This window comes from Coregonus lavaretus (genome assembly GCF_964263955.1).
Source record: "Coregonus lavaretus genome assembly, chromosome: 30".
Classification (NCBI taxonomy): domain Eukaryota; kingdom Metazoa; phylum Chordata; class Actinopteri; order Salmoniformes; family Salmonidae; genus Coregonus; species Coregonus lavaretus.
The window spans coordinates 9,310,595-9,382,683 of record NC_140017.1 but is presented as its reverse complement, the minus strand read 5'-3'; the positions used below and the strand labels follow the sequence as shown (position 1 = coordinate 9,382,683).

The following is a 72,089-nucleotide window of genomic DNA, read 5'->3' as shown; positions in this document are numbered from 1 at the left end:
TGGCAGGTACAGGGCTGAAGCTTTAATCCAATGTTGTCCAGACCAGAAGAAGTTGACAAGGGTCCTCTGAAGCTCTTGTATCAGACCCTTTGGTGGCTGTAAAATCATTAGTCTGTGCCACAGGGTAGAGGCAGCTAGGTTATTAGCTACCATTACCCTTCCCCTATAAGACAGCTGGGGCAGCACCCATTTCCATCTTGACAGTCTGGCACACACTTTCTCCACTACACCCTCCCAGTTCTTTTTCTGAAAGACATCGGAGCCTAGAAAAACCCCCAGAGTCTTCATCCCATCTCTGCCCCACTGAAGCCCCCCTAGTAACCGTGGAGCGGACCCCATCTGAAGCTGGCCTGCCCACAGCGCTTCACTCTTTCCCCAATTGACTCTAGCTGAGGAGGCCCCCTCATACACCTTTAAAGCGTCTGAGAGAACCTTAACATCCTCACCCCCTGTAATAAAAACTGTCACGTCATCTGCATACGCAGACAGTGCTATCGTGGGACCCTCCATTACACCTGGCACAGAGAAACCAGTAAGCTTCGCTCTTAAAAAACAAAGCATTGGTTCAATCGCCAGACTGTATAACTGCCCTGAAATTGGGCATCCCTGCCTGATGCCCCTTTGAACAGGGATGGGACAACTCAAACCACCCCCCACCTTCACCATACACGAGGCCCCAGCATACAGTAAATTCATCCAAGACAAAAAAACATCCCCAAACCCAAAGGCTTTCATTGTTTTAAACAAGTACTGGTGGTCCACACGATCAAAAGCCTTCTCCTGATCCAAAGAAAGTAAACCCACATTTACATCAGACAGTTTACAAATGTCCAAAACATCTCTTATTAGAAACAAGTTGTCAACAATAGAGCGATCAGGTACACAGTAGGACTGGTCCTTGTGGACCAACAATCCCAGATACTCTTTCAACCTGTTTGAGAGACATTTAGAAACAATTTTATATTCTGCACACAGCAAAGCAACAGGTCTCTAATTTTTTATGAGAGCCAATTCCCCCTTTTTTGGCAACAGTGAAAGTACCGCACGTTGACAAGATACAGGAAGAGAGCCCTCATGAAAAGATTCACACACCACTTCATAAAAATCATCCCCAATAGACCCCCAAAAGTGCTTATAAAACTCAGATGGTAAACCATCAATGCCAGGGGCTCGGCCTGTTGAGAGCTGCATAACTGCTGTGGACAGCTCTTGCAGTGTAATGTCAGAGTCAAATGCGACTCTTTGCTCAGGTCCCAATTGAGGAAGACCGTGTAACAACTGTTCAGTACACAGAGAGTCACAATCCTCCGCCTTATAGAGGGCAGAATAGAAATCCACGGCATGCTGACGCATTTCACTGTCATCCGTGGTCACCTTCCCATCAGGGAGACGAAGGCAGACCATCTGTTTACGTTGCAATGTCGACTGTCCTAGGTTTTTTTTTAAAGCACTAGGAGCATCCATATCCTTGAGGGAAGCGAAACGAGACCTAATCAAGGCACCCTTCTCTCTTTCATGCAGAAACGACCTCAATTCATGTTTCTTGTCCTGTAAGTTCATGACTAGTCCGGGGTCATTCTGAGTGAGCAACTTCAATTCAATAGATTTAATGTTCTGCTCAAGGGCCCTGATAGTCTCTTTAACTTCAATTCGAGACAGAGCAGTATACTGTTGACAAAATAATCGTATTTGGGCCTTCCCAACCTCCCACCATTGTCTCAAGGACTCAAAATTCCCTTTTGTAACCCTCCATTTTTCCCAAAACAACAAAAACCTTTCACAAAACATGACATCATGTAACAATTTAACATTAAAATACCAATAAGATGATGACCTTCGTGGACAGGACAAGTGAATATCAACAGTGACAATATGGTGATCAGAGAAACCCACAGGAGTAATGTCACACCTTCCAACCCTACTACAGTATTGCTCAGATACATACAACCTGTCTAACCTTGCTGCACTGACATGACCTTCATTAACTTTTAGCCATGTGTACTGCCTAACTTTTGCATTCCTTACTCTCCACACATCAGAAAGCTCAAACTCAGTTAATAGACCAGACAGACAAATTGCTGACCGCAGGTGAGGTTCTTCAGCGGTGCGATCAACAGTAAAATCCACTGTACAGTTCCAGTCCCCCCCTAAAACCATACACCCCTCTTGGTCACACTGTCTTAAGGTTTCCTTTATTTTATCAAAACCAACAATACGCTCTGTACCCTCATTAGGAGCATAAACATAAAAAAAAAAAAAAAAAAAAAACATAACATCCACCTTGACCAATAAAACCCGACCCTTGACAATCTCTGTTGTAGATACCACAGTCACCCCTAAGCAAGATTGCCACCCCAGCACTGAAATTAGTACCATGACTGAGTATATGCTGCCCCTCCCACCACATACCCCAGTCAGCCTCATTTTCCTCATCACTATGTGTCTCCTGTAGGAAAACTACATTAAGCCTTTTCTGTTGTATTACTTCTAATACCCAAGCCCTCTTATTCCTGTCCCTTCCTCCATTAATATTGAGAGAACCTACCCTTAGTACCTCCATATAGAAAAGAAAAAGGAAAAGCAGAAGATACCACAGAGAAACCAGACAAAGAGAATAGAACACCCTATGAGGCATAATCATCATCATTATTTAAATTTTCTCTTAACCTGACCACGTTTCCCACCACCTTTTGCTGCTGCAACAGCAGTAACAAATTTCCTCAAGCGAAACCGCTTCTTCTCACTCAACTGGTCTAACCCCATCGTCTTCTGTAACATCACAGCTGACCTCACAAACTTATCAACATCAAAATAATCTGCCAATTTGACAGATTTCCCAAAAGTCTGATCCAGAAACCCATTTACCTCCTCTAGATCGTAAATTGAGTCCTCACCAGCTGATATCGTATCAAGAGAGATATCCATATCCTTCTCCTGATCCTCCTCAACTGAGGCCACAGACCACTGACTCCCCTCTACCACATCCCTTTCAACACTCCCCACTTGCACCCCATCACTCGTACCAGGCATCTCCTCCACTACCTGGGAGACTAGCCCCACCTGAACCCCATTACTCGTAGTGGGCATCTCCTCCACTACCTGGGAGACTAGCCCCACCTGAACCCCATTACTTGTAGTGGGCATCTCCTCCACTACCTGGGAGACTAGCCCCACCTGAACCCCATTACTCGTAGTGGGCATCTCCTCCACTACCTGGGAGACTAGCCCCCCCTGTACCCCAGCACTCATAGTGGGCATCTCCTCCACTACCTGGGAGACTAGCCCCCCCTGTACCCCAGCACTCATAGCGGGCATCTCCTCCACTACCTGGGAGATGAGCTCCACATGAACCCTCTCCTGTAACCCATTACTTGTAGTGGGCATCTCCTCCACTACCTGGGAGATTAGCTGCATAACATTTCCCTCTGGTACAAGTTGCACCTCTGTGCCCTCAACACGGACAACTTGTTCCTCAGCAACAGATGCGTGTGGCTGCTCTACCACTGTCAGCCCACCTCTTCCTACATCAGTGGGCCCAGGCGTTACGAGGACCACCTGCGCCCCTCCCTCTGCCTTCTCCTTTTTCGGGCAAGCATGTCGCTTATGACCAACATCCCCACACTCAAACACCGTTGACTACCTGTACTAGCATAAGCCATATACAGTCTATTGTCATACTTGACTTTAAACGATAACTCCAAAGTCTGCTCCGGTGAGTCCAAAAACATAAACACCTGTCGGCGAAACGACATTACCTGTTTCAACGCCGGGTGTTTGCAACCCAATGGGACAACCTTAATTGAACTTGCAAACTTCCCAAAGCACAATAACTCGCGCTCCGATAGCTCATTTGGAATGAACGGCGGTACATTTGAAATCGTTACACTTGTTGACGGAGAAAAAAGCGGCGTAACTTGAATAAACATTCCTTTAAGAAGTATGCCATGCTCAACCATACGATCAACAAGGCGCTCTTCTTTAAGAAATACCACCACCGCTTTATTCATCCGTGACGCATAAGCAACATTCTCATATCCTACCTTCTCTCCTACGGCGACCAGAACCTCTTCCACCGTGACAGTAGCTTCAGTAACACACCTAAAGCCGTGCCGAAGTGACAGGGACGGCGTCCCAATTCGGGCCGCCATCCCCACCAAAATCAGGGTAATTTCGACACGAAAAACAATATACTTAATTCTACCACAACAAAAAAATAGAAATAATAACCTTAATCATGAATAGAAGAAAAAAGGATATCACCAAGAAAAGGAAAACCCAGGATATCTAACTCTACACAACACTCGCACTTAGCACTCACTCAAACAATTCCCAGCACGCACCAAACACTCCCAGCATGCAGAGAGAGAGAGAGAGAGAGAGAGAGAGAAATAATAACAGAGACAGAGAGACACAGAGAGAGGAACAGAGGATCGAGAGAGAGGCACAGACAGGCAGTCAGACAGAAAGACACAGAGAGCGCGAGAGAGAGAGAGAGAGAGAGAGAGAGAGAGAGAGAGAGAGAGAGAGAGAGAGAGAGAGAGAAAATTCTGAGTAAGTAATATGTTCTCTTTTTGAATTTCCTACACAGTACACATGTGACCTAATATATACACTACCGGTCAAAAGTCTTAGAACACCTACTCATTCCAGGGTTTTTCTTCATGTTTACTATTTTCTACATTGTAGAATAATAGTGAAGACATCAAAACGATGAAGCAACACATATGGAATCATGTAGTAACCAACAAATTAAAATATATGTTATATTTTAGATTCTTCAAATAGCCACCCTTTGCCTTGATGACAGCTTTGCACACTCTTGGCATTCTCTCAACCAGCTTCAAGAGGTAGTCACCTGGAACGCATTTCAATTAACAGGTGTGACTTCTTAAAAGTTAATTTGTGGAATTTCTTTCCTTCTTAATGCGTTTGAGCCAATCTGTTGTGTTGTGACAAGGTAGGGGTGGTATACAGAAGATAGCCCAATTTGGTAAAAGACCAAGTCCATATTGTGGCAAGAACAGCTCAAATAAGCAAAGAGAAACAACAGTCCATCATTACTTTAAGACATGAATGTCAGTCAATACGGAACATTTCAAGAACTTTGAAAGTTTCTTCAAGTGCAGTCGCAAAAACCATCAAGCGCTCTGATGAAACTGTCTCTCATGAGGACCGCCACAGGAATGGAACACCCAGAGTTACCTCTGCTGGAGAGGGTAAGTTATTTAGTGTTAATAGCCTCAGAAATTGCAGCCCAAATAAATGCTTCATAGAGATCAAGTAACAGACACATCTCAACATCAACTGTTCAGAGCGGACTGTGTGAATCAGGCCTTCATGGTCGAATTGCTGCTAAGAAACCACTACTAAAGGACACAAATAAAAAGAAGAGACTTGCTTGGGCCAAGAAACATGTGGAAATTAGTCTGGAGTCCAAATTTGAGATTTTTGGTTCCAACAGCCACGTCTTTGTGAGACGTGGTGTGGGTGAACGGATGTGGTTCCCACCGTGAAGCATGGAGGAGGAGGTGTGATGGTGTGGGGGTGCTTTCGCTGGTGACACTGTCTGTGATTTATTTAGAATTCAAGGCACTCTTAACAAGCATGGCTACCACAGCATTCTGCTGCGATACGCCATCCCATCTGGTTTGCGCTTAGTGGGATTATAATATATTTTTAAACAGGACAATCTCCCAATACATCTCCAGAGTGATGGAGTGCTGCATCAGATGACCTGGCCTCCACAATCCCCCGACCTCATCCAAATTGAGATGGTTTGGGATGAGTCGGACCGCAGAGTGAAGGAAAAGCAGCCAACAAGTGCTCAGCATATGTGGGAACTCCTTCAAGACTGTTGGAAAAGCATTCCAGGTGAAGCTGGTTGAGAGAATGCCAAGAGTGTGCAAAGCTGTCATCAAGTCAAAGGGTGGCTATTTGAAGAATCTCAAATATAAAATATATGTTGATTTGTTTAACATTGTTTTGGTTACTACATGAATCCATATGTGTTATTTTATAGGTTTGATGTCTTCACTATTATTCTACAATGTAAAAAAATAGTAAAAATAAAGAAAAACCCTTGAATGAGTAGGTGTGTTCAAACTTTTGACTTACATTTACATTTACATTTTCGTCATTTAGCAGACGCTCTTATCCAGAGCGACTTAAAAATTGGTGAATTCACCTTATGATAGCCAGTGGGACAAATACTTAACAATTTTTTTTTTTATGTTTTTGGAGGGGGGTTGGGTAAGGGGGAGTAGAAGGATTACTTTATCCTATCCCAGGTGTTCCTTAAAGAGGTGGGGTTTCAAGTGTCTCCGGAAGGTGGTGAGTGACTCCGCTGTCCTGGCGTCGTGAGGGAGCTTGTTCCACCATTGGGGTGCCAGAGCAGCGAACAGTTTTGACTGGGCTGAGCGGGAACTGTGCTTCCGCAGAGGTAGGGGGGCCAGCAGGCCAGAGGTGGATGAACGCAATGCCCTCGTTTGGGTGTAGGGACTGATCAGAGCCTGAAGGTACGGAGGTGCCGTTCCCCTCACAGCTCCGTAGGCAAGCACCATGGTCTTGTAGCAGATGCGAGCTTCTATATACACTTGTAGTGTATATATAGAGAGAGTCCGAAGAAAAAGGAAGATTAAAAGAAGCAGAAAGGAAAGTCATGTTTCAGACAAAAGAGGTGCCATCTTGAAACAATTCATTCATGACGCTCTAAGAGGGTTTGAGAAAGTGTGTCTATTTTAGTTATTATAGTGAGTAAAGGTTTTGTGTTTTAGTCCGTGACATATTACTTGCAAGGAAAATTTCATGTTTTTTCTTCCTTCAGGTGGGATAAAAGGAACCTTGGTCACACATTCATATATAACCCTAGCTAAATATTAGTCCAGACAGTGCACACTAAATATCTCACAGGTTTAACAAGAGAGTATCACCACAAAAAGCGGAAGTGGTTTCTGCAGCTCTTTCACAGTATCATGTGTGTGTATATCGGCGCACTGAAAAGGACACATCTGAGACACATTTTGGAGGAGTGTGTTTTTCTTCTTCTTTTTTTGCCGAAACAAAAGAGCTCTGTTGACCACAGACAGACATGCAAAACTGCCTCCCCCCACCACCACCGTCCTACCCAGGAACAGTAACAAAGTGAAGTGGCACATTGACAATAGAGACCAGGGTGGACTGCCTTTAATCATCATATGCCAAAACAGAGAAATCAATATGTAATCCATCGGAGAGGCAACTATAGGTAAGATAATGGTAATGTTAAAATGTAAAAAAGGAACATTATTGAAACTGTTGGTCACCCAAGAATATGGAAATATAATAATATGCCATTTAGCAGACGCTTTTATCCAAAGCGACTTACAGTCATGCATGCATACATTTTTGTGTATGGGCGGTCCCGGGGATCGAACCCACTACCTTGGCGTTACAAGCGCCGTGCTCTACCAGCTGAGCTACAGAGGACCATGTAGCACATTGGCAACATGGGTGTTCTATTTGTGAAGGAGATATAGTTATATGATAGGCAGACTGGTGCAATTTACATGCTGAATCAATGTGTATGTTTGCTGTTGTATACAAGTTGTATTCCACTGTGGTATGAGTCTAAATGAAGAGTTTATTTCCAAAACGCTACATCCACAACAGTTTATCAGTTGTGTTTTTTCATCAGAAATTATTGCCTATGGCAAACTGTTCTCCGATTGTTTTATTCCTAGATTTTAGATGTGTATGATATTTTAATTCGATTTTTTTAACGCTATACTGTATATCCATTGTTTAGCTGGAATGCAATGTTCATATCCTGTATATTTGACTGTGATATGTGGTTGTCTCACCTAGCTATCTTAAGATCAATGCACGAACTATAAGTCTCTCTGAATAAGAGTATCTGCTAAATAACTAAAATGTCAAGTTTTACATACAGATCTCATATGTATTGAATATTTGTAGCACTTTTTAAATATTAATGTCACAAATGTATCATTTGTACATTTATTTATTACAAATGTAGTTATTTGTTACATTTGACTGTCAAACCTAGCAGTTCTACTTATTTATCTGAGAGTGAGGCGGATATATAGCATTTTGCAAATATAAACATTATTATTTGTCTCTCTGAAATTAAACGAGTGGTAGATTTTAAACAAATACATGTCTGTCATTGAACAACCCCATGCCATGATTAGATAATGAAAAAACACACCAATCTCTTTCATTATTTCTTTAAACAATAAAAGCTAATTTACCAACATTTCTGAACATGGATATACCATTTTGGAATGAAACTCTTCAAATGTATTCACGTTTAGTGAAACATGAGATATACTGAAAGTACTGTTTGTTTGTTTCTTTCGTAGAGCACAAACATATTTACAAAATATGGGGAAGACCACATTGAGAACCTTAATTATCTGTGGTGAGCAAGCTTTTATGCATGTGTGTGAATCTTGAATTGTAGTAACACTTGTATGTACCAAAAACGAATTACATATGCATGTGTGTGTGTATGTGTGTGTATGTGTGTGTATGTTTTAGTATCCACAGTGTGTAGTGCTTTAGGTTGTGTAGTGACCGGCCCAGACCAGAAGGAGGTTCCGGTAGGCTCTAATGTCCGACTGTCCTGCATCCTCACTCAGTGTTTGAAAAGTCTGGGACATCACCAACTCCATGTGGAGTGGGAGTTCACTGACAAGGTAAACCCCTCAAAAGATTTAATGTAGGATTGCTGCAGTAATATTGTGTTTTCTAAAAAGTGACATAGATATATAGTATACATTCAGTATTATTTGTATTTGTACTAGACTTGAGCACCAATACATTCATAATAACAGGGCTTAATGGATAAAGACCGGCACCATCTAATATACCACTACCAAGACCAAACCGTCATCGTTGAACCCAGAGTGTTTCTGGTTGGGAACATCTCTGAAGGTGACTTCTCGCTCCTGCTGCTGTCAGTGACAGTCCAATCTAGTGGCACATACCTGTGTCGTCTGCGTCCTCCACCCGGCAATCCAGACATCCATGAGAGTCACACACAGCTCACAGTGGTGGAGAGATCAGGTACATACTTTATTTAATAAAGATAACAGTTGGACTTCCTAAGCAAGTATTACATACAATTATATGTACAAAACAAAATATATGTGTACATGCTGAAAAGGGAGTTGGGCTATTCAAATCAGATTGACAGATTATCTTTTGTCTTTACACCTTGATTTCCCAGGGCAGCACAGGAGATTCCCAGGAGATTTCCATAAACTTGATGTAACCCATCCTAATTGGCTGTTGCCTCTCTGCTGCATGCTTTTGTTGCTGTTCCTGGTGGGCGGAGTCACAGCGGGAATGTGGGCGTGCCGGAGGAGGTCACAGCAGCAACAAAATGACCAGGGGTGAGATAATGCTGAGAGAGACCAGCAGGTGGACATGAGAGAAAGGAGAAGACAAGGAAAGAGCATGGTCAAAAAACATATACAAGATATGCCTATTTTAGAGGCAGAGAGAAATAGGACAAAAATATTGGAGACATGAAACGCTATCCTAAAACCAATGAAAGCTACATTTTTAAAAATGTTATTTCAGTCACATCCAGGTGAACATAATACGCGGAGAAGACACACAGGAAGCCAATGGAAACAAGGTAACTGCTGGACACACATGCAAACAATAACATACAAGCATTCATACAAACACACAAACCAACATGCAAAAACTCAGGTAACACTCATCTTTTGACTCTCTCTCTCTCTCTCACTCTCACTCACTCTCTCTCTTTCTCTCTCTCACACACTTCTTCTCGCTGCTCCCCTCTCAGTCAATCAATAAACCAATAATATCCCATCCCTATGTGCTGCATTGGTGTCTTCATCTACTCTGATGTCCCAGCTGTGTAACACTTCCTTCTGTAACACAGACTGTACCTGCTCTCTCTAACACAATACAGGACCCAAACTGCTATGTCACACTCCAGAGGTTCAGGGCCCCGCCCCCGCCCCCTCCCATACCCTCTAGAGGAGAGGGCATCTATGTTACCATGGTGAGCACACTGTGTACAGAACAGAGGCTTTAATTAATCTATTTTGAGATGATCATACAGCCATTTCTGACACTCAATACAGTAATCTCCTTCGTATCTCTCTCCTTCCTGGATCTAGCACGGCACTCCCGCTGGGCCTCCAGGTGTCCATTCCCAGCCCCAGACTCACCCCAGCAGAAAGACTCTCCCAGAAGAGTGGCTGCAGCAGGAAATACCCACAAAGCCCCAACACTTCCCTGGAACACCTCCAAGCAACCCTCCCCAAAGACTCAGACACAAGGAACTGCTGTGTTGAGGCTAATAGCTTGGCTATTTCAAATGGAGAGAATAAACAAATCTCCCATTGTTCCATTGTGACAATGCAGAAGAACCACTGTGTTTGAGTCATTTCAGAAGGGGTGAAAGTCTGTTACTTTGGAAGAGAATCCAGAACCACCTACAGTGGGGAAAAAAAGTATTTAGTCAGCCACCAATTGTGCAAGTTCTCCCACTTAAAAAGATGAGAGAGGCCTGTAATTTTCAGCATAGGTACACGTCAAATATGACAGACAAAATGAGAAAAAAAAATCCAGAAAATCACATTGTAGGATTTTTTATGAATTTATTTGCAAATTATGGTGGAAAATAAGTATTTGGTCACCTACAAACAAGCAAGATTTCTGGCTCTCACAGACCAGTAACAACTTCTTTAAGAGGCTCCTCTGTCCTCCACTCGTTACCTGTATTAATGGCACCTGTTTGAACTTGTTATCAGTATAAAAGACACCTGTCCACAACCTCAAACAGTCACACTCCAAACTCCACTATGGCCAAGACCAAAGAGCTGTCAAAGGACACCAGAAACAAAATTGTAGACCTGCACCAGGCTGGGAAGACTGAATCTGCAATAGGTAAGCAGCTTGGTTTGAAGAAATCAACTGTGGGAGCAATTATTAGGAAATGGAAGACATACAAGACCACTGATAATCTCCCTCGATCTGGGGCTCCACGCAAGATCTCACCCCGTGGGGTCAAAATGATCACAAGAACGGTGAGCAAAAATCCCAGAACCACACGGGGGGACCTAGTGAATGACCTGCAGAGAGCTGGGACCAAAGTAACAAAGCCTACCATCAGTAACACACTACGCCGCCAGGGACTCAAATCCTGCAGTGCTAGACGTGTCCCCCTGCTTAAGCCAGTACATGTCCAGGCCCGTCTGAAGTTTGCTAGAGTGCATCCAGAAGAGGATTGGGAGAAAGTCATATGGTCAGATGAAACCAAAATAGAACTTTTTGGTAAAAACTCAACTTGTCGTGTTTGGAGGACAAAGAATGCTGAGTTGCTTCCAAAGAACACCATACCTACTGTGAAGCATGGGAGTGAAAACATCATACTTTGGGGCTGTTTTTCTGCAAAGGGACCAGGACGACTGATCCGTGTAAAGGAAAAATGAATGGGGCCATGTATCGTGAGATTTTGAGTGAAAACCTCCTTCCATCAGCAAGGGCATTGAAGATGAAACGTGGCTGGGTCTTTCAGCATGACAATGATCCCAAACACACCGCCCGGGCAACGAAGGAGTGGCTTCGTAAGAAGCATTTCAAGGTCCTGGAGTCTCCAGATCTCAACCCCATAGAAAATCTTTGGAGGGAGTTGAAAGTCCGTGTTGCCCAGCGACAGCCCCAAAACATCACTGCTCTAGAGGAGATCTGCATGGAGGAATGGGCCAAAATACCAGCAACAGTGTGAAAACCTTGTGAAGACTTACAGAAAACGTTTGACCTGTGTCATTGCCAACAAAGGGTATATAACAAAGTATTGAGAAACGTTTGATATTGACCAAATACTTATTTTCCACCATAATTTGCAAATAAATTCATTAAAAATCCTACAATGTGATTTTCTGGAATATTTTTTCTCATTTTGTCTGTCATAGTTGACGTGTACCTATGATGAAAATTACAGGCCTCCCTCATCTTTTTAAGTGGGAGAACTTGCACAATTGGTGGCTGACTAAATACTTTTTTCCCCCACTGTATATCCACATTGTCACGATCGCCAATGAAGTAGGACCAAAGCGCAGCGTTGGGAGTGAACATGATGACTTTAATGTTGAATACACGACAAAACAAACACGATCCGTAACGTCCTCAGTACACCGACTGAACATAGAACAAAAACCCACAACCACAAGGTGAACACAGACATTTTAAATATGGCTCCCAATCAGAGATAACGAGCCGACAGCTGACACTCGTTACCTCCGATTGGGAGTCACTGACCAAACATAGAACGCGAACACCTAGACACTACACACAGTACAAAACACACGGAAATCTACACACCCTGACTAAACATAAAAGTCCCAGAGCCAGAGTGTGACAGTACCCCCCCCCAAAGGCGCGGACTGCGACCGCGCCCAAATACAAGCAAACAGGGGAGGGCTGGGTGGGCATTCCTCCTCGGCGGCGGCTCCGGCTCCGGGCCTCCTCCCCACTTCCTCTCCAACCCCCCAAAGTACCCCCGGTCCTGCCTAGCCCCGCTGGCCGGAACCGGACTGACGACACGCGCCCCTGGCTTGGTGCGTGGAACAGGAACGGACCGGAATGGGCTGGCAACGCGCACCACAGACCTGGTGCGGAGAGCAGGAACGAGCCGGACAGGGCTGACGAAACGCACCCTTGGCCTGGTGCGTGGAGCAGGAACAGGCCGGACAGGGCTGACAAGACGCACCACAGACTTGAGCCGGGGAGCAGGAACAGGCCGAACCGGGCTGGCGACACGCACCACAGCCTTGGCGCGGAGAGCAGGCACGGGCCGGACAGGGCCGACGAAACGCACCACAGACCTGGTGCGGGGAGCAGGAACAGGCCGGGCCGGGCTGGCGACGCGCATCACCGGCTTGGCGCGGGGAGCAGGCACGGGCCGGACAGGGCCGACGAAACGCACCACAGACCCGGCGCGGGGAGCAGGAACAGACAGGACCGCGCTGGGGACACACACCCCTGGCCCCCCACGGGGATCAGGAACGGGCCGGACCGGACTGGCAACACACCCCAGCACCTTTCGCCCTGCCTCCACACCTTCCTTCCCCTTCGTGACCAGTGGCCCCCTTAACCTGGCGGCCTCCTCTGCCAACCTTCTGCACTCCTCAATCCCGTACTCCTGCTGCCCCGACGTCGTGAGCCCCCCCCTAAAAATTTTCTGGGGGTCTCTCCTCCCCGTGGACCAGAAATCTAATGTCCTCTCCCAACCTTCGCTCTTCTGGCTCCACCACTCGTTATCCAACTGCTGCTTGGTCTCGTTGTGGTGGGTTTTTCTGTCACGATCGCCAATGAAGTAGGACCAAAGCGCAGCGTTGGGAGTGAACATGATGACTTTAATGTTGAATACACGACAAAACAAACACAATCCGTAACGTCCTCAGTACACCGACTGAACATAGAACAAAAAACCCACAACCACAAGGTGAACACAGACATTTTAAATATGGCTCCCAATCAGAGATAACGAGCCGACAGCTGACACTCGTTACCTCCGATTGGGAGTCACTGACCAAACATAGAACGCGAACACCTAGACACTACACACAGTACAAAACACACGGAAATCTACACACCCTGACTAAACATAAAAGTCCCAGAGCCAGAGTGTGACACACATTCATCTCTGACACTATAATCAGAGTGGTTATTGAAGTTAGGAAAAATAAGATTCCTATAATTTAGCTATATAAAGATAATGTATTACTATTACTTAGAATATCCTTCCTTCTTGCTAATGGTCCCCTTGGGCAGAGAAGTCCTTTCAGCTCTTAAGTGTAACCCTAACAGAGATGGAACAGTTATTATGTTTGACAGGTAGGGATTTTAAAAACAGGAAGTGGGGAAAGGGGTAATCTTGCACATGGTTTCATCCACCAGCCAGCTCTCTCTGTAGCAATTATCCTGGTTACATTCCACGGGAGATATACAGGACATTCACAGAACATTGCATAGGACATTCACAGACCATGCACAGGACAATCCATTACATGTAGCCTTCCTGTAGATACTTTTTGCAAGGGTGTGATTTGTTTTTCCTAATTTATGATGGGCTGTCTTGGTGTGAAGTTTTTAAGTTGGTCTTTATTGACAGAAAAATCAATAAACAATGATTTTGCTAAAACTGGCTAAAACTGTTCTTCAAAACTGGCTTGCCTTTCTTGCACATAATAATATAAATAATATGCCATTTAGCAGACACTTTTATCCAAAGCAACTTACAGTCATGTGCGCATAAATTTTTACGTATGGGTGGTCCCGGGGATCAAATCCACTACCCTGGCGTTACAAGCGCCATGCTCTACCAATTGAGCTACAGAGGACCACCTGACAGTTAGAGAAATAGGTAGATACTTTCACATCCACTTCTGATGAGACGCTAGATTGTTTCGTTTGATTATTCAACAAGCATACCAGCTCTCTGTTATTGGTAAGATGATTTGCTATATAACCGAATGGTGAGCGACATTTGATGTAGCCTTTGCCCTTAGTCCCAGAGTGTTCCTCTCTCAGAGTTGTGGCTGAACGCTGCGCTTGTTGTCCAACATTATTGGGCAGCTTAGTTTCAACACGGATCAATGTCATTGATGCCCATCGACAGCAGACTTTAAAAAGATTGCGTATTATTACATATAATTACACCACTGGATTGCCCACCACTGGATTGCATATCATTACACCACTGATGGAGCATGACTGCAGTTAACACGTTATGTTGAAGTCTTAATAGACGCAAATTATGATAATATATACAAAAATGCATTATATTATTTCATCTTCCTATCAATCTCCTCCACTGTTTATCTATTATTTTTTCACGTTTATTTCAGCAGGTAAGCCAATTGAGAACAAGTTCTCATTTACAACTGCGACCTGGCCAAGATAAAGCAAAGCAGTGCGATAAAAACAACAACACAGAGTTACATATGGAGTAAAACAAAACATAAAGTTATTATATATATATATATATTATATATATAAAGTCAAAAATACAACAGAAAATAGAAAATATATACAGTGGGGGAAAAAAAGTATTTAGTCAGCCACCAATTGTGCAAGTTCTCCCACTTAAAAAGGTGAGAGAGGCCTGTAATTTTCATCATAGGTACACGTCAACTATGACAGACAAAATGAGGAAAAAAAATCCAGAAAATCACATTGTAGGATTTTTAATGAATTTATTTGCAAATTATGGTGGAAAATAAGTATTTGGTCACCTACAAACAAGCAAGATTTATGGCCCTCACAGACCTGTAACTTCTTCTTTAAGAGGCTCCTATGTCCTCCACTCGTTACCTGTATTAATGGCACCTGTTTGAACTTGTTATCAGTATAAAATACACCTGTCCACAACCTCAAACAGTCACACTCCAAACTCCACTATGGCCAAGACCAAAGAGCTGTCAAAGGACACCAGAAACAAAATTGTAGACCTGCACCAGGCTGGGAAGACTGAATCTGCAATAGGTAAGCAGCTTGGTTTGAAGTAATCAACTGTGGGAGCAATTATTAGGAAATGGAAGACATACAAGACATTTACATTTTAGTAGACACTCTTATCCAGAGCAACTTACAGTTAGTGAATACATATATATATTTTATACTGGCCCCCCGTGGGAATCAAACCCACAACCCTGGCATTGCAAACGCCATGCTCTATCAACTGAGCTACATCCCTGCCGGCCATTCCCTCCCCTACCCTGGACAATGCTGGGCCAATTGTGCGCCGCCCATGAGTCTCCCGGTCGCGGCCGGCTGCGACAGAGCCTGGATTCAAACCAGGATCTCTAGTGGCACAGTTAGCACTGCGATGCAGTGCCTTAGACCACTGCGCCACTCAGGAGACACTCAGAGACCACTGATAATCTCCCTCGATCTGGGGTTCCACGCAAGATCTCACCCCGTGGGGTCAAAATGATCACAAGAACGGTGAGCAAAAATCCCAGAACCACACGGGGGGACCTAGTGAATGACCTGCAGAGAGCTGGGACCAAAGTAACAAAGCCTACCATCAGTAACACACTACGCCGCCAGGGACTCAAATCCTGCAGTGCCAGACGTGTCCCCCTGCTTAAGCCAGTACATGTCCAGGCCCGTCTGAAGTTTGCTAGAGTGCATTTGGATGAGGAGTGGCCTAGCCAGTCTCCAGATCTCAACCCCATAGAAAATCTTTGGAGGGAGTTGAAAGTCTGTGTTGCCCAGCGACAGCCCCATAACATCACTGCTCTAGAGGAGATCTGCATGGAGGAATGGGCCAAAATACCAGCAACAGTGTGTGAAAACCTTGTGAAGACTTACAGAAAACGTTTGACCTGTGTCATTGCCAACAAAGGGTATATAACAAAGTATTGAGAAACTTTTGTTATTGACCAAATACTTATTTTCCACCATAATTTGCAAATGAATTCATAAAAAATCCTACAATGTGATTTTCTGCATTTTTTTTTCTCATTTTGTCTGTCATAGTTGAGGTGTACCTATATCTTTTAAAGTGGGAGAACTTGCACAATTGGTGGCTGACTAAATACTTTTTTCCCCCACTGTATACAGTGTGTGCAAATGTAGCAAGTTATGAAGGCAAGGCAATAAATAGGCCATAGTACAAAATAATTACAATTAGTATTAACATTGGAATGATAGATCTGCAAGAGATGATGTGCAAATAGAGATATTGGGGTGCAAATGAGCAAAATAAATAACAATATGGGGATGAGGTAGTTGGGTGGGCTAATTTCAGATGGGCTGTGTACAGGTGCAGTGATCGGTAAGGTGCTCTGACAACTGATGCTTAAAGTTAGTGAGGGAGATAAGAGTCTCCAGCTCCAGAGATTTTTGCAGTTCGTTCCAGTCATTGGCAGCAGAGAACTGGAAGGAATGGTGGCCAAAGGAGGTGTTGGCTTTGGGGATGACCAGTGAGATATACCTGCTGGAGCGCATACTACGGGTGGGTGTTGCTATGGTGACCAATGAGCTAAGATAAGGCGGGGATTTGCCTGGCAGTGTTTTATAGATGGCCTGGAGCCAGTGGGTTTGGCGACGAATATGTAGTGAGGACCAGCCAACAAGAGCGTACAGGTCACAGTGGTGGGTAGTATATGGGGCTTTGGTGACAAAACGGATGGCACTGTGATAGACTACATCCAAATTGCTGAGTAGAGTGTTGGAGATTATTTTGTAAATGACATCGCCGAAGTCAAGGATCGGTTGGATAGTCAGTTTTACGAGGGCATGTTTGGAGATGCTTAATGTGAGTCTGGAAGGAGAGTTTACAGTCTAACCAGACACCTAGGTATTTGTAGTTGTCCACATACTCTAGGTCAGACCCGTCGAGAGTAGTGATTCTAGTCGGGTGGGCGGGTGCCAGCAGCGTTCGATTGAAGAGCATGCATTTAGTTTTACTTGTGTTTAAGAGCAGCTGGTCGCTACGGAAGGAGTGTTGTATGGCATTGAAGCTCGTTTAGATGTTTGTTAACACAAAGGGGGGTCTGTAGCAAGCGGCAACAGTGAGAGCTTTTTTCTGGAAAGTTTGATTTTTAGAAGTAGGAGCTCAAACTGTTTGGGCACAGACCTGGATAGTATGATAGAGCTCTGCTGGCTATCTCTACAGTAGATTGCAACTCCATCCCCTTTGGCAGTTCTATCTCGACGGAAAATGTCATTGTTGGGGATGGAAATGTCTGAATTTTTGGTGGCCTTCCTAAGCCAGGATTAAGACACTGCTAGAACATCAGGGCTAGCGGAGTGTGCTAACACAGTGAATAACTCAAACTTAGGGAGGAGTCTTCTGATATTAACATGCAAAAAACCAATGCTTTTACGGTTACAGAAGTCAACAAATGATAGCTCCTGGGGAGTAGGAGTGATACTAGGGGCTGCAGGGCCTGGGTTAACCTCTTCATCACCAGAGGAACAGAGGAGGACTATAATAAGGATACGGTTAAAGGCTTTAAGAACTGGTCTTCTAGCGCGTTGGGTACAGAGAGTAAAGGGGGCAGATTTCCGGGTGTTGTAGAATAGATTCAGGGCATTATGTACAGACAAGGATATGGAAGGATATGATTACAGTGGAAGTAATCCTAAGCGTTAGGTAACAATGAAGGAGATAGCATCACTGGAGGCACTGATTGAGCCGGTCTCCGCGTGTATGGGGGGTGGAACAAAGGAGCTATTTGAGGCAGTTTGAGAGGGACTTGGGGCTTTACAGTGAAATCGTATATTAAGAACTAACTGGAACAGCAATAGGCAAGGAATATTGACATGGGAGAGAGGCATAAAGCAATCACAGGTGTTATTCGAGAGAGATAAGACAACAACTGGTAATGGCGATGAATGTTTGGGCTGAGGCTAAACAGATAAATAGGACAGGGTACCGTGTGAAGGAACAGTCCAGCAGACATCAGCAGTGCAGCTGAGTGATCATAAGGTCCAGTGAACAGCAATATGTGAGTCCGAGAGCAGTTTGGTGCTACAGCACTGGCTAGCAGGAAGCACGGCTGTTGTTTGCGTGTGCTAGCGGGCCGGGGCTAGCAGATGGATCTTCATTGTCGTCAGAGGATTACGTCGGCATACCAGTCGTGATGGATCGGCGGGGCTCCGTGTCGACTCTAGGAGGTCCCGTCTGGTTGACAGAGAGGTAGATAGCCGGGAGATGGGCCTGACTCGAGGCTAGCTCAAGGCTGATTAGCCAACAACAACATCCATTTGGTTGCAGCTAGCTAGTTGCAATGATCTGGAGTTAAAGGTCCAGTGATTCAGTGATTCCGGCAGAAAAACCGATATGTTCTGGGTCGATAACGCGCTGTGCAGACAGTACAGACTGGCCGATAATAGTCCAGGCTAGAGCTGGCTGGTAGGTAGTGCAGGCCACGGACAATGGTGCAAAACCGCTAACGGTGGCTAATAGCAAGTAGCTAGTTAGCTGGCTACTCCCGTCCGGTAGACAGAGAGGTAGATAGCCGGGATATGGGCCTGGCTCGAGGCTAGCTCAAGGCTAACTGGTGCTTGCTTCGGGGGCAGTGGTGATTAGCCAACAGCAACATCCATTCGGTTGCGGCTAGCTAGTTGTGATCCGGTGTTAATGTCCAGTCATTCAGTTATTACGGCAGAAAATCCGATGTTCTGGGTGAAAACCGCTAACGGTGGCTAATAGCAAGTAGCTAGTTAGCTGGCTAGCTAGTTTCAACTAGAGATAAAAGGTAAGTCAATAATAGAATCCGTTCCACATTGAGTGAGGTGGGTTGCAGGAAAGTATATGTAGTAGAAGGATGAAAAGTGTGATAGGGAAACATGTACGAAAAATACAAAAATATATACAAAAACAGGCGATTTACACGGACACACACATAGTACACGACCGCACTGCTACGCCATCTTGCTTACCCTTCCATCTTTGTTCTGTCTCTCTATCTCTCTGCCCTTTTCCAGTGTGATGTGTGAACATCCTTGTATTTTTCTTAGTTTCTGCTCTAAAGCCTCTCGACTCATCCCCTGAATCCCCAGAATGATTGCGTTCTCCTCTATGTGAAGGTCTGTGCCAAATGGCACCGCCTGCTGTCAAATGCTGCCTTCTCTAAAGGGGCACACACACACACACACAAACACACAAACTGTAATCTGTTGGAATGGCCAAACTAGAGCCGTGGAGTCCATTACACTCATAATCACCACTGGAGTAGCACACCTGAGTACCCTGTGGGTTATGCTGCTGTTTCTACTGTAGCAGGAGGAATGTTCTACAAAGAATGATAGGGCTGTACTTGACAAGATTATATCCATCCTCACGGTTTTTCCATGAGGAATTGCTCATCCCTTTTTATATTTATATCACTTTTTTTATTTTTTCATCCTCTATCTTTAGCATTTTCTTCCATGTTTCTCTGCAGTAGCTATTTGTGTGTAGTGCCACTGTGCTTGACTGATCAGTAAGGGCTTTAATACCGAAATCTCTCTTTTGTCAGTATTGGCAAAATTACTTAACACTAATTTTTCTTGAAACTGCATTGTTGGTTAAGGGCTTGTTAGTATGCATTTCACTGTTGTATTCGGCGCATGTGGCAAATACAATTTGATGGATCTTTTCATCCTCATCTGGAACTCATACATCTCACTCTTTCCCTGCTATCTATCTCTTCCCCCGTCCCTTAACATCCATATTAGAGCTCCCTTCCTCCCCTGTGTTCTTCCTCAGTACCTCTTTATTCCTGCACTTGCTCCAAGCAGGTTGAATATTTTGTTTGTTTGGCTACCACGACTGCTTCGTTTTTTATATTATCTTTTCCCAGACTTCCCAAACTTCTCCTCCCAGGAAACTGAGAGACATCTTAGATTTACATTTTAGTCATTTAGCAGACGCTCTTATCCAGAGCGACTTACAGGAGCAATTAGGGTTAAGTGCCTTGCTCAAGGGCACATCGACAGATTTTTCACCTAGTCGGCTCGGGGATTAGAACCAGCGACCTTTCGGTTACTGGCACTACGCTCTTAACCACTAAGCTACCTGTACCTTTGTATGTTTCTGTTCATTCTATGACCCTGTGTAGAGATATCACATGTAAAATGCTAAGAATCACATTACCTTAAAGATCATCAATAATTTTCTTGGAAACTTTCTGATACTATTTAGGATTTGTTCTGTATGTGAAGTCATTTCAATAGTTGTAAACAAAGACTTTACTAATGCTAAGCCTTTTATAATCCAATTTAGTTCAGCCTAATAAGCCATGAGGTCTGCTCTCCACAGGCTATGCTAAAAGATGGCCAGTGTTCATTCAAATCATGTTATACCAGTGCAAAAGTGCATTCTACCGCTGCACACTGAACTACCAACAATGCGCCTTTTAAAGGGAACTTCCCCAATGCTCACGGAGATCGCATTCATGGTAAACTCTGCAAATGTCAGCTGAAGTGTAAATTACCTTTTTTGAGAGTCACCTGTGCGTCAATCTAATTAACACAATAAAATGTGTAAGTTTAAGCTAGAGATATCTGTTATTTTGCGTGGGCTGTGTCTCAATTCACCACATCAGCCTATGCCGACCTTCCACATCTGCGGTGGAAAGAGGCAGAGCTACACCGCTGTTTGTCAGAGCAGGAGACATCCCGAAAATCCATCTTCTCAATAAAACGTCTGTACGTTTGGCCTAATAACTAATACCACTCTATAGAAAGATAAGACTCACAAACAAGATGGTAGTCTCCCTTTTGCCCTATGACCCCCACAAGTGCCACGGGACTCATCTGAAGGTAACCCATACAAATGGAGGTAGTTTTCTGCCAACAAAAAAAGGGGTTAAATATGTGTTCAAAACACTCAAACTAAAACATTTCCTGAGCTTTCCTATATCTCCTAGATATAGCACAGTCACCTTAAAACTGTATTCCTTGTGATGTATTTTTTTACTGTCTTTTTATAAATGTGTTATTCAATGCATTTCTATGGGCCATAGTTGTAAAGGCCAAAGGCTTTGACCTCCAACATCGCCTAAACAAGAGCAATGCATTTGTCGGATTGAATCCCGCACAGTTTCTGTCAGTGTTATTGGGTATTGTTTATGTGCATAGTACTCCAGCTGCTCAGTAATCAATCAGGACATCAATTATTGACAAACAACATCCTTTATTTGTGAGAATTCCCAGGGTACTTCGATAAGAGGAAAATCTATATACAAATACACACACCCTATTCAAGGGCTTGATGATTAGGTGACAAGTTGAATTAGATGTGTTAATAACTGTGGAATAGGTCAAATACATGGAACGGCTGTAGGTCCCCAAGGAAAGGTTGGAAAATCCCTGGTCTAGGACACACAGAGATAATTAGAGATCAGTATAGTTGTTTCCATTAGCTAGCCTATAGCCTAGTTATATTTCATATTCATATCAATCACCTATACTGACAGCATGATACGCGCACATAGTTTACTGCATGGGAGAATGATAGTCAACACGTGATATGATCCTATTTTGAAAGGAAATACACTATTATATGATTACAACTCAGTAGTTTATCTAAGGGCATCAGTGAATTATGAAATTCAAGTGCTTTTCCAAATGATGTTATTAAGTCGGAACTATAGATCATTGCGAGTAAATGTAATTTAATAATTGTACATAGAAATATGAAATATGAAAGGGGGAAATGGAGAGCTAGAGAGGGAGGGAGCTAACAGTAGAGGATTTTATTCAATTTCCAACCTCCCCGCCTTCTTTTGAGAGACACCCACAACCATATAATCAACTATTTCTACAGCTACAGTCACTGCCAGCCATATCATAGCACTGAAAAAATAACACAAATTGAAGATTTTTTTAAGTAAAAAGGAAGATTTGACGATATTTATATATTTTTTATATAGCGTGACGTTTTACTACAAGGAGATACAATGCATTTTACATTACAAAAGCGAAATAAGACGTGGATGCCAGCTATCAACTTGAGCATCGTGGGATTGATGGTTTATATTATGGGTAAGTAGTCTACAACAGAACCGTCTAATGTAGCAGCTGATCGATATTTGGAAAGATGAGTGACAGAGCCGCAATTTTACTATCCTGGCTCAAATGTGCACCGTTTCCTCGCGCGTTGTGTGTGTAAGTGTGTGTGTGTGTGTGTGTGTGTGTGTGTTTGTGTAAATGGACGAAATTGAGATATTCCTGAAATGCTGTATGATAATAGTAGGCTACCTAATTAATAGACTGGTGGCACACGAAATTCGCCGCTTGCCATCACTGTAAATTGCCAACTTCATCACCTCTAAGCAAAACACTTTCCCCTCACCATTAGCAATTCGATCTAATACATCTGTTGGTTATGTCAACAGACTCAGTCAAGGAACCAAAACTGTAGGCTAAACGATGTGCGGTTGTTTTTAATCCAGAGATAAACGCAGTGAATCACAAAAAACATAATTCCAGTTTCCCAACGCCTGATCTATATCGAGGATACAACGATTTATTATCGGCCCACTATCTACCTATAGCTTATTCAGAATGTGTAACAGTCGTGTAAGTATCAGGCCTCAGGCAGATCCAGTGATGCTCTCTCTACTGATGCAGGTGCGGAGTGGAGTGGATGGACACTGACGCGTGGACACCGCGTATCTCCATCATCTCTGAGCTAGAGACGCATCACTAGCAACATCGACTTGCGTACAGGCAATTTGTAAACAGGCCTTGAATCTGAACGAAATTGTAGTTTCTCCTCAATTTCAAATAAAGAAATCGTCATAGTGTTTGCTTTTTTACAATAGCGGGTCGAAGCGTGACTGGCAGCTTGCTGTGCGGCGGTCGACTTGCTATGACGAAGCCTATACTGAGTTTAGCGCACTTGGCAGATACAATAACTTATTCACATTGCCTCACTAGTGTAGGCTATATTTCCCGTTTATTTACATAGCCTACACGTTATTATTCGTATCCCAAAGAGCACTCAGGTAAAGATGGATAGTGCGAGCGCTGTTTTGTGCTCAGCAGAGGCCTACTTGGCAACAGGCTACTGGTGCGTAATGACAGCTCATGAGATTAATTTCCCGATCTGAAATTTGATGCCATGACACCATAAAGCCTATGCAGTAGCCTAAACCTTTATTTTCCACATATGCCTGTTCATATCTGTGTTATCATAATGATGTAGGATATTACAAATAAAAGGTAGGAAATATAGCATTTGCCATGCAGTGTCTATAGCCTATCACTTTCAAACTGTTGTGATGATGCAACTGTATGTGTGTGTCATCTGGTTCACACTGTCTGGTCATTGTGCAGTCTGCAGCAGAAGAGATTACTAATACCACACCAGCCTCCGAAATCTTCACCATTTTAGAACAGTCATGTATTGTCATGCTGCTGCGCCTCCTAGACTTTTACACCAGAGGGAGACAGTGCCATGCTGACAGTCTACTTCATAGACCAGCAGCTATGATTTCTAGTAGGCAATGCTGGCATGCTGAGCTCACATGCATCCTCTCATACTATTTCAAGGAGCAGTTGGTAATAGTATACTTTTAGGAGCTCACAAATGCCATTTAACAACAGTAGGGATGATTGATATAGAGGACTACACTCGATGACAACCGGTTGCTGACTAACAACCAACAGTATTTGTGTTGTCCATTCGGTATTGGGATCTTTGAGTGCACGTTATAATTTCATCCACAAGGGGGCAGTATATTCCACATCCACAGCCACTGTATAGCCCACACTGTACTCTGTACCCTACCGTGGCTATGCAGCAGTTTAGCTCGGAGATGACAGCATTGATTTCATAGGATAGATCATACATTCTCATTCTCAGGATGGTGCCATAAGGCTGATCCTTTTGAATGTCAGGAAGTAGAGAGTAGGAGTAGCTGCTTCATCATGGAAGGGATGCTGTAGGGTACATGATTAGATTGAGCTGTAAGCTACAGGCTACGGTGTGTAGTTTGTGATCCCATAGCCTCCTGCATAATGACCTTGCCTGTCAGCAGGTTCACTTAATATTGTGTCCTGTGTCATATCAAAGAAAAATACGTCAGCCATCAAAAGACAGAGATCCAATACATTTGACCAGTCTTGAACACTGTTACCTCCATAAAGCCAAATGTAATAACATTTTAACCACCATATTAAGGTCAGTCCCTCACTAATGTATTATACTACATTATCCTTCCCATATTGAACTCACCAGTCATTGAGTATGCTGAGCCACTGCCCACAGCAAAACACACACAAACACACACACACACACACATTCACACTGAACACACACATGACCAAGGACATTGGCAGTCACTTTTATTAAAGGCTATGAATCACTGGGCAGCTAATGGGCCCAGAGGTCACGGGGGGTCAAGGTTTATGAGACGACCTGTCCATCAACCACCTGGGTCGGCCTATCCATCAGCCATTCAACACCTACCCTGTCAGCAGGCAGCCTGGGTATGAACCCTGCTGGGCTGCAATCACCCACATACAGGGTGAGAAATGGAATCGACATGGGGGTGAGGTGACACCTATGCCACTGGTAGGGAAGGAGACGACAGCTTCTGGTCCAAACCAGAGCCATGTGTTTAGAGAGTTAGGCCCTTGAGGTTTCTGCATTATGATGCATTTACATGACACTTTAAAATTCTATGGCAGCCATGTTAGACTTAACGCCCCATTACTTTACATGGAGAATATTTAAGTAATGCTATGTAACTGAATGTCTCAATAAAAGCTTGCATTCTCTTCCGTGCTATTAGTGTTTTGGCTAGTTTTACAGCTGCATCTGAAATGATAGGTGTAGTAGTACAGTAATTTATCTACACTCTTAGATGAAAAAGTGCTATCTAGAACCTAAAAGGGTTATCCGGTTGTCCCCATAGGAGAACCCTTTTAATAACCCCTTTTGGTTCTAGGTAGAACCATTTTGGGTTCCATGTAGAACCCTTTGCACAGAGGGTTTTACAATGAACCCAAAAGGGTTCTACCTGGAACCATAAAGGGTTCACCTGTGGGGACAGCCAAAGAACCCTTTTGGAAACCTTTTTTCTAGGAGTGTAACCTTTTTTTTGTATTTGCAATATGTGACGTTAACTGTAGAGAACAAATCATGATTGCCTGAATTTATCTTGTGTGTGTGTGTGTGTGTGTGTGTGTGTGTGTGTGTGTGTGTGTGTGTGTGTGTGTGTGTGTGTGCGCACTTATGCGTGCATAATGTGTTTGTACTTTGCGTATGACATGAGAGAGAGAGAGTGCCTGATTTAGAGAATGACATCTGATGGAGAATGCAACTGTGTACGTGTCGGTGCATGTGTGTGTGCAACCATATGTATTTAGCTTATAAGGACTGCCACACAGTAATCCAATGACATTTGAAAGTAGTTTCTACAGCACTGCAGAGCACCTTGTCTTTACCTTCTCTTTTACAATGACCTTGAGCCTCCAAAAAAAGGAGCTGAAAGACAGAGAGAGGAGGGAGATCTGGGGTGTGGCGAGGGAGGGAGAGGAGAGGAAGGGAGAGTGAAGAATGAAGGAGGTAGGGAGAGGGCGATACACTGCAGTATTTCCTGCCTTGTAATAGCAGATCAAGCAGTGCAGCAAAAGCATTGGGGTGTTAAACACTATTTACATACTTGCCTTATAGGATGAGATAATCTTGCTCAGAATGCTACACATACTGTAATATTATATTCAATATATGTGTGTATAGGCCTATAGTTCTAGACAACGATGTTGGCATCATACATATTCTTATCTCCCAGTAACATGTACAGATAACATACATGTACATTTGTTCAAGATAGCGTTTGACTCTTTTTAGCATATGACCAGAGATTACCTTCAGCAGTGTAGAAGTGTGTAAAAGTTAGCGCATGGCAATGTTCATGTATGATTAACCTCAACTCATCATACATGTGCTCCCTACTGACATGATGTAACATTCCCAACCCAAGACTCTTGCATAAGAGATACAGGAAACTGTCATTGGAACCTTTAAATTACTGCAGAATCAGATGCTACTCAAGTTAGGTTAGTTAATCTCTTTGTATTAGCAGTGAGCTACAGTAGCTTCCAATTGCTTCCCATTACATTGGGGATGTAGACTTTGAGCATCATTAAGACAGTGCAGCTGACTAGGTATGGATGGGATTAGCTGATTGTGTTTGTATATTAAAGGATGTGATGGACATACTGTAAAGTAACCCCCTCCTCAGTGTGGGAATGTACTCACCCTATAGATGAACAAGATACAGTACAAATGTAGGATCTTAATTTGATCACACTTTTGTTGCTGAGTGCTGACTCTGCAAGTACATGTGCTGTGTGTGTGTGTGTATGTGTGTGTGTGTGTGTGACGTACAGCGTGTGCATATGTTTTGTCAATGTGTAGGTATGGGTCTATATGTGAGCATATGTGTGTATTTGTGTGTGGAGGGTGTGTGTCATGTTTGTATATATATTGTGGGATGTCAGCCTATTTGTCCCTTCCTCCCTCCTCTCTAAGCAGGTGCTGTGCTGCAGTACTTCCAGAGGACACCTGATTCAGAGAGAGGAAGGGAGGGAGGGAGAGAGAGAGGATAGGGAGGAAGTGAGGGAGCCGAGGGACAGGACACTAACTGCACCACTACAGCACACAAACAGAGAGAGAGAGAGCGAGAAAGAGAGAGATAGGAGGGTGTGAGAAGAGGGACTATCTGCTGCAGAGACCCGGTACGATGAAGAGTGATTGCAGCTGTAGTGGGAACTTGTCCAGGAACACAAAACTCGGCAGACTGCAGAGGGAACGAATGGTGCAGAGCCAACACACCCATCCCACCGCGGCCATCACGCACGTGCTTGCACTCACTAACAGCCACACTCAGACCAATACACACACATCCCACTGAGGCACTCACAGAACACACGCACACACAGGGCCGGTGTTATGGGTGGGCCTTAGGGGGCCCTTCCATACCTCCTTGCCCGTCCAAAAAATATATAGAAATATTGATAATTTATTTGACCGAGACGTGCGCTGACAGAAAGATTATCTCAGATAAAGCATCCGAGCGAGCAAAACAGCGCCCCTTTGTCTCAGTATGTATAGACCATGTAGTTGATGCTGTCTGGACCAAAAGAGTATGGCATGTCATACTATTTCTGTCCAGATGGTATCAGATACATGGGCTACGTATAGGAAGACAGAGGGGCGCTGTTTTGCTCATTCGGATGCTTTCTCCAATGAGAGAGTTTCAGCAGAAAGGAAGAGGTGCTCACTCTCGCCAAAATCTATCCAGAATAAGCCCAATGCATTTCTATGGGCATAATATGCAGACCTAAGCTTGTCGCCTGCCTGCCAGCCTTTGGGACAATGAGCTTCTTGTCATTATATACAGATCTCTGGTTTCAGCCTCTTGCGAATGGGAAAGGAAAGTTGGCGGGTGCACAGTGCACTGTTAGGATGCTGGCTTCCCCTAAAGTAAATGTATGTTTTGCCCTAATTACATAATTACTCCTGTCTAAATAAAAACATGTAAAATACTTCACCAGGGATCTGTCACGCCCTGGCTCTGGGGACTTTTATATGTTGAGCCAGGGTGTTAGGTTCTATGTTTCGTTTTCTATGTTCTTGTTCTAGTTTATGTGTTTCTATGTTGGCCGGGGTGGTTCCCAATTAGAGACAGCTGTGGCTCGTTGTCTCTGATTGGGAACCATACTTAGGCAGCCTGTTGTGCACTTGTCTTTTGTGGGATCTTGTTCCGTGTAGGTTTGTGTTTATGACCGAGGACTTCACGTATCGTTTATTGTTTTGGTTCGTTGTGTGTACACTAATAAAAGATGTACGCATTTCACGCTGCGCCTTGGTCCACTCATTACGACGATCGTGACAGAAGATCCCACCATAAAAGGACCAAGCAGCGTGCCAAGCAGGAGGAGTTGGCGATGTCCCAGGTGGGCCAATGGTGGTCTTGGGAGGACATATTCGCGGGCAGAGGGCCATGGGCTAAAGTAAAGGCCCAGGCAGGAGAGGAGAAACGGCGCCAACCGTGCCGACGACGGACACGCCAGAGGCAACCCCAAGTAATTTTTTGGGGGGGGGCACACGGCGTGGGCGACGGGGCTGCTGGAGGCAGCTACAGGGCGCATCAGTGATCTTGGAGAGGAGGCCACCAGGTTTGGGGGGCTGGAAGGGTGGTTGGTGGAGCCTAGAGGTAGAGCAGAGCCAACTCCCCCTACTCAGACTGGGCAGGTTCCGGGTTATGCGGAGCTGCGTACTGTGCCGCGATTGTTCCGGCACAGTCCTGTACGTCCTGTGCTAGCACCACGCATGTGTCGTGCTAAGGTGGGCATGCAACCAGGACGGAGTGTGCCGGCTCAACGCTCGTGGCCTCCAGTACCCCTACTCGGTCCCGGATATCCTGCGCCAGTGCCACGTGCTGTAGTGCCAGTACGAGTGCACAGCCCTGTACGTCCTGTGCTGATGCCTCACACAGAGTGTGTGGAAATAGGCATTCAGCCAGGACGGGTTGTGTCAGCTCTCCGCTCGAGACCTCCAGTCCGTCTCCACAGTCCAGCCCGGCCTGTTCCTGTCCCTCGCGCCAGCCCAGTCTGGCCTGTTCCGGCTCCCCGCACCAAGCCAGTGGTGCGCGTCGTCAGCCCGGTCCGGCCCGTTCCTGCTCCCCGCACCAAGCCAGTGGTGCGCGTCGTCAGCCCGGTCCGGCCTGTTCCGGCTCCCCGCACCAAGCCAGTGGTGCGCGTCGTCAGCCCGGTCCGGCCCGTTCCTGCTCCCCGCACCAAGCCAGTGGTGCGCGTCGTCAGCCCGGTCCGGCCCGTTCCTGCTCCCCACGCCAAGCCAGTGGTGCGCGTTGTCAGCCCGGTCCGGCCTGTTCCTCCTCCCCGCACCAAGCCAGTGGTGCGCGTCGTCAGCCCGGTCCGGCCCGTTCCTGCTCCCCGCACCAAGCCAGTGGTGCGCGTTGCCACCCCGGTCCGGCCTGTTCCTGCTCCCCGCACCAAGCCAGTGGTGCGCGTCGTCAGTCCTGGTCAGGCACCGGTCAGCTGCTCCACACCGGAGCCTGAGCAATCCGCTCCACCGGTGTCCAGTCCAGCTCCGGCCAGCGGGACCAGACCAGGGGCGCTACGGGGGGGTAGCGAGAGAGTGGTGGTCACGCCCGGAGCCGGATCCGCCTCCGAGGCGGAATGCCCACCTGGCCCCTCCCCTGTTGGGTTTGGTTGGCGCGGTCGCAGTCCGCGCCTTTGGGGGGGGGGGGTACTGTCACGCCCTGGCTCTGGGGACTTTTATATGTTGAGCCAGGGTGTTAGTTTCTATGTGTTAGTTTCTGGGTGTTAGGTTCTATGTTTCGTTTTCTATGTTCTTGTTCTAGTTTATGTGTTTCTATGTTGGCCGGGGTGGTTCCCAATTAGAGACAGCTGTGGCTCGTTGTCTCTGATTGGGAACCATACATAGGCAGCCTGTTGTGCACTTGTCTTTTGTGGGATCTTGTTCCGTGTAGGTTTGTGTTTATGACCGAGGACTTCACGTTTCGTTTTGTTGTATTGTGCAAAGTACGCATTAAAAGATGTACGCATTTCACGCTGCGCCTTGGTCCACTCATTACGATGTTCGTGACAGGATCATAACTTAGCCACAGAGGATCATTAGCTTCTTAAAAAAAAAAACAGTGGATTGTTTCAAATCACAAGTGTGTAGGTTTATGCCTATTTGGGAAGCCCATAATTTGGGCAGCGCGCTTGGCAGTAGGTCTAGCTGATTGGGTTGCGACTGTCAGTGAAAAGCATCTAAAATATGTGTGAAGATAATGTGTCTTGAGAATAATTTCAAATGTTGCAACAAGAAGAAGGGGAGGGGTGTGTGGCAAAGATATGGCACATCTCTCTCCAGAATGCATGCACTCAGCTCTCCAGAATGCGCTCAGCTGTCTCCCGCCAATTCATGCGCATTCATTGTGTGAATTGTTTGCCCTTTGATTGTATATTTTTGTTTATTCCCCATTACATATGTCACCAGTAGGCATAGTAAATGTACTGTTAATCCCCCGTCATTTGGTTACATTAATTTCTGTTAATGCGTGTATTAATTACAGTAATTTGCCTGGCTTGCTGCGTGCAAATGTAGGAAAATGCCCATTTGGCAATGTCTGATTTCTGATTGTCTTAACTCACCACGTCCACCACTAATAAATCAATCAATTTCAATCAATTTTATTTTATATAGCCCTTCTTACATCAGCTAATATCTCGAAGTGCTGTACAGAAACCCAGCCTAAAACCCCAAACAGCTAGTAATGCAGGTGTAGAAGCACGGTGGCTAGGAAAAACTCCCTAGAAAGGCCAAAACCTAGGAAGAAACCTAGAGAGGAACCAGGCTATGAGGGGTGGCCAGTCCTCTTCTGGCTGTGCCGGGTGGAGATTATAACAGAACCATGCCAAGATGTTCAAAAATGTTCATAAGTGACAAGCATGGTCAAATAATAATCAGGAATAAATCTCAGTTGGCTTTTCATAGCCGATCATTAAGAGTTGAAAACAGCAGGTCTGGGACAGGTAGGGGTTCCATAACCGCAGGCAGAACAGTTGAAACTGGAATAGCAGCAAGGCCAGGCAGACTGGGGACAGCAAGGAGTCACCACGGCCGGTAGTCCCGACGTATGGTCCTAGGGCTCAGGTCTCTCAGTTGGCTTTTCATAGCCGATCATTAAGAGTTGAAAACAGCAGGTCTGGGACAGGTAGGGGTTTCGTAACCGCAGGCAGAACAGTTGACTGGAATAGCAGCAAGGCCAGGCGGACTGGGGACAGCAAGGTGTCATCATGCCCGGTAGTCCTGACGTATGGTCCTAGGGCTCAGGTTCTCAGAGAGAAAGAGAGAACGAGAGAATTAGAGAGAGCATACTTAAATTCACACAGGACACTGGATAAGACAGGAGAAGTACTCCAGGTATAACCAACTAACCCCAGCCCCCCGACACATAAACTACTGCAGCATAAATACTGGAGGCTGAGACAGGAGCGGTCCGGAGACACTGTGGCCCCATCCGAAGAAACCCCCGGACAGGGCCAAACAGGAAGGATATAACCCCACCCACTCTGCCAAAGCACAGCCCCCGCACCACTAGAGGGATATCCTCAACCACCAACTTACAATCCTGAGACAAGGCCGAGTATAGCCCACAGAGGTCTCCACCACAGCACAAACCAAGGGGGGGCGCCAACCCAGACAGGAAGATCACGTCAGTAACTCAACCCACTCAAGTGACGCACCCCTCCTAGGGACGGCATGAAAGAGCACCAGCAAGCCAGTGACTCAGCCCCTGTAACAGGGTTAGAGGCAGAGAACCCCAGTGGAGAGAGGGGAACCGGCCTGGCAGAGACAGCAAGGGCTGTTCGTTGCTCCAGAGCCTTTCCGTTCACCTTCACACTCCTGGGCCAGACTACACTCAATCATATGACCTACTGAAGAGATAAGTCTTCAGTAAAGACTTAAAGGTTGAGACCGAGTCTGCGTCTCTCACATGGGTAGGCAGACTGTTCCATAAAAATGGAGATCTATAGGAGAAAGCCCTGCCTCCCGCTGTTTGCTTAGAAATTCTAGGGACAATTAGGAGGCCTGCGTCTTGTGACCGTAGCGTACGTATTGGTATGTACGGCAGGACCAACTCGGAAAGATAGGTAGGAGCAAGCCCATGTAACACTTTATAGGTTAACAGTAAAACCTTGAAATCAGCCCTTGCCTTAACAGGAAGCCAGTGTAGGGAAGCTAGCACTGGAGTAATATGATCAAATTTCTTGGTTCTAGTCAGGATTCTAGCAGCCGTATTTAGCACTAACTGAAGATTATTTAGTGCTTTATCCGGGTAGCCGGAAAGTAGAGCATTGCAGTAGTCTAACCTAGAAGTAACAAATGCATGGATTAATTTTTCTGCATCATTTTTGGACAGAAAATTTCTGATTTTTGCAATGTTACGTAGATGGAAAAAAGCTGTCCTTGAAACAGTCTTGATATGTTCGTCAAAAGAGAGATCAGGGTCAAGAGTAACGCCGAGGTCCTTCACAGTTTTATTTGAGACGACTTTACAACCATCAAGATGAATTGTCAGATTTAACAGAAGATCTCTTTGTTTCTTGGGACCTAGAACAAGCATCTCTGTTTTGTCCGAGTTTAAAAGTAGAAAGTTTTCAGCCATCCACTTCCTTATGTCTGAAACACAGGCTTCTAGCGAGGGCAATTTTGGGGCTTCACCATGTTTCATTGAAATGTACAGCTGTGTGTCATCCGCATAGCAGTGAAAGTTAACATTATGTTTTCGAATAACATCCCCAAGAGGTAAAATATATAGTGAAAACAATAGTGGTCCTAAAACGGAACCTTGAGGAACACCGAAATGTACAGTTGATTTGTCGGAGGACAGACCAATCACAGAGACAAACTGATATCTTTCCGACAGGTAAGATCTAAACCAGGCCAGAACTTGTCCGTGTAGACCAATTTGGGTTTCCAGTCTCTCCAAAAGAATGTGGTGATCGATGGTGTCAAAGGCAGCACTAAGGTCTAGTAGCACGAGGACAGATGCAGAGCCTCGGTCTGATGCCATTAAAAGGTTATTTACCACCTTCACAAATGCAGTCTCAGTGCTATGATGGGGTCTAAAACCAGACTGAAGCATTTCGTATACATTGTTTGTCTTCAGAAAGGCAGTGAGTTGCTGCGCAACAGCTGTTTCTAAAATTTTTGAGAGGAATGGAAGATTCGATATAGGCCGATAGTTTTTTATATTTTCCATGTCAAGGTTTGGCTTTTTCAAGAGAGGCTTTATCACTGCCACTTTTAGTGAGTTTGGTACACATCCGGTGGATAGAGAGCTGTTTATTATGTTCAACATAGGAGGGCCAAGCACAGGAAGCAGCTCCTTCAGCAGTTTAGTAGGAATAGGATCCAGTATGCAGCTTGAAAGTTTAGAGGCTATGATTATTTTCATCATTGTGTCAAGAGATATAGTACTAAAACACTTAAGTGTCTCTCCCGATCCCAGGCCCTCGCAGAGCTGTGCAGATCCAGGACAGCTAAGCCCTGGAGGAATACGCAGATTCAAAGAGGAGTCCGTAATTTGCTTTCTAATGGTCATGATCTTTTCCTCAAAGAAGTTCATGAATTTATTACTGCTGAAGTGAAAGACATCCTCTCTTGGGGAATGCTGCTTTTTAGTTAGCTTTGCAACAGTATCAAAAATAAATTTTGGATTGTTCTTATTTTCCTCGATTAAGTTGGAAAAGTAGGATGATCGAGCAGCAGTGAGGGCTCTTCGGTACTGCACGGTACTGTCTTTCCAAGCTAATCGGAAGACTTCCAGTTTGGTGTGGCTCCATTTCCGTTCCAATTTCCTGGAAGCTTGCTTCAAAGCTCGGGTATTTTCTGTATACCAGGGAGCTAGTTTCTTATGACAAATGTTTTTCGTTTTTAGGGGTGCAACTGCATCTAGGGTATTGCGCAAGGTTAAATTGAGTTCCTCAGTTAAGTGGTTAACTGATTTTTGTCCTCTGACGTCCTTGGGTAGGCAGAAGGAGTCTGGAAGGGCATCAAGGAATTTTTGTGTTGTCTGAGAATTTATAGCACGACTTTTGATGCTCCTTGGTTGGGGTCTGAGCAGATTATTTGTTGCGATTGCAAACATAATAAAATGGTGGTCCGATAGTCCAGGATTTTGTGGAAAAACATTAAGATCTACAACATTTATTCCATGGGACAAAACTAGGTCCAGAGTATGACTGTGGCAGTGAGTAGGTCCAGAGACATGTTGGACAAAACCCACTGAGTCGATGATGGCTCCGAAAGACTTTTGGAGTGGGTCTGTGGACTTCTCCATGTGAATATTAAAATCACCAAAAATTAGAATATGATCTGCTATGACTACAAGGTCTGATAGGAATTCAGGAAACTCAGAGAGGAACGCTGTATATGGCCCAGGAGGCCTGTAAACAGTAGCTATAAAAAGTGATTGAGTAGGCTGCATAGATTTCATGACTAGAAGCTCAAAAGATGAAAACGCCATTTTTTTTTTTTGTAAATTGAAATTTGCTATCGTAAATGTTAGCAACACCTCCGCCTTTGCGGGATGCACGGGGAATATGGTCACTAGTGTAACCAGGAGGTGAGGCCTCATTTAACACAGCAAATTCATCAGGCTTAAGCCATGTTTCAGTCAGGCCAATCACATCAAGATTACAATCAGTGATTAGTTCATTGACTATGACTGCCTTTGAAGTGAGGGATCTAACATTAAGTAACCCTATTTTGAGATGTGAGGTATCACGATCTCTTTCAATAATGGCAGGAATGGAGGAGGTCTTTATCCTAATAAGATTGCTAGGGTGAACACCGCCATGTTTAGTTTTGCCCAACCTAGGTCGAGGCACAGACACAGTCTCAATGGGTATGGCTGAGCTGACTACACTGACTGTAATAAACTGAGCTTCTCAGTCATATTTTATTCACGTCACACATTGTAAACAAAGTCTGTTTTTTTTTACATCCATTTCGAATGATAGTTCCTCAGTATTTGAAAAATCTTTCCAACACTCTTGGCCTCGATAATCACCAAGCCTCGGTGTGAAAGAGCAAAATATCATGATCTGATGATTCCATATATCCAGTGGATACTACATAAAAACAGCTGTCTGTCCCATGCTCATTGGAATGGGAAACTCTGAGGGCCTGGAATAGGCTAGTTGATACAATGTTACAAGTATGGCCAGATCCAGTTGATGATTTGATACAATGTTGCACTTCACTAGCAATAGCTCAAGTCAAAGGGAGGCGGAGTAGAGAGATGCATGTGATTGAAAGAACCGTAATTTTCATCAGGATATTTTCTACTGTTTTTATTTGTCAGCTTATGTATTTTACTTAGTAGACAATGGAAGTTATAGTTCAATTGCTGCATTGGCCTATAGGCTTTCTTTGAGTTATATGCACTAATTTCTTTAGCCACCAATGGACCACAGTGTATCAGTGTCCAAATGGTAGAGGCTGGTGCTCACGCCTTAGTTGAATTTTTACTTTTAGATGTTTATAATTTTACTTCAGAGTTTTATGATTAACCACGTGACAATGATTTTGAGAAACAGAATGTTATTATTGAAATGCTAAGCTGAGCTTCTCCGTAATATTTTCTTTACCTCACACATTGTAAACAAAGTCTGTTTTTTAACATCCATTGCATATGATAGTTCCTCAGTATTTGAAAAATCTTTCCAACACAAGCGTGTGCACACAGGAGATCCTGTGAAAAAACATGCCCACCTATGGATATCAAAGCCCCTTCCAACTGATTCATTCTGGCACCTGCCCTGCACACACATAACACACACACACACACACACACATACACAGAAACAAACAGATATGCAAATGTTCACATGCCTAACTGATACTGTGCATTGTCATCATATGCAGTTCACAGACACAACGCTATAGGCACACACAGGTATATAGCACAGTTCTGCCTCAATGCCTCAATGAGTTATGTATTCAGGAGATTCTTTTTCTGCAGCTTTAGCCAATGCTCTTGCGTAAGCCATCGCCGCAATAAACGGCAATACGCAAGCAATGATTTCCATTATAAATAATGAGTGGAACGATTACAGGGCAGAATTAACGGGCAGAATTCCTCTGTTCTTACAGCTGAACCGCTGCTTCAACCGCCCTGGCTGTTCAAATTGCTGTCTAAGCGTTCGTTCACATGCAGCTCCTTCAGTATGGTTCAGGGAGTGCTGTACAGGGTGTGTCTAGAGCTGCGTTAAGAGTAACCGGTGCAGGAGTGAGTCACTGTGTGCCTACCGAGATGTAACTACAGTTCAGTTCTGTGCTGCGCAATGCATCTCAGGTTGTGCGGACTGTTAGCATCCATAACACTACTGCTAAAGCAGTATTCTAATACTACTATCACCTTCTGCTAATGGTGGTCACTTTACCGAGGATTTCACTGACCCAGAAAAAATGAACTTTTGAAATACATACTGTAGCAGTTTGTTTATGTGATGATCACCATACATATGTGTATAATCAGAATGATCTTTCTCGTGAATGAACTCACTCCTTCCTATAGAACAGTAAACAACAAAATCCATACTTCCATGTGTAGCAGATCTATGTGTTTCTTAACCAATCCCCTACATCCCTCCCTCCCCCAGCCTGCCCTGCGTCCAGTATGGATGTCCTGGTCCATAACCAGATCAACGTCCTGAACGGCACCATGGTGAGGATCCAGTGCATCTTCACCTCCTGCTACAAGATGGATGTCAACAAGTTTGCCATGAACTGGACCTACCAGGAGAACACCAACGAGACTGAGGAGATGGTGAGAAACCAGACTGTGTGTTTGCCCTTGTCTTGTGTCAATGTCAGGCCGATGCATGGTGTCCATTTTAGGACACCCTCAGTCTCAGATTGACTCAAGGAAGGTGAGGACTGACTCAAGGAGGGGTAAAATGTAAGGCTAAAATGGACACCATACCCCTGGCTCTTTCTTCACTCTGTCATGATATACAGTCCAATTCATCTTATTGTTTCTTTTGCGTACTCCATCCTCCTTACGTTTCCTGTGTCAACTCCCTCTCTATCTACTTTTTTAAAAGCCATGCTTTCTCCAACTATTTCAATGTGTTTCATTTTATTTTATTTATTTAGCCAGGATAGTCTACAGGTGTAGGATCTTAATTTGACCAGTATTGTCGTAGCAAAATAATCCTGCCGCAACAGGATTTGAACGTTTAGTCCATTATGTTGATTTCATCAGTGGTTAGGCTATGAGCTGGACAAAAGTAGGCTACATTACATGAAAAGTGCAGTACTGTTAATATAACCGTGTGTTACTGTGGGTTTTCAGTGAATGTATGTAAATCACGAAGCGCATCTGCCTTTCCAGCACTGCAGGAAAATTCTCAGTAATAAAAGAGTGATCAAATTAAGATCCTACATCTGTACTCAGTAACAATTGCCACTGTTTTCCAGAGAGTCCTGGGTTCAATAAAAACTACATGTTTCCTGTCTATCTTTCTGCTAATCCCCCTCTTCCTCCCCCTCTCTCCTCCAGTTCATGACCTATAAGAAGGGGATGATGCCCCTGCGGACAGACCGGTTCAGTGACCGGGTGCAGTTTGTGGGTAACCTGGAAAAGAACGACTTGTCCATCACCCTCTCTGATGTCCAGCTGTCGGACGAGGGCGTCTATAACTGCTATGTCCGCAACCCCCCTGACCGGATCCAGGGCCACGGAATCATCAACATGTTTGTCGTCACAGAACGTAAGAGCAGGGGGCAAGAAGAGCAAGTTACTTCGCCTGAAAAATACATGATCTAACTGATTAATAGTTGGTATTCAGCAGTCATGAAAGTATGCCTTATTTATTTGAAGAACTACTAAAATTGTGATTTTGGCAGACCTCATAGGCAGCAGCTCTATAGAGATGAGACCATGACTTGGAATGAAATAATAAAGTCATCAAATAAAACAAATATTTTATTAAAGTAAAGTAATGTGAATAAATTATGGTTAATAAGTGATAAGCAGTAATGGGCAGTCACTACCATCATGGGACTTGTATTAATTATTTTATTCAGTGTTGTTACAGCATTCAACCCACATAAAGCATAGTGTGTTTAATGTAAAAATAAATATCGAAACCTAAATTGAAAAACGTGATTTAAAAAATAATAGAACTGAAACCGAACCGACCTCAAAAAGCACTAATCGCTCAGCTCTAATCTGTGGTCAACTGGTCCATCCATCCATCCATACCAGCCCATCCCCTGCATGCAATTAATTAATGTGCCCTGGCCTTGCCATTCATCCATTTATCAATCCATTCACTCATCAATCCATCCCTTCATCCTTCAGTTCCTCATCAGGTTGTGTGTCTGTTCTCCCTTGGTCTCAATCCCAACCTTCCTTCAGCCCAGGACGTGATGACTCAACACTACACAGCTTTTTACTTATTGATGGGCGTGCCAACCCAGCTCACCTCAGAATCATTGCCTCTCACAAATGCTGGTCTCACACATACACACTTTTACACACACACACACACACACACACACACACACACACACACACACACACACACACACACACACACACACACACATACATACATACATACATACATACATACATACATACATACATTCAAACATAAAAGGCTATTTCAGCAATGCTATCCTGGTTTTTCATATCCTCCCACTGTGGTTTACATTTTCATTTACATTTACGTAATTTAGCAGACGCTTTTATCCAGAGCGACTTACAAATTAATCAGCACTTTGTCAACTATACACTATCTACAGAACTTATATTGATCCTTCTGGTTTTTCTCTCACCTCCTTCTCCTTTACTCCTCTTCCCTCCTACTCTCCCCCTCCACAGTGCCTCCCCCGCGGGACTCGACCATAGCGGTGGCGATCGGGGCGTCAGTCGGCGGTGCGCTGGCTGTACTCATCCTGTCCATGGTGGTGGTGAAGTGTATACGGCGCCACAAGAAACAGGAGCTCATCTCTGACGAGCAGAAGATGGAAGAAGAGGGCAAGCTGGATGCAGAGGGGGGCACCGAGGAGGGAACCAAGTGAGAACCCCCCTTTGTTTTGACTTTCTCTTTAAGTCATGTCTTCTTCTTTAGCCATCCTCCTCTAAACATATATCTCTTCCTCGATACCTCTACAGACGTAGGATCTTAATTTGAGCCAATTTGCTACAGCAGGAAAATAATCCTGCAGCAACAGGAAATGTGAATTATTATGTGTATTATAATTAATGGAAATGTTTCTGGGGTTTTATATATTTGTAAGGGAAAATCGAGTCTGACATTTCTAAGTGGAAATTACAAACTTCAGAAACCTTTTGAAACCTCAAATAGAGTACTAGTGTACCAAGATCCTACATCTGTATATTGCTTTACTCTATGACTCTTTCTCAAGGTTGTGAAATGATAATAATGTGTCCCCTGATTAATTAACACTATCCTCCTCTTTCTTTTCTCTTTGCTGTTTGTCTCTCTCTCTCTCTCTCTCTCTCTCTCTCTCTCTCTCTCTCTCTCTCTCTCTCTCTCTCTCTCTCTCTCTCTCTCTCTCTCTCTCTCTCTCTCTCTCTCTCTCTCTCTCTCTCTCTCTCTCGTCTTCTGTCATCTACTTGAAGCAATGCTCTTGAGGCAAAACCGGAGAGTCTTAAAATCTACTTCAATTATCTTTCTCTTTCAGCTGTACATACTGTAGTATGTGCACTGATGGGGTGGTCCGTCATTTATACCTAACAAGTCACAACATTTTGGAATAACCCCAAAACGTCACAAAATATACATGTTATGGAAACACATGCCAGAAAGATGTCCGGTGTAAAGTATAAGTGGATTCATACATTTCTCTTAAAACCACCCTGAACAAAGCTGACAAATATCTCCTCTTCCCCTTCTTTTATTCTTCTTGTTTTATTTGCGTGTTGAATGTGTGTTCCTGCGGGTATGTGTGTTTGCGTTTTTATGTGTGTTCTTGTGTGTGTGTGTGTGTGTGTATGTGTATGTGTGTATATTGCCATGAGCCAGGCAGCTATAACCGGCCTGCATGGTCCTGGAGGCCCAAGGTTCGCGGGAGCCCCACCCCCTCCCTCACGCTGGTAACAATCTGTGATTGGTGTTTTGTGCTGGTCATGTGACCCCAGTTAGCCAAGAAGAAGTGGCCACTTATGGCCTTCTTCCCCAAACCTTGCTCTTCATCCCTCTCTCTCGTTACCATGGTGATGGAAACTTCCAATTCTGTTTGATATTTAACTATGAGGCTCTGTCCTGACAATCTCAAAATAATAGTCTGTCCTTGGCTCATTTCCTGTATGACCACTGATGTGAAAGGACGATAGATTAAAACAATGTGCTGTCGTCTCATGTATCAGTGGTCATGAAGGACAGGAGACATGGAAAGGACTGTTGAGAAACAGGCTCACTCTCAACCTCTGTCCTGATCTCATCCAGTAGAATGGTCAATCTTATCCAACCTTTCCCCCTCTGGTCTGCTCTCTCTTCTACCTTCAACCTCTACCTGATTGTCTCTCTTCCAGGACTTAAATCTGATCAGTTCTGATTCTGAATGCCTGTAGGGCTCAATCCTAACTTCAGATACAAACACAGAAGTTGTCTGCACAAATCTGTCAACATGATTCATGGGGAAGGAAAAGTTATGTGCTCACTGTATCTCAAGTAAAATGTTGTCCATTACTTTTCACTCATGTGTTTGTTTGACCTGACACATGGCTGTAGACTCCACCATGCAAGGTTCCAGGATGAATTTGGGTTCCACTTTATTTGGATAGTCCAGATTTTCATGGTCATAATATCAACAAACTGTCTGTTGATAAGCAACTGCTTGCTAAGGTTACGGTTAGGGTTAGGTTTAGAATAAGGTTAAGGTTAGGGCTAGGATTAGGGTAAGTGTTAAGTTTAGGGTCATGATAAGAGTTAAGGTTAGGGTTATAAATAGGGTTAGGGTTAGTAGATAGTTAGCTGAAATGTTACTGATAGTCTGTAGAGCATCTACAAAGGGACTATCCAAATTTGTGTGTCATAGCTTTTTTTGGAGGCTATAGAGGTCTACAGCCATGTCTCAGGGCAATGTGTTTGTGTGTTTTTACTAGGTTTTGAGTTACTAGTATCTAACCTGTTTTCCACACTAACTCTATCAGTGATCCACCCCTGCGTGTTTCTGCACAGTACCTCCATTGCTGTGTTTGCATTGTGGTCCTAGCCAATGTGCTGTGGTGATGGGTGTGTGTGTGGTGCAGTCTGCGTTTGGTGTATGAGATTGTACAAATCAGTACATGTCCCAACATTGCCCCCTGATCCTACAGTGGGATATAAATACTGTACATCAACAATAGCATGGAAATCAGATTAAAAACAAGTCTGGTTGGCAAGACAACCAGTGCCTACTTTATAAAGCACTGACCTAGATGTTTAAACTATCTTGTCTTCTACTCTCATGTGACTTTCATTCTGTGGGACATCGTTTTATTGTGTTGATCTTAGGGGTGTTGTTTCCTTGTTTATGTTCAGTAGCTGGATTTGATGTACTATATGTATTGTATCGCTGAGCTCATATATATCTCTGCTCTCTTCTTTCCCTGCCTCTCTGCTTCCGATGAACCATAATCTTCAGAAAAGCATTCCTGCCTGAAGACGTATAGTGACCCTTGCTTGAATCCTCGTCCAGCATCTGCCTCACCCTACGCCCCCTCCCTCCCTCCTCTTGTCCAGCCAAACAAGATTGCCGTTATGGAAATCCCCAGCCACCAGCCACGCCACCCACGCCACAACTTCCTCTATCTTCAGTCGGCCATCTTATCTCCTCTCTTCTGTGGCGGGAAGCCACATAAGGTGGAGGAGACTAGGGGACAGCAGCCTCCAAACGACATTCCTCTTTCCCCTTTTTCTCTCGCTTCTCTCTTAAGATACAGATGTAGGATCTTAATTTGATCACCATGTTGCAGGAGAACTTTCCTGCAATGCAGGACATTTAAAATGTCTACTGTATGTGAGGTTTAAAAATGCTTCTGAAGTTTGTAATTTCCACTTAGAAATTTCAGACCTGATTTTCCCTTACGTAAAATGTATCAACTCCTAGAAACATATCAATTAATTATAATCCACATAATAATTCACATTTCCTGTAGCTGCCGGATTATTTTCCTGCTGTAGCAAACTGGCTCAAATTAAGATCCTACATATGTAGAGTAAATAGATGGTTTGACAGCCGTCATTAGTAGGAACGATCCTGCTCTCTCTCTCTCTCTCTCTCTCTCTCTCTCTCTCTCTCTCTCTCTCTCTCTCTCTCTCTCTCTCTCTCTCTCTCTCTCTCCTTCTCAAATATTTTCTTGTTCTATCACATTACTTAGTGATGCATAATGGCTGGGGCAAAAAAAGTTCCCTGTTCTTTCTGACAACTACTGTGTTCGTCCAAATGACAACCTTTCTGTATGAGAATGGTGTGGATGGATTCTTGGCTGTGTGTGTTCGTTTTTATGTACAGGGTATAAGCTTGTGAATGACTACGAGCAGTGTGGGTGTATACACGTGTGTGAATATGTGTGTGTGTGTGTGTGTGTTTGAGAATGTGTTTGAGTGTCCTTAGAGTGTCCGAGTGTCTTTTCTTCAAACTCAGACCCCTGAATGGAGAAGCCAGGGATGATTTTATCAGTAGTTAACTCTTCTGAACCCTTGCTTCACCTCCAATATGATATTTTTGCCTGTGTTGCTTGCTCATACATCGAAACGACACACATTTGTATTGTTATAAACTAATTTAGTACTATATCATACATTAGCATGACATTTTTTGAACACATTATGACGGGCACAATTTTGCATACAATGGATGGATCATTAATTTGTTGGTCTGTTGGTCTGTGATGAAATAGTAACATTGTACAAAAAGTGCAATCCCCAAATTATGTCCCCCTTTTGTCCACCTGCAGGTACCCTTACACAACACCTGAATGTCCGCCCTCAGTTAGTCGTTGACACTCAAATGAGCACACAGACACATTGACTATACGTGATCCAACACATAAGCTTTGAACACCACATACAGCCACGTAGCTGTTTTGCACATCAGAAGAGGCCTACACATACACACAAGCTGAGCACTTTCAGGGAAAACAGAAAAAAGTAAAGAGTAACATTTATATCAGATACATATATTTATACGTTTTAACCAAATACCAAGCTGTACTCTAGAGGTGTGCTTTGATTACTGTCGCTATTTAGGTGTGGTCCTCACTGTCTTAAACTATCAATGTTTGAATGTATGGGACCTCTCTCCTCTGAGGTACAGTGAGGGAAAAAAGTATTTGATCCCCTGCTGATTTTGTGCGTTTGCCCACTGACAAAGAAATTATCAGTCTATAATTTTAATGGTAGGTTTATTTGAAAAGTGAGAGACAGAATAACAACAACATAATCCAGAAAAACACATGTCAAAAATGTTATAAATTGCTTTGCATTTTAATGAGGGAAATAAGTATTTGACCTCCTCTCAATCAGAAAGATTTCTGGCTCCCAGGTGTCTTTTATACAGGTAACGAGCTGAGATTAGGAGCACACTCTTAAAGGGAGTGCTCCTAATCTCAGTTTGTTACCTGTATAAAAGACACCTGTCCACAGAAGCAATCAATCAATCAGATTCCAAACTCTCCACCATGGCCAAGACCAAAGAGCTCTCCAAGGATGTCAGGGACAAGATTGTAGACCTACACAAGGCTGGAATGGGCTACAAGACCATGGCCAAGCAGCTTGGTGAGAAGGTGACAACAGTTGGTGCGATTATTCGCAAATGGAAGAAACACAAAATAACTGTCAATCTCCCTCGGCCTGGGAATCCATGCAAGATCTCACCTCGTGGAGTTGCAATGATCATGAGGAATCAGCCCAGAACTACACAGGACGATCTTGTCAATGATCTCAAGGCAGCTGGGACCATAGTCACCAAGAAAACAATTGGTAACACACTACGCCGTGAAGGACTGAAATCCTGCAGCGCCCGCAAGGTCCCCCTGCTCAAGAAAGCACATATACAGGCCCGTCTGAAGTTTGCCAATGAACATCTGAATGATTCAGAGGAGAACTGGGTGAAAGTGTTGTGGTCAGATGAGACCAAAATCGAGCTCTTTGGCATCAACTCAACTCGCCGTGTTTGGAGGAGGAGGAATGCTGTCTATGACCCCAAGAACACCATCCCCACCGTCAAACATGGAGGTGGAAACATTATGCTTTTGGGGTGTTTTTCTGCTAAGGGGACAGGACAACTTCACCGCATCAAAGGGACGATGGACGGGGCCATGTACCGTCAAATCTTGGGTGAGAACCTCCTTCCCTCAGCCAGGGCATTGAAAATGGGTTGTGGATGGGTATTCCAGCATGACAATGACCCAAAATACACGGCCAAGGCAACAAAGGAGTGGCTCAAGAAGAAGCACATTAAGGTCCTGGAGTGGCCTAGCCAGTCTCCAGACCTTAATCCCACAGAAAATCTGTGGAGGGAGCTGAATGTTCGAGTTGCCAAACGTCAGCCTCGAAACCTTAATGACTTGGAGAAGATCTGCAAAGAGGAGTGGGACAAAATCCCTCCTGAGATGTGTGCAAACCTGGTGGCCAACTACAAGAAACGTCTGACCTCTGTGATTGCCAACAAGGGTTTTGCCACCAAGTACTAAGTCATGTTTTGCAGAGGGGTCAAATACTTATTTCCCTCATTAAAATGCAAAGCAATTTATAACATTGTTGACATGCGTTTTTCTGGATTTTGTTGTTGTTATTCTGTCTCTCACTGTTCAAATAAACCTACCTTTAAAATGATAGACTGATCATGTCTTTGTCAGTGGGCAAACATACAAAATCAGCAGGGGATCAAATACTTTTTTCCCTCACTGTAATTGATCTTGGATGTTCTTTGGATGTTACATATTTAGCTATATTAGTATTACACTTGTTGTGAATGTATTTGGGAGACAACGTGAGATGTCCAAGTTGAAGTAACAATTACTTTAGAAATTAATATACAATCAAATCATTCCACTTTCCACCCATTGAATTTCAAACTACCTTCACAGATGTAGGGCTTAAAACACATTATCATAAGAGCATTATAATGTATGTAAGTCTGTGAAGGATCACAAAAAGTATCCAAAATCACAGATAAACTGTGGAGTTGCTAAACAATATCACAACCGTAAAATAGTAACATTATTTATTTTAGTCAATATTTGTAATATTATATCTTCATTTGCTCCATGTGTCTAAAAGTCTTGGCTTTGTATTTTTAAACAGACAGTGTTGAGGGAGCAGATAGCCTATGGGAGTGTGGATGTAGTTTGTTAGAATATGTCTCTGGTATTGTCTGATGTGGTTTAAAGGCCTAAAGCCAGGGGCCACACTGATTATGTGCCCAGGAGTGCCCTACCTCATCAGGAGACACTCTCTACCTGTCTCTGCAATGGGCACTCCATTCATAGGCTGCTTTACGTTAGTCACTGCCAAAGCTTGTTTATTTTTTCAATTTTTTTTCGTATTATTTGTCAGATCCTATCCGTTCTAGTTTAGATTTTATTTGATTGAGTATTGTATTTTGATATCGTTGAATTCTGTACCACATAGTCATGTAATTAGTACTTTATGCCGTGACTTTGTGGATGTTCTAGCTGTTGACATTGTTGTAGCCATCATTACTTGGTCTTTGGCAAGTTGGCCTGAGTTTGGGAAGCTCACATTTGAAAGATCATTCATTAAACAGTGTAACGTTGACGCTGATCTCCACCTGTAGGGCGTACATGCTCCCCTTCTAAAATTACTTAATGACTAATATGTATTAATTAAACGTATGTGCAATTGTGATTGTGGTGTAAATCAGTGTGTAGGGCGTCTGAGACATCAGCTAGGTTAGAAATAAGTCTGGGAAGCTTGTTGCCACAACCAGGGACTATAACTCTAAGTCACAATCAGACTTGATTTCCAAAGTAATGATGGTATCTCAAGAATTTAAAATAATAATAATTTAGATTGTACTGTATTTTATACACGAACACACACACTGACACACAATGCTACCAATGGGTAGGGGACAAAGCACATGTTCTAAAAAAATGAATACAAATAATGTAGCCTATTTAAATAAACATGACCTCCATTTCCCGTGTCACTCACTCTGACATCTCCGCTGGAGTCCTGAATGCTGGGATAGCTAGCTGGGATAGTGGAGGTCCCAGAGTTTTGCGTTTGCCTGTCTGTCTCTATGTGATCATGCATGTTTTTGCTGCAGTGTTCCTCTGTGACGCATGGCTCTAACCAGGCCCTCTCGCACCGAACACCAGAAATGCTTGCACTGCACTGTGTCTCTAGGAATGAGCTGTAATCGTTATTGTATTTTGAAATAAAAATGAGTATAGAAATATTACAGTGTGCATTTTATTGTCAGCAATTTTTTTTTTACTAACCCCCTGCCAAATGAGCTCTAAAACGTCCCCGTGGAATTACTACTGGTGAGAAGCAGTGATTAATGATAGCAGTTGAAGGTTGGAGGCTGTAAGGCTGGGTTATGGCCAATGCACCAGTGTGCTGTGTGTAGCTACTACCGTGGGGCAGCACAATAGCAACATCCAAAGACTTAATCTTGCTGGGTAAAAAGAAAAACAGCAACTCAAGCTGCAGATAGATTTTCTCTCTCTCTCTCGCTCTACACTTCCTTTTTTTCTCTCCCTCTGGCTCTCTTAAAGTGAGACAAATAGAGAGAGGAAGGTCAGCCTTTCTGCTGGAGCCTAGAGAAGAATGGAGGGGGGAAGGATGAGGGAGAGTGGAGGAGAGGATGGGAGGATGAATATGTAAAAAAAATGTGGTGCAGGTATCTGTGTCTCAGTGGGAGTGTTCTTAATAAATGGGCCTGTCGGGGTTAAGATGACAGCAAGGTCAAAAGGACACTGCAGAGTGTGGCGTGATAAGCCAACAGAGGGGTCTCCGGCACAGACAGGACTGAAGGTGACACACACATGCAAATTAATGCTCACAAACTCAGTTATACACACACACACACACTCTGTTGCACATGTAAAATCCTACTCAGACATGCTAGGTCAAAAATGCCGCAGTTGCTGTCAAGTGCCAGCAATTCTGTCACCTCAGCCATTTGCGCTCGAGTCAGTTAGGTATAGGTGTGTGTGTGCGTGTGCGTGTGTGTGTGTGTGTGCGTGTGTGTGTTGGAGGTGTGTATTTTTGGAAGGAGTGCATTACTGAAACAGTTAAAACTCCTAAATAGCCGTCAGTAAATCTGATCTCAGAATATAGAATTAGGAAGACCCTAACCAAGCTATTCATTAATTTCTCTATTGGGATCTTCACTGCATTACATAACACACAATACTTCTAATTCCTCCAGCTCTCCAGTCCTCAGCTCTTAAATCATCATCCCACTGGGGTTATTCTCTCTTCCCTTTAAAACACCTCCTCTCAATTCCGGGAAATCCTGATCAAAAGAAATAGAGTTTATCTGAAATCGTGCTCCCTCTCTAAAATCTATATTTAGTTCCTGTTTGTCATACTGATTATAAAAGACATACCTCAGCAGAACTGGGTCTGAATAATAAGCCCAATGGTGAATTTCAATGATTCTTTTCACAAACTGAAAAATATATGTACTTTTCGGTCTGAGGAAAGTAGTATTTCCTTGAAGGTTATATATAATACTTTCAAACCACTCTTGAGAAATACTAACAGTGAGCATCACTAAATGTAAAAAAAAATGACAAAAAATGTAATAGTTATGAACTTACCCAAACATGCAGCGACAGATACATTACTGTTGTTTCTCAGTGCTAGACAAGATTAGTCTTACCCACTTGAGAAAACTCCATGTTGTGGCCTATTGATAGGTTCAGCTCTTTTGTGCATTACTGACCATGAAAATAGCCAACCCCACATGAGTCCTAGCCTCCTCTTCCCCAGAGTACCAAGGCCCTGGGCAGGTCTGAGAAAGCCTCCCTAGAGAACATGGTGGTGGATGCTGGAACTCTATTGGGATGAGGATACATCCCTGCTGGACCCCAGCCATTTAACAAAGTCATCTGACTGCAGCGTTGAAGCAAAACCAGCAACCTGGACTTCCAAACACCTCAGAATGATACTGTTAACTACTTTAAAACAACCACATGTCAGTGTATCTTTACTTGTCTATCTTGATGATTGTGGTGTTGTCAAATTGTTAGTGGGTTAGCCATCAATACACATAATAACTTACCCATCACAAGCGTAAAAGCTTGACTCCGCCATGATGACATGACAAGACAACTAGTGGTAAATCCTGTTTCGCAAAAAAAGTTATGTCTACAGAGGACTCCCCAAAATGCATTGTGTCCATGCAAATATTGCCAATTGTAACGGATCATGTCCATCAGATAAACAAGCTGTGACTCCTACAGCCCAGATGTTTTATTTTAGTGCTGTACCAAGATAGATCAAACATGTTTATCCTGGCATCAATCAGGCACCAATCAGGTAATATACGTCAGTCAAATCATCAGATCATCATCGGTACATCATCGGTAAAAAAAATTCATGGTGATGTCTTACAGTAGCCCATTAAAATCATGGAGTTATTTCATCTCTGACATACTGTACTCCATTTCTCTACAACAGTTATACTGACTCCAACTTCTAAATACACCAACATGAACACTGCAGTCCATCTCACTGAACAGTAAGTTTGCGAAGCTCTTAGTAGTCAAACATGTCAATCTCACTTGAGACAGGTCTTTTCAATTATGTATGCCACAAACAGGTTATCGGCTGAAAGCAGTTTACATACACTATGTAATAACATTCCATGCAGTCTTTAACTATCCTACATAAAAACCACGCAGTGCTGAAAATTAAGATATTGAAGTTATCTTGAGAGGTCACCTGAGAGGATTCAGTTTACAATTACTTACCGTAAGAATACATTTTTACATTTTAGTCACTTAGCAGACGCTCTTATCCGGAGCGACTTACAGTTAGTGAGTGCATACATTTTTCATAATTTTTTCATTAATACAAAGTTTAATGTATCGTGTATGTTATTTTAATGATTCTTAAAATATTGTAGTTGTTGTAGCAAATTATGCTTGTTCTCAAATATATATATATATTTTTTTTTTTGCCTAATTCACGACGTGCAATACTGCCCATTAAACGGATAACTGCAATAAACAAGTAATGCCTCTGTCAGAACTTATAGGTACACACAGTATCGGTCCTTAGACAATGACATCACTGCCAGCCGTAACAAAAGAATATACAATTTGGACAAACTACCTCCCGAACCTGTCATTATTTTATTTTACTCTACACGTAGGACTGCACCCATACAAATAAACACACATTTGATTACCATCACCTGATGCAAAATACTGAACATAAAGTAGTATAACTATAATTAGGGATATGTGGCTACAACATTTCACCAGCGCCACAACATAGTGGTTCAAAACTTCAGACAGGATGGTCACTCACCTTGTCAAGGTCCCCGTTGCAGAAAACAAAGAAATAAAAGTATTTCTGTCAACAACTGACTCCCCACATGCAAAACAAAGAGTAAAAGAAGGTGCAAAAATGAGAACTACGGCCCACCCTATTCTCATCCATGTCCTCGCATGTAGGCCTTACTCTGAGCACTGTACATTCACCGGCTGCTAAGAGCAAGAGAGCGTGTGTGTGTGTGATAGAGAGCGGGAGGGGGAGAAGCAGAGGGTGGACGGGAGGGAGGCAGGGAGAGAGGGATGGTGAGGGAGGGAGGGGGAGCAGCTCTGTCCTCCTGGCCTTTCTGTGTCTCGCTGAGTTCTTACTGGGATGGCTAAGGTCACATTCTTAAATCTCAGGTAGGTGAGGCTCGATGCACCATTTGACCTTCTCAAAGGGAGGGGATATAGTGAAGGCAGAGAACGAGAGGGAAGGAATGATAGAACGAGAGAGACTAAGGAGAGTGAATGCTAGGTCAGTGCTGAGCATTCTATATGCGGAGATGTCTCTGAAGACTTTACCTCCTCTGTCTTCCCTCCAGCTGTCCTCCAATCCTGTCCTCCCTCGCTTCTCCTCCCCTCCCCTCTGCATCCCTCTGCTGCTCAACCCTCCCCTCCTCTCTCACTCTGCCAAATAGTTTTGCTTCATCATGCTCCTCTCAGTTACAGTAGTACAGAGAAGCAGTCACTTTCTTGTCCCTCCAACCACTTCATGTTGTTCCATCCATAGAATTACAGATAGTAATTTCATAGGATCACTATGGTTCCCTCTCCTCAGCACCCATAGCGTTACTCTTTGCTGTGTCTCAAGGTGAGGGGCATCTCTATGCATTTCTTTCTCATACTCCATAGGGCTCCATTGTGTGCTTCAGAAATCCAAATGTTCCGTTTGTTCCGTACAGCGCACAATGACAGAGTTCAGAATCCGTGTAGTCTGCATTGTTTTCCTTGCTCCTAGTCATGGGCACTATAGCTACGAGGGCATGTATAATCCACTATAGCCACTCTCTTCACTGTCCGTTCCCCCAAATGTCCTCTTTTCATTTATACCCCCCCCCCCCCCCCCCCCCCCCGCCACACGCCATGGTCTCACCTATCCCGTCCCGACCGTCCGACTCCCCTCCCTCCTTCTCCCCTTCTCCCATATCTCTCTCAGTTGATAGCAGTCACACCCGCACTCCTTCCTCGGCCCAGCCTTATGCTGCAGACGACATTATGGGAATTGCTTCCTTGCCCATGATGCTGCAATATGTAGCCCAAGGTCACATCGTCCTGAACTCAGAAGGACTGCGTGTGTGTGTGTCTGTATGTCAGTGCTCGTGTGTGTGTGTGTGTGTGTGTGTGTGTGTGTGTGTGTGTGTGTGTGTGTGCGCGCGTGCGTGTGCGTGCGTGTGTTGGCTTTGTCTATATGCACATGTGTACGTGCGCATGTGTTTTATGTGTGTTGGGTGGGAAGGTGTAGAATCATAAATCCATCAATACAGCACTGTAACTGCCTCAGTAAAGATGTAAATATCAAACCACAGGCTATATAATTCAATGAACACACAGAATTTTGCTCTGTTATAGGACTGCACCTTTCTCTATATATTAATAATCAAAAGATTAATTTACAAACAAATTATGGAGTCACGTTCTTCGGGAGACCCCTGCATTGCGTGCCACACACACATGCACCCAAGCACGCATGCGCACTCACAAACACACACACACACACACACACACACACACACTTCCCATGCCAGGGTGACAGCTGTTCTCAGATCAAGGTTTACATCATGTTGAATGACAAGCATCCATCCCATCATATAGAGCAGCTCACACACACACAACTTTATTACATTTACATTTACATTTTAGTCATTTAGCGGACGCTCTTATCCAGAGCGACTTACAGGAGCAATTAGGGTTAAGTGCCTTGCTCAAGGGCACATTTACGTCATTTAGCAGACGCTCTTATCCAGAACGACTCACCAATTGGTGCGTTAGCCAGTGGGATAACCACTTTACAAATTTTTTTTTTTGGGGGGGGAGGGGGGTAGAAGGATTACTTTATCCTATCCCAGGTAATCCTTAAAGAGGTGGGGTTTCAAATGTCTCCGGAAGGTGGTGAGTGACTCCGCTGTCCTGGCGTCGTGAGGGAGCTTGTTCCACCATTGGGGTGCCAGAGCAGCGAACAGTTTTGACTGGGCTGAGCGGGACTCAATAGTATTGGTCGGAAGGACTGAATTGTAGTGTACAATATAAGGAGTGTCTTTATCAAAGTGGGGGATGTTCAGCTACAATATTGCTTCATATTTAGCGCTTTTGTTGGAATCTTCATTTACATAACCATTGGCCCTTGCCCCTCTGGATTCTGTCACATGAACCCTCATAGGTAAATCACAGTGACCTTTATTAAGGGGTCTCTATACCTCTCACTTTGCAGCGCCCCTCATCTCCACACCCCTACACACCCACATAGTTCCCCCCCAGGCATCAAGCGCCCACCACCATGGGAATAGGTCACCCGACACCTACTCCCATTCAACCGGTGACAGATGGTGGAGGCCACGCTTTCAGGGCCCTCAATCATATGGGTGACAGGGTTAGGGTGGGGGTGGGGGTGTGAGAGAGGCAGAGAGCGAGGCGTGGTGAGTCAAGTTCAAAGCAACATGTACAGGACATTCTGCTATTTTCTGATTTAATCAGTATTTGGAGAGTTTGTTGATTGAGTGAAAAGCATTTGTGATAAAGTACGGACAATGTTGTTGCAGAAACAGCAGATGCGACAGAGATGTTTTAGCAGCGTTATAAATACCCATACAATCTGAACGTGTATCAATAACGGCATGTTACTATGCATGCATGCGCATCAAATGTCTGGCATGGCATCTGATCTGGTAGTCGACCTCATTGACTTCACTGGTTACAACCTGTATTGCAGGAGTCCCTCGGATTTAAATCTCTCAGAGAGAAAAAATGAACTGTCTTTGTTTGAAATCCAACTGGATTAAACATGAACTGATGTAATGGTACATGTAGGGGGAATCAGATGAGTCATAGAGACAAAACACAAGTGTTTGTGGCTTAGAGAAATACAAACAGCTTTCAAGGAAAAGTCATTATTCTAAAATATATGGAACGTTGATGGATAGCTGGTGAGGGAGATGATCCAGGATGGAGGGGGGTATAGATGGCAGCGTACCCAGAGAAACCCTCCTAAACCTGGTCACAGATGCAGTGGTAGACAGGGTGGATTGCAGGACCCTCCTGTGCAGGGCTGAACCCAGCACCGTGTGTGAGATACAACTCTCCTCTCCCCTCCGTCCCCCTCCCCTCTTTCCCTCTCGCTCTGTCCTCCATGCCTCTGATGCAGTGGCTCTCCCTCCCCGCTCATTCCTTCCTGTGCCGGCTAGGGAGACACACACCGCCTGCCTGCTGCCTGTCTGCCTGAGCTCCAGGCTCTGCTGTCCCCTCCGCTCCCACCCCCCACATGCAGCTCTCCATCAGGGCCAACGCTGACATCCTCTCTACCCTGACTGCCTCCACAGCTCCACAGCTCTGCGGTGCAGACGCTCGCTCGCTCTCTCTGAGTGAGTTTTTTTCCTCTCCTCTGCCTGGTGTAGCTCTCAGGCTGGGGTATTCAGCGGATAATCAGTGTGTCGACGAGTGAGAGAGAGGAACTGAAGCAAAGAGAGAGAGAGAAAGCCTGGATCAGGTGCAGCAGCCTTCCCTAAAATCTATCTCTTTCTGTTACTCTCTTTCAGTCTGTCTTCTGCCTGGCACATACAGAAGGGTAGACATCATCCAGGAATCAGCCTTCCTTCACTCTCTTTCTCCTTCTCTTTCTCCTTCTCTGGGAGGAGAGAAGAGGAGGGAGACCGCAGGACTTTGCAGACTGACAAGTCGTGCTTTTTTTTTGCTCGCTCTTCGTCCCACCTCGCCCTACCCCTCCCCTCTATCCCACCCGCACCCCTGCTTGCTCCAGCCAACACACACCCACACACACACACACCCAGAGTGTGTTTCCAGGGGCAGACAGACAGATAAACAGACGGACGGACAGATTGCCAGACGGACGCAGTAAGATATGGAGTCCAAAGGAAGCGGCAGGTTCTCTATGTCCAGGTGTATGCGCTCAGGAGACACCGTCCACGCCTGTGTTGTCGTCACACTTCTGCTCGGTGAGTCCAAAAGCTGACTTTATACTGGCATTTTTCCTCTCCTCTCCTTAACCCTCTCTAACTCTCTCTTGCTCTCTTTATCTCTCTCTCTCTCTGCACCCGTCTCCCTCCATCTAGCCCTGGGACGCCAGCCAAATCACTGCAGTTTCTGCAGAGCTTGCAGAAATGTGTCCGACACCAGCGGACAGGGTTGCTTATTTACTTGTTCCGTGTAAGGCAGGGGTTTATTTGGTTAAATGGCTCATGCTTTTCTATATTGGGAGACTCGGAGTCATGTGTTTTAACCACGTTGGGAGAGCGAGTGCTGCTTCTTGCGATTTTACGGCTCACTAAGAGAGTGAGTGGAGGGGATCAATTTTAGTTATCAAGGCGTAGATGCTGAGTCAGTAAGAAGATGCCGGTAACAATGGATCCTGTTTAGGGCAAGTGGAATTATGGGCTCTGCCAATGGACCTGCCAAGTCAATGAGTTTGATGATCTCCAATGTTTGCATCTTGTGCCATGCTTTAGGGGGGAATGGAGGGAATGATCCACGGGACAAGACAATATACATCTAGATGAGGCAGTGGGATGGAAGTTGTCATGTGAGGAACACAGTGTAGTTGTCAAAAGACAGCCCTTTACACTGTCTTCTCATCAGAGGAACTAGTGATGCAGATTCTACTACGCACTTCATTCTGTCACAGTACATTTACACATGCCACTTAATCAGGGACATATTTAACTCATACAGCTGATGAGATGAAGTGTAAGGTCTTAATACAGTGAGGGAAGTGTATAGGAATGCATGGAGGAATATCATATTTTGTATTTATATATTTTGGGAAGAATATATTTAACATACAGTGGGGAGAACAAGTATTTGATACACTGCCGATTTTGCAGGTTTTCCTACTGACAAAGCATGTAGAGGTCTGTAATTTTTATCATAGGTACACTTCAACTGTGAGAGACGGAATCTAAAACAAAAATCCAGAAAATCAAATTGTATGATTTTTAAGTAATTAATTTGCATTTTATTGCATGACATAAGTATTTGATACATCAGAAAAGCAGAACTTAATATTTGGTACAGAAACCTTTGTTTGCAATTACAGAGATCATACGTTTCCTGTAGGTCTTGACCAGGTTTGCACACACTGCAGCAGGGATTTTGGCCCACTCCTCCATACAGACCTTCTCCAGATCCTTCAGGTTTCGGGGCTGTCGCTGGGCAATACAGACTTTCAGCTCCCTCCAAAGATTTTCTATTGGGTTCAGGTCTGGAGACTGGCTAGGCCACTCCAGGACCTTGAGATGCTTCTTACGGAGCCACTCCTTAGTTGCACTGGCTGTGTGTTTCGGGTCGTTGTCATGCTGGAAGACCCAGCCACGACCCATCTTCAATGCTCTTACTGAGGGAAGGAGGTTGTTGGCCAAGATCTCGCGATACATGGCCCCATCCATCCTCCCCTTAATACGGTGCAGTCGTCCTGTCCCCTTTGCAGAAAAGCATCCCCAAAGAATGATGTTTCCACCTCCATGCTTCACGGTTGGGATGGTGTTCTTGGGTTTGTACTCATCCTTCTTCTTCCTCCAAACACGGCGAGTGGAGTTTAGACCAAAAAGCTATATTTTTGTCTCATCAGACCACATGACCTTCTCCCATTCCTCCTCTGGATCATCCAGATGGTCATTTGCAAACTTCAGACGGGTCTGGACATGCGCTGGCTTGAGCAGGGGGACCTTGCATGCGCTGCAGGATTTTAATCCATGACGGCGTAGTGTGTTACTAATGTTTTTCTTTGAGACTGTGGTCCCAGCTCTCTTCAGGTCATTGGCCAGGTCCTGCTGTGTAGTTCTGGGCTGATCCCTCACCTTCCTCATGATCATTGATGCCCCACGAGGTGAGATCTTGCATGGAGCCCCAGACCGAGGGTGATTGACCGTCATCTTGAACTTCTTCAATTTTCTAATAATTGCACCAACAGTTGTTGCCTTCTCACCAAGCTGCTTGCCTATTGTCCTGTAGCCCATCCCAGCCTTGTGCAGGTCTACAATTTTATCCCTGATGTCCTTACACAGCTCTCTGGTCTTGGCCATTGTGGAGAGGTTTGAGTCTGTTTGATTGAGTGTGTGGACAGGTGTCTTTTATAATGGTAATGAGTTCAAACAGGTGCAGTTAATACAGGTAATGAGTGGAGAACAGGAGGGCTTCTTAAAGAAAAACTAACAAGTCTGTGAGAGCCGGAATTCTTACTGGTTTGTAGGTGATCAAATACTTATGTCATGCAATAAAATATAAATTAATTACTTAAAAATCATACAATGTGATTTTCTGGATTTTTGTTTTAGATTCCGTCTCTCACACTTGAAGTGTACCTATGATAAAAAATTACAGACCTCTACATGCTTTGTAAGTAGGAAAACCTGCAAAATCGGCAGTGCATCAAATACTTGTTCTCCCCACTGTATATATTTTTTAAGTCAGATAATTAACAGGTTGGCTACTCAAATCGCAGGATATCCATCCATTCTCATTCTCCCCAGTCTTCTTCCTGCTATGTTTTTATTGTCCTTTGAACATGTTTTGTTTAGCTACGCACAGACTAGTGTGACCACTAAATATGGTCCAATAACCACATGGTACCCTACATTTATATGTCTGGGTGATTTGATATATTGTTATACAAATTGCTGTAGCCTATAGGTTAGCTTTGTAGTAGAGTACCTGACTGCCAGATATTGTATCATATTCCATATTGTTTCAACATATAGTGCCGTATAATGTACAGTAATACAATATAGTTACTCAAGCTTTAGACAAACTATGCCCTATGTATTTGAGAATCCACACATTATCATATCAGTTTGTTTTCGCTAATTGTTAGCACGTACTGTAATATGGACACAATTCTTAGTGTGATAACCTAAGACTCCTCAGCATTTTTTGAGGTGAGTGCCTTTTTGGCACTGACATCAATTCACCGATCAAATAAGAGCAAGATCACAAGATCGCACAAAACATCTTAAAACATGTTTTTGAATCTAAATTAGCATACTATTCTAAAGAGGCTGACACAGCAGAGAGCTACCGATAATAAATAGGCTTTTCATTTGCATAATTCTTTGACATGGAATCTGACATTATATTAGATTATAAGACATACCTGATAAGTAGCCTCTCTATAAGACATACCTGATAAGTCTTTTTTTTCTGGATTCTCTGCCAGGCGGCTCTCCTTGGCTCTGCGTCAAGGTGAAGTACAGTTATTTTTTCTACAAAAAGTAGAGGTCTGCGGCGCAGTGGTCTAAGGCACTGCATCGCAGTGCTAGCTGTGCCACTAGAGATCCTGGTTCGAGTCCAGGCTCTGTCGCAGCCGGCCGCGACCGGGAGACCCATGGGCGGCGCACAATTGGTCCAGCGTCGTCCAAGGTAGGGGAGGGTTTGGCCGGCAGGGATGTGGGTTCGTTTCCCACGGGGGGCCAGTATAAAAAAATAAAATAAAATAAAATAAAAAACATGTATGCATTCACTAACTGTAAGTCGCTCTGGATAAGAGCGTCTGCTAAATGACTAAAATGACAATGTAAAGCTGGGGGGCGAAGGGTTGATGTGCATGTTCATATATATCCCCCTAGTGTATAGTGGAGGGTTTAACCTCCAACAAAACGAATGGGGTTCACATATCGACCAGCCAGGCCTAGGGCAAGCCATCACCCCCTCGAGACATCCATCAGAGACCAGGGAAGGTTCTGACATGTTGCTGGAACGTTTGTGCGCCAAAATGTCACATGTAATGGCCCGGCAGTTACAGTGGGGAAAAAAGTATTTAGTCAGCCACCAATTGTGCAAGTTCTCCCACTTAAAAAGATGAGAGAGGCCTGTAATTTTCATCATAGGTACACGTCAACTATGACAGACAAAATGAGAAAAAAAATCCAGAAAATCACATTGTAGGATTTTTTATGAATTTATTTGCAAATTATGGTGGAAAATAAGTATTTGGTCAATAACAAAAGTTTCTCAATACTTTGTTATATACCCTTTGTTGGCAATGACACAGGTCAAACGTTTTCTGTAAGTCTTCACAAGGTTTTCACACACTGTTGCTGGTATTTTGGCCCATTCCTCCATGCAGATCTCCTCTGGAGCAGTGATGTTTTGGGGCTGTCGCTGGGCAACACGGACCTTCAACTCCCTCCAAAGATTTTCTATGGGGTTGAGATCTGGAGACTGGCTAGGCCACTCCAGGACCTTGAAATGCTTCTTACGAAGCCACTCCTTCGTTGCCCGGGTGGTGTGTTTGGGATCATTGTCATGCTGAAAGACCCAGCCACGTTTCATCTTCAATGCCCTTGCTGATGGAAGGAGGTTTTCACTCAAAATCTCACGATACATGGCCCCATTCATTATTTCCTTTACACGGATCAGTCGTCCTGGTCCCTTTGTAGAAAAACAGCCCCAAAGCATGATGTTTCCACCCCCATGCTTCACAGTAGGTATGGTGTTCTTTGGATGCAACTCAGCATTCTTTGTCCTCCAAACACGACGAGTTGAGTTTTTACCAAAAAGTTATATTTTGGTTTCATCTGACCATATGACATTCTCCCAATCCTCTTCTGGATCATCCAAATGCACTCTAGCAAAATTCAGACGGGCCTAGACATGTACTGGCTTAAGCAGGGGGACACATCTGGCACTGCAGGATTTGAATCACTGGCGGCGTAGTGTGTTACTGATGGTAGGCTTTGTTACTTTGGTCCCAGCTCTCTGCAGGTCATTCACTAGGTCCCACGGGGTGAGATATTACGTGGAGCCCCAGATCGAGGGAGATTATCAGTGGTCTTATATGTCTTCCATTTCCTAATAATTGCTCCCACAGTTGATTTCTTCAAACCAAGCTGCTTACCTATTGCAGATTCAGTCTTCACAGCCTGGTGCTGGTCTACAATTTTGTTTCTGGTGTCCTTTGACAGCTCTTTGGTCTTGGCCATAGTGGAGTTTGGAGTGTGACTGTTTGAGGTTGTGGACAGGTGTCTTTTATACTGATAACGAGTGGAGGACAGAGGAGCTTCTTAAAGAAGAAGTTACAGGTCTGTGAGAGCCATAAATCTTTCTTGTTTGTAGGTGACCAAATACTTATTTTCCACCATAATTTGCAAATAAATTCATTAAAAATCCTACAATGTGATTTTCTGGATATTTTTTCTCATTTTGTCTGTCATAGTTGACGTGTACCTATGATGACAATTACAGGCCTCTCTCATCTTTTTAAGTGGGAGAACTTGCACAGTTGGTGGCTGACTAAATACTTTTTTCCCCCACTGTATATCATTAGATCCTATGGTCGTTCTACATTGGCAGAGTGGAGAGAGAGAGACTATTAGACTACAGTATGAGAGATGTTTGCTGGGAGACTTGTCCATTACATCAGGTGATGGACAGAAGGTCGGCGAATTAGGATATCTTAGTCGCACATCAGGATGTAGCCAGACAAACACCCAATATAAGCCTTAAAGATGCACTCTCAAACCTTTGTATAATTTCAGCCAGTAGTTTTGAAAGTGGTGATCACGAGCCAAATGTGGTCCCCATTTTTTGTGTGCTTCGTCATCCAATTCTGTACTATGTCATCTATTTCGTATGATATGTTATGTCCTGCATTATTGTTATTTTTTTTTATTGCAATTCGTATGATATGTTACAAATCAAATTCGTACTATATGTTACAAATTTGTTGTGCTTAAAGATGCAATATGTAACTTTTTGGGCGACCCGACCAAATTCACATAAAAATGTAAATTAGGGAGTATACATCTGTCATTCTCATTGAAAGCAAGTCTAAGAAGTGGTAGATCTGTTCTGTGCTCGCTATTTCTATGCTTCCCCTTCTTAAGTTTAGTTTTTGTGTCTTTTACTTTCGGTTTTGTACACCAGCTTCAAACTGTTGAAAATTAAATATTTTAGGTTATTGAAAATAACATTGTTTTTTTCCCCTCATCAATCTACACACAATACCCCATAATGACAAAGCAAAAACCGTTTTTTAGAAATGTTTGCAAAAAATGAAATAAAAAAATACGGCAATATCACTTTTACATAAGTATTCAGACCCTTTACTCAGTACTTTGTTGAAGCACGCTACAAGCTTGGCACACCTGTATTTGGAGAGTTTCTCCCATTCTTCTCTGCAGATCCTCTCAAGCTCTGTCAGGTTGGATGGGGAGCATTTCTGCACAGCTATTTCCAGGTCTCTGCAGAGATGTTAGATCGGGTTTAAGTCCGGGCTTTGGCTGGGCAACTCAAGGACATTCAGAGACTTGTCCCGAAGCCACTCCTGCGATGTCTTGGCTGTGTGCTTAGGGTCATTGTCCTGTTGGAAGGTGAAAATTCGCCCCAGTCTGAGGTCCTGAGCGCTCTGGTGCAGGTTTTCATCAAGGATCTCTATGTACTTTGCTCTCTCTGTACTAGTCTCCTAGTCCCTGCCACTGAAAAACATCCCCACAGCATGATGCTGCCACCACCATGCTTCACCGTAGGGATGGTGCCAGGTTTCCTCCAGACGTGACGCTTGGCATTCAGGCCAAAGTGTTCAATCTTGGTTTCATCAGACCAGAGAATCTTGTTTCTCATTGACTGAGAGTCTTTAGGTGCATTTTGGCAAACTCCAAGCGGGCTGTCATGTGCCTTTTACTGAGGAGTGGCTTCCGTCTGGCCACTCTACCATAAAGGCCTGATTGAGAGATGGTTGTCCTTCTGGAAGGTTCTCCCATCTCCACAGAGGAACTCTAGAGCTCTCTCAGAGTGACCATCGGGTTCTTGGTCACCTCCCTGACCAAGGCCCTTCTCCCCCGATTGCTCAGTTTGGCCGGGGGGCCAGCTGTTGGAAGAGTCTTGGTGGTTCCAATCTTCTTCCATTTAAGAATGATGGAGGCCAATGTGTTCTTGGGGACCTTCAATGCTGCAGACATTTTTTGTACACTTCCCCAGATCTGTGCCTTGACACAATCCTGTCTCGGCGCTCTACAGAGAATTGCTTTGATCTCATGGCTTGGTTTTTGCTCTGACATGCACTGTGAACTGTGGGACCTAATATAGACATGTGTGTGCCTATCCAAATCATGTCCAGTCAATTTAATTTACCACAGGTGGACTCCAATCAAGTTGTAGAAACATCTCAAGGATGATCAATGGAAACAGGATGCACCTGAGCTCAATTTCGAGTCTCATAGCAAAGGGTCTGAATACTTATGTAAATAAGGTATTTCTGTTTTTCATTTTTAATACATTTCCAAACATTTCTAAAAACCTGTTTTTCGCTTTGTCATTATGGGGTATTGTGTGTAAATTGCTGAGGATTTTTATTTATTTAATCCAGTTTAGAATAAGGCTGGAACGTAACAAAATGTGGAAAAAGTCAAGGGGTCTGAATACTTTCCGAAGGCGCTGTACAAGCATCATAAAACCTATAACACAATACACTCATTTGACTTTGTGACAGACTGAAAAACAGCTTTTATCTCCAGGCTATCAGACTGGTACCACCCGGTACTCTACCCTGCACCTTAGAGACTGCTGCCCTATGTACATAGAGTCATTGGTCATTGTAATAATGTTTACAAGCTGTTTTACCCACTTCATATGTATATATTGTATTCTGGTCAAGGCTCATTCTATATACAGTGGGGAGAACAAGTATTTGATACACTGCCAATTTTGCAGGTTTTCCTACTTACAAAGCATGTAGAGGTCTGTAATTGTTATCATAGGTACACTTCAACTGTGAGAGACAGAATCTAAAACAAAAATCCAGAAAATCACATTGTATGATTTTTAAGTAATTAATTTGCATTTTATTGCATGACATAAGTATTTGATCACCTACCAACCAGTAAGAATTCCGGCTTCACAGACCTGTTAGTTTTTCTTTAAGAAGCCCTCCTGTTCTCCACTCATTACCTGTATTAACTGCACCTGTTTGAACTCGTTACCTGTATAAAAGACACCTGTCCACACACTCAATCAAACAGACTCCAACCTCTCCACAATGGCCAAGACCAGAGAGCTGTGTAAGGACATCAGGGATAAAATTGTAGACCTGCACAAGGCAAGGATGGGCTACAGGACAATAGGCAAGCAGCTTGGTGAGAAGGCAACAACTGTTGGCGCAATTATTAGAAAATTGAAGAAGTTCAAGATGACGGTCAATCAACCTCGGTCTGGGGCTCCATGCAAGATCTCACCTCGTGGGGCATCAATGATCATGAGGAAGGTGAGGGATCAGCCCAGAACTACACGGCAGGACCTGGTCAATGACCTGAAGAGAGCTGGGACCACAGTCTCAAAGAAAACCATTAGTAACACACTACGCCGTCATGGATTAAAATCCTGCAGCGCACGCAAGGTCCCCCTGCTCAAGCCAGCGCATGTCCAGGCCCGTCTGAAGTTTGCCAATGACCATCTGGATGATCCAGAGGAGGAATGGGAGAAAGTCATGTGGTCTGATGAGACAAAAATAGAGCTTTTTGGTCTAAACTCCACTCGCTGTGTTTGGAGGAAGAAGAAGGATGAGTACAACCCCAAGAACACCATCCCAACCGTGAAGCATGGAGGTGGAAACATCATTCTTTGGGGATGCTTTTCTGCAAAGGGGACAGGACGACTGCACCGTATTGAGGGGAGGATGGATGGGGCCATGTATCGCAAGATCTTGGCCAACAACCTCCTTCCCTCAGTAAGAGCATTGAAGATGGGTCGTGGCTGGGTCTTCCAGCATGACAACGACCCGTAACACACAGCCAGGGCAACTAAGGAGTGGCTCCGTAAGAAGCATCTCAAGGTCCTGGAGTGGCCTAGCCAGTCTCCAGACCTGAACCCAATAGAAAATCTTTGGAGGGAGCTGAAAGTCCGTATTGCCCAGCGACAGCCCCGAAACCTGAAGGATCTGAAGAAGGTCTGTATGGAGCAGTGGGCCAAAATCCCTGCTGCAGTGTGTGCAAACCTGATCAAGACCTACAGGAAACGTATGATCTCTGTAATTGCAAACAAAGGTTTCTGTACCAAATATTAAGTTCTGCTTTTCTGATGTATCAAATACTTATGTCATGCAATAAAATGCAAATTAATTACTTAAAAATTATACAATGTGATTTTCTGGATTTTTGTTTTAGATTCCGTCTCTCACAGTTGAAGTGTACCTATGATACAAATTACAGACCTCTACATGCTTTGTAAGTAGGAAAACCTGCAAAATCGGCAGTGTATCAAATACTTGTTCTCCCCACTGTAACTACTGCTGTTCATCTTTTCTATTAATATACTGTCTATACACACCATCATATACATATTTATTTATATTCCGGACTCTGACATTGCTCGTATTGATATTTCTTAATTAATTAATTTAAATTTTTTGTTTTGTATTGTTAGGTATTACTGCACTGTTGGAGCTAGAAACACAAGCATTTTACGGTGCAGGGGGTCCTCTCTCTTCCTAGCTGCACCTGTCCTCTTAGCCCCACTATAACTAAGGGTATTGCCTTTTTAGATGTTATTTGGTATGGCTTGTGATGTTGGCTTGTTGTTTTGTTGCCAATAGAAAGCCTTTAGATGCAGTATTATTTATCATGTATGATGTAACTCTGTATAGTCATGAATAGCATGTAGGGTCACACAGAGCTTAAACAACTATGGAGTAGCAATGTTCCCAGCCAGCAGTAGTGAATGTTAAAGACTTAGCTCAGCAGAAATAGACGTAGTGGCTGGGACCAGGGAGAGTAGCTCAATTATTGTCAGAGTGTGAATGGGAATAGAGGGATGCCCCTGTCTCCCTCTACGTCTCCCTCTCCCTCGGGCTTGATTACCTGACCAACAGTCTTGTCTCAGAGACCTCAACACCACAAGGCTGGTCAGATGTTGAGCTTTAGTTGACTCTTTGACCTTTGTCCATGAGCCTGTTTGTCTCCTATAACAAAGTTCAACTTTGTCATTTTAAAGTCCAGACTGTCTTTTTATTAAAGCGTGTGTGTGTTTGTGTGAGTGCGTGAGTGCGTGCGTGTATGTTAACAAGTGTGTGTAGATGTGTGTTTGCATGTAAGTGCTGAGCTATGTGCATTTAATTATCTCTGTGTGTGTTATAGACGGGGCACACTGTTCTGGTTATGAGCACACTGTTCTGGTTATGAACACACTGTTCTGGTTATGATCACACTGTTCTGGTTATGAGCACACTGTTCTGGTTATGAGCACACTGTTCTGGTTATGAGCACACTGTTCTGGTTATGAACACACTGTTCTGGTTATGAACATACTGTTCTGGTTACGAGCACACTGTTCTGGATATGAGCCCGTGACGTCCTGTTGATCCACAGATTAGTCTGGACTGAGCCAAAATCATGGGGTGGGCCGGCAGCACCAGCTGCCCTGGTGTTCATAACTATACTCGTCTTAGGCTGGTCTGTACCGCTGCCAATACCAGCACTAACACCCCGGTCTGATGTCATAACCACTTCAGACACACGCCACTCTTACAGGCCGAATAGTTATTACAGCCCTGCCAATACCGTAAGAATCCCCCCTCCCCCACAAGCACACACACACGCGCACACACACGCAGGCAGGCAGGCAAGCACACAGACACACCAGAGTGAGAGCGAGAGACACACAGTTTTGAATGTCATCAACCCTCACCCACATACAGATATGTACTCCCCAGAGCTACATAACTCTTCTCACCACACACGGACATTCAGCACTTGTCCCCTGTGTAGTGTTACTGGACCGTGCTGACGGCCTGTACATAGCAATGTGTTGTAATACTAACACTATGCACTGGCATTGTTTGCGACATGAAACTACATGGATTAACATGTAATGATATACTCCTTGCTGTGGACCATTGTTGTAATGTTAGACTGAAACACTGCAGTGGCACTTGTTTTTGTGTTGTACACCTGCTGAAGTAATGATTTTCATTGCTGTACTAAAATCCTAGGTGGTTGGGCCATGGTTGGGCCATTTAGATTTACTGTAGGATTATGTATGTCAAGGTTATGAGGGCATGTATGATGACTTCATGAATTAAGGTACCTTGGGAGAAAAGGGTAGATTAGAAAAAATGACAACTAGGACTGCATCAACGGTTTTCTTTGATATTTCCTAAAACCAGTCCAAATTAACCAGAAAGCCATTTATAGCAGTTCAATTTTTCTTTTGTATGAAAGGTACACTCTAATAATCGTCAAGAGATTTCCCATATAGGTTACAAGGGAAATTAGTTATGGCTGTAAATTGAGAGCCTGAATATAGCACATAAAAAGTTTACACCAAAGGGTCACCTCTGAGGAGTTGATTGAGATGTTTTAATGAATTCCTATTGGGTTGGGGAATGCTTGCTATGTTATGGGGGTCTATTGTGGACTTGAATTGTTCTGTGTTCCTGTTTTCAAATAAGTTGAAAGATGCCTTGTGTGTTAATACAGTATGGCATAGTCCCACTGGAATTGGAAACAATTTCAAAAGATAATGACTAAGGGATGATGTGCCCAACAAAAATGCATAGAAAAATGATCTCTATAATGGCATCCAAAACCATTATGCTCCGCATTCAGTGCTTTATGATTACGTTAGACCACAGTTAAAGGTAGACTTGGCTATAGTTCAAATCCGCCAAGACTGCCTCAATTGACTCTTCCCAAAGTGGCAACGCCCGAAGGGAGGGTACATACTGAGAAAAGAAGATGGCGTCTTTCGGAGAAATCCAAATTCTGTTCTGTTCTAATGGGGGTCTGTTGTCATTATGTGGTGTTGCTGTTTAGTTGAGTCACGTTCTCTTGAGAGGGTAGGAGTTTTGAGCTAAAATGACACTGGATACGTCTAACAATTTACGTTTACATGTTTTTGTTTTTGTTTTGCTTTTTAACATCCAAATCAGTCTTTCCTAGGCTTTCTCCTGTGTAGCTGAAGCAACATGACCTACAGTGATCCAATAATAACCAATGTCCTCCACTCTGCACTGTGCTTTGGTGTGCTGTAGCTGAGGGAGCAGTATGCCTGTAAGAGGGCCAGAGAGAGAGAGGTCTGCTGGACAGGCTGAGTGTGCTTACTGTACTTCACTGCTCTACTCAGGCTGAGGTTGAGGCTTATTCTCAGGTCTATGGAGTGACTCACAGGCTTCTGTCTGACTGCATTATAAAACCTCCTGATGCATTTCCATATGCAACAGAGCAGCCTACTTCTGTAGTCACTAAGTGGAGGGCTCAAGGGACCAGATGGATAACCAAGCGCCAGGCTAAGGCCACGCGGCCACTAGTGAATGCGCACGGAGAGGAGGAGAGGAAGATGGAGGAGGAGAGGGTCAGAGAAATTGAACGAGTGAGGGTTAACTCAGTGAAGAAGTAGGAATGTGAAGAGGGAAGAGGAGCGGGATGGAGAGAATACAGAAATAGATGCATTATACCAGAGCTTAGTTACTTTAGGAGCTCCCATGAAAGAAGAAGGAATTAATAAAAGTTTGAGTGGAAATAAAGTCTTCCCCAATGTCTGACCCAGCCTTTAGAGACAAGTGTGGTGTTCCCAAAAAAAACTACCCAGTCAGCACTCCTGTCACGAAGAGGATAGATATGAGAGGAGGATAGACTTGAGGAGAGGGGAGGACCAAGGGCAGATTAATTATTAACCGACTTTGAGTTTTAAATGCAATGAAGGGATGTACAGGGCAGCGGTGAGGAGAGGAGGAACAGTTAGGGAGAGATTCTGAGGTAAAAGAGGGTCAGAGGTAAAAGAGGCAGGGGCGGCGGAATGGTTGACAAGGGGAAGAGAGGGGCAGGGACGGGTGGAGACAGATACTCAACTAAGAACGATAGATGGGCGATAGCTAAGTAAATGGAGGGCTGTGAGATCTCACATGTGAGCTCCTTCTCATGTTCTTTCTAGAATGCATCACTCCAATGGCCACTTCCTGGGTTCTGAACAGGCAGTTCAGATGGGGATGTTTTAGAGAATGGTGTCCTTACGAATTACAACAGAAGTTTGAATGGAGCATCTGACAGGAAGTTCCAGGCCAGCAGTCACTTTATATTAGTAATCTATCCCCGGGCAAGAGGAAAATGCCAAAAGGATGAGATTAGGAATATAATCCAGCCTTGCACCCACCCAAACCACTGCCTTTGTGTATCATTTTAGGATCATAACTGATCTAACTTTAGTAACTGGTATATCCACTTGTTCATCAGATGTGTGTGTTTGTGTGTGCGTGTCTGTGTGTGTGTGTGTGTGGGGGGGGGGGGGTGGGGGGGGGGTTGAGGACAGCTGTTCTTGATTTAATCTGAGATTAGCATGAGATATCACAGCTGTGATGCATTCACAAGGGCCACTAAAGGAATCAGGAGAGGACAGGGAGGCTGCCAGTTTGGGTTGCTAGTCTAGACAGATGTATCTTAGAGCACAAACAAGTAAACACCTCACAGACACACAGCCAGGCAAATTGAAGTATTTAGGCGCATATACATACCGCACATGCTTAAAAATGTGCTTAGTCGTGATATGAGCAGTACGATAGACACTAGCTCTTAAACTACAAGGCAAATAACATGTATCAGGGGAGCAGAACTATTCTTCAATCAATGGATATTACAGTGTTGTACTACAGTAATGTAAAACTCTCAGACTATGGTAACAGCAGTGTCACCACAACAGTCTGCTGAGTCGCGGTTAATAGACGAGGAGTCAAGCCTTCTCTATAAACAACACACCAGTCCAATGGCAGCCTCTCTCTCTCTCTCTCTCTCTCTCTCTCTCTCTCTCTCTCGCTCTCTCTCTCTCTCTCTCTCTCTCTCTCTCTCTCGCTCTCTGTCTCTCTCGCTCTCTCTCTCTCTCTCTTAGAGGCAAATATTGCTTGTGTGTGTGTGTCTTTGTGTGTGTGTCTGTGTCTCTCTGTGTGTGTGTGCGTGTGTGTGTGTGGTCATATGTTTGTGTGTGTGTATGTGTTTGTGCATGTGTGACAAAGTGATTAGAGGTAATATATTTGCCAGGTAGCAGGCAGGCAGTCGAGGCTGGTGAGCAGAAGGGTGGTTATTTAATTAAAACCACTGAGAGATTAGTCCTGTCCTGCCCTCCTGGGACCCACAACACACACACACACACGCGCGTGACTGACCAGCCATGCTGTCCCCAATCTAGCTAGCCCAGTACTACTGCCATCATACAGCTTATAGTGTCGCCAAACCCTGGCCTCAGAGCCCTTGAGCCCCCTTGGGCCAACACCAACACCACCACAAAACAGTTGCCTATAAATTGTGTAAAGATGAGGAGTAGATGAGTAGGGAGTATGTTAAAAGATAAAGAGGAGGGAAATAGAGTGCAGTGTGAGAGAAAGGGCAGCGTTTGATGGCGACATTGTCAAGCCAGTAAGCGAGAGAGAGAGCAAGGGAGAAGGAGGCAGAGAGAGAAACATAGTCTATTGAGCTGCTGCAGCATTACTCTGCTGCATTACAGAGAGAGAGACAGAGAGAGAGAGAAGGGGATGGAGGGAGGGATATATTGTGATGCTGAAGAGGGAAGTGTGCGTGCGTGCAAGTGTTTGTGTGTACCGTATGTCTGTGCCTGTGCATTCCTAGAAACAGGGAAGGGAGATTACCAGGAAAGGCTAAATTGAAATAGTACAAAATAGGGAGCTTAGATTGTTTTGCAGGTACCCCTCGCTCATTTTCCTTCTGCTTCCCTCAGTCAGTTCCCTCTCTTTGCTGAAGTGTGATTGATGCTAGTGTCTGTCATTCTCAACCTCTGTCATTCTCAGCCACAGCGGCCCAGTAAAAATAACAATCTGTCAAGATCAGACAGTGGATTGGATGGGTGTAAACTATATGCCAATAGCTCCAACTAGCCCTCTAAGTGGAATTCATACCATATTGATTACACAATCCAGATTACAGGGTTAGATTTCAGATGCTATATCAAAATGATCGAGTCTATTTGGACTGAAGTGGCTAGAGGCTAGAGGCTAGGGACTAGGTGTTAGGGGCTAGGGGGTAGGAGCTAGGGGCTAGGGGGTAGGAGCTAGTGGGTAGGAGCTAGGGTCTAGGAGCTAGGGGGTAGGAGCTAGGGGCTAGGGGGTAGGAGCTAGTGGGTAGGAGCTAGGGTCTAGGAGCTAGGGGGTAGGAGCTAGGGTCTAGGGGGTAGGAGCTAGGGGGTAGGAGCTAGGGGGTAGGAGCTAGTGGGTAGGAGCTAGGGTCTAGGAGCTAGGGGGTAGGAGCTAGGGTCTAGGGGGTAGGAGCTAGGGGGTAGGAGCTAGGGGGTAGGAGCTAGGGGGTAGAAGCTAGGGTCTAGGGGGTAGGAGCTAGGTGGTAGGGGGTAGGAGCTAGGGGGTAGGGGGTAGGAGCTAGGGGCTAGGGGCTAGGGGGTAGGAGCTAGGCGCTGGGGTATATTTCGGATGGGATATTCATAAAGATTTATCTACACTAATTGGAATGAAGTGAAAGAATCAGCACTAAACGCAACATGCAACAATTCTACAGAGTTACAGTTCATATAAGGAAATCAGTCCATTAAAATAAATAAATTAGGCCCTAATCTATGGATTTCACATTACTGGGCAGGGGTGCAGCCATTATGGGAGTTTTGGAGCAGTGGCTTCTTCATTGCTGAGCGGCCTTTCAGGTTATGTCGATATAGGACTCGTTTTACTGTGGATATAGATACTTTTGTACCTGTTTCCTCCAGCATCTTCACAAGGTCATTTGCTGTTGTTCTGGGATTGATTTACACTTTTCGCACCAAAGTACTGTCACGATCGTTTACGGATGAGACGGACCAAGGCGCAGCGTGATAAGCGTACATATTTATTAAAGTACTGAACACGAACAAAACAACAAACAAACGATACATGAAGTCCAAGGTAGACTAATAACATACCTATACGGAACAAGATCCCACACCGACTAGTGCCAAACAGGCTGCCTAAGTATGGTCCCCAATCAGAGACAATGAGATACAGCTGCCTCTGATTGGGAACCACCCTGGCCAACATAGATCTAAACAATCTAGCACATGTACATAGAAAATACAACACAGACACTACACACCATGGCTCAACATTTCAGAGTCCCCAGAGCCAGGGCGTGACAAGTACGTTCATCTCTAGGAGACAGAACGCTTCTCCTTCCTGAGCGGTATGACGGCTGCGTGCTCCCATGGTGTTTATGCTTGCAAACTATTGTTTGTACAGATGAACGTGGTACCTTCAGGCATTTGAAAATTGCTCCCAAGGATGAACCAGACTTGTGGAGGTCTACAATTGTTATTCTGAGGTCATGGCTGATTTCTTTAGATTTTCCCATGATGTCAAGCAAAGAGGCTCTGAGTTTGAAGGAAGGCCTTGAAATACATCCAAAGGTACACCTCCAATTGACTCAAATGATGTCAATTAGCCTATCAGAAGTTTCTAAAGCCATGACATCATTTTCTGGAATTTTCCAAGCTGTTTAAAGGCACATTCAACTTAGTGTATGTAAACCTTTGACCCACTGGAATTGTGATACAGTGAATTATAAGTGAAATAATCTGTCTGTAAACAATTGTTGGAAAAATTACTTGTGTCATGCACAAAGTAGATGTCCTAACCGACTTTCCACAACTATAGTTTGTTAACAAGAAATTTGTGCAGTGGTTGAAAAACGAGTTTTAATGACTCCAACCTAACTGTACGCAAACTTCCGACTTCAACTGTAAGAAACATGAATTTCGGATCATTTGTTTTGAAATGTCTCTCAGGTTGATGAGAAAATGTCCAGACTGATGTTGTTGATACACTAAAAGGTACATTTTCCAGAAAGTACATCTTTCAATCTGTCTAGTAGGAGTATTTCTCATCCATTTTCACCTAATGCTGCTCACACATTATGTTGTTTGAAACTTTACTTTCAGATAATTGAGAGTGGTCAGTAGTATGGTCAGTAGTTGTGGTCAGTAGTTGGGTGGTTTATTAGTTGTGGTCAGTAGTTGTGTGGTTTTGGTCGGTAGTTGTGCGGTTGTGGTCAGTAATTATGGTCATTAGTTGTGGTCAGTAGTTGTGTGGTTGTGGTCAGTAGTTGTGAGGTTGTGATCTGTAGTTGTGTGGTTGTGGTCAGTAGTTGTGTCGTTGTGGTCAGTAGTTGTGTGGTTGTTGTCAGTAGTTGCGTGGTTGTGGTCAATAGTTGTGATCAGTAGTTGTGTGGTTCTGGTCAGAAGTTGTGTGGTTGTGGTCAGTAGTTGTGCGGTTCAGTAATTGTGTGGTCACTAGTTGTGTGATTGTGGTCAGTGGTTCTGTGGTTGTGGTCAGTAGTTGTGGTCAGTGATTGTGGTCAGTAGTTTTGGTCAGGAGTTGTGGTCAGTAGTTGTGTGGTTGTGGTCAGTAGTTGTGGTCAGGAGTTGTGTGCAGAAGTTGTGGTCAGTAGTTGTGGTCAGTATTCATGGTCTGTAGTTGTGGTGTTGTGGTAAGTAGTTGTGTGGTCAGTAGCTGTGTGGTTTTGGTCAGTAATTGTGCACAGTAGTTGTGGTCAGTGGTTCTGTGGTTGTGGTCAGTAGTTGTGGTCAGTGATTGTGGTCAGTAGTTTTGGTCAGGAGTTGTGGTCAGTAGTTGTGTGGTTCAGTAGTTGGTAGTTGTGTTGTTGTGGTCAGTAGTTGTAGTCAGTAGTTGTGGTCAGTAGTGGTCAGTAGTTTTAGTCAGTAGTCATGGTCAGTGGTGGTCAGTAGTTGTGGTCAGTAATTGTGTGGTTGTGGCCAGTAGTTGTATGATTGTGGTCAGTAGTTGTGGTCAGTAGTTGTGGTCAGGAATTGTGTTCAGTATTTGTGGTTAGTAGTTCTGGTCAGTAGTTATGGTCTGTAGTTGTGGTCAGTAGTTGTAGTCAGTAGTTATGGTTAGTAGTGGTCAGTAGTTGTGGTCAGTAGTTGTGTGGTTGTGGTCAGTAGTTGTGGTCAGGAATTGTGTTCAGTATTTGTGGTTAGTAGTTGTGGTCAGTAGTTATGGTCTGTAGTTGTGGTCAGTAGTTGTAGTCAGTAGTTATGGTTAGTAGTGGTCAGTAGTTGTGGTCAGTAGTTGTGTGGTTGTGGTCAGTAGTTGTGTGGTTGTGGTTAGTAGTTGTGTGGTTGTGGTCAATAGTTGTGATCAGTAGTTGTGTGGTTCTGGTCAGTAGTTATGGTTAGTAGTGGTCAGTAGTTGTGGTCAGTAGTTGTGCGGTTCAGTAATTGTGTGGTCACCAGTTGTGTGGTTGTGGTCAGTGGTTCTGTGGTTGTGGTCAGTAGTTGTGGTCAGTGATTGTGGTCAGTAGTTTTGGTCAGGAGTTGTGGTCAGTAGTTTTGTGGTTGTGGTCAGTAGTT

At 44.1% G+C, this 72,089-nt stretch overlaps 2 protein-coding genes across 2 annotated transcripts in view; both read left to right on the top strand.

The window, feature by feature from the left end:
• Positions 1-22,445: 22,445 nt before the first annotated feature.
• Positions 22,446-41,738, top strand: LOC311105596 (sodium channel regulatory subunit beta-2-like; the record flags this gene model as incomplete). The annotated part of the gene is made up of 5 exons (XM_084147791.1): positions 22,446-22,530; positions 36,709-36,875; positions 37,611-37,821; positions 38,940-39,135; positions 41,711-41,738. The coding sequence occupies 5 exons, from the start codon at positions 22,446-22,448 to the stop codon at positions 41,736-41,738; spliced, it is 687 nt and encodes a 228-aa protein (XP_084003917.1).
• An 11,923-nt stretch (positions 41,739-53,661) lies between these two features.
• Positions 53,662-72,089, top strand: part of LOC311105683 (sodium channel regulatory subunit beta-4-like) — a gene marked incomplete at both ends in the record, with an annotated part of 26,349 nt that continues 7,921 nt past the window's right edge. The window contains one exon of the mRNA XM_084147901.1: positions 53,662-53,755. Coding sequence (XP_084004027.1) covers positions 53,662-53,755 — 94 coding nt within the window. The remainder of the gene's footprint in view (positions 53,756-72,089) is intronic.